The sequence below is a fragment of the Ceratotherium simum genome, chromosome 17, assembly GCF_057802395.1.
Source record: "Ceratotherium simum simum isolate JZ-2026a chromosome 17, ASM5780239v1, whole genome shotgun sequence".
Lineage (NCBI taxonomy): Eukaryota > Metazoa > Chordata > Mammalia > Perissodactyla > Rhinocerotidae > Ceratotherium > Ceratotherium simum.
This window is the reverse complement of record NC_141916.1, coordinates 32,063,358-32,135,446: the sequence shown is the minus strand read 5'-3', so window position 1 is coordinate 32,135,446 and position 72,089 is coordinate 32,063,358. Positions and strand designations below refer to the sequence as shown.

Here is a 72,089-nt window from a genome sequence, read left to right as displayed (position 1 = left end):
GTATAAAAGAAAAATCTATGATAAAGACTTAGCTATCAGCTACATAAAGCTCCATAAATCAATAACTAAAATGCATTGATTATGCATTATACTAGGTGCAGACACTTAACAGCCCTTAATCTCAACACAGGCATTATCCTTTTGCCCATCCAACTCTGGGTGGTTATTTGAGTTTATTTTATTTCTTTTCAAATTATGATAAATTGGTTGCCTCTATCCCTTAGAAATCCAGATTTATGTTCTCTTTAAATACTTCACCAGTACTTTTGAAGGTTAAATCTTTAAGGGCAAATCTTTAATGTCAATCTTCTCATAGAGACTGCTGCTTAAAGTGATTTCAAAATCGATATGCATTTTCTAGCTTATGTATAAATAATGATAGCCATGATTTACATACTACAAACAGTATCAATATTTGTAACATCAACATGCAAAAAACATGGCTTCTTATGTGAAAATAAAGTTTATTTATCTAAAAATTGGTAAACTATGTCTTTGTTTATTTCTTGCATTTCAACCTAATGATTTATTTATTTAACTAATGCTGCTTTATTCAGCAGAGACTCTAAAAATGTCAAAAGGGTATTTACTCTTGACTAATTGCTAGTCACAGAAAAATAAGTAATAAACACAAGCAGTTCTTTTCAATCAATTTCTAATGAGGATGGCGTTCTTCAGTTAAATAAATACACTCTTCTGTTAGGAATGTGTGTTGACTCAGGCATTCTATGAGCATTCTAAACACTGATGAACTTTACAGCATGACCCCAGCATATTTTTTATTTTCTATTTCTTTATACTCTGTTTTTGTTCCCTTTCAAATGTTAAAAGCTCATAAAAAGAGAGCTAACAACATATCATAAATATGTCAAATCAAGACATTTTCCCTAATGAACCCAACAGAGAATGAGGGAAGATTGTAGAAAGAATTTGGTTCTCGACAATAATTCTTCAATGTTGATTTGGCATAAAATAAACATGGGGAAATCCTAGCATTGCCACTCATTAGCTGTCTCTATGTATCGGATTGTTTTAAGCCTTTTCACGCATTATCTCATTTATTCCTCACAACAACCCTGTGGGTACTTGTATTTTTGCCATCATACACATGAGGAGCCTGAACCACAAAAAGTTTAAGAAATTTGCCCAAGATCATATACCTGACAAATAGTAGAGCAGAATAAGAACCCAGGCACTCTGGCATGAATCCATGCTCTTCACCACTCTGTATATTGCATATTTCACATGCTTTTGTAATAGTAAAATGTTAAAATATATGTAAAACAATTAGCATAGTTCCTGCCTTTTAGTAAGTACCCAGTTGGGGATAACTATGGTGGCCACTGTAATGGTTATTGGGTTGATAATCATCATCGTGAATCATTATGTTTATTACTGGATTATAAAACAATTTTTATATTCTAAGTTATTTTTATGTCTACAATCCCATTTCCTTCTGCTGAAAAAAAATTGGCCCTCTAAGTTCTTCATGATTTTTTTTTAATGTTTCAAACATGCATTTCTGGCATTCTGTAACAAGCATTTTACAAAACGTAGCATTACTCAGTGCTCAAAGCATGTGACATACGATTTTCAGAGAAAAAAAAACATTGGACTTTTTAACCAAGTAACTTGGGACCACAAGGATTGGCTGCTGATCTAAAATTATGTTCTCATGAAAGAACTAGCATTATATCTTCTGAATTTTTATAATATAAAGATAGACTGAGGTTGCTTTTATTATAATCACAACCTCTCAGCAGGCTACATTAAAAGGAAGGAGTGAAGAATGGAGGAAGACAGGGAAAGAGAGAGAGACAGAGAGAAGAGCTAATTTGTATTTTGCAAAAAAGAATGGACTGATGTTTGGTGATCTTGAAATCACAGCTCTTAACCAAAGATAGAGAATTCCATATGGTGACTGATAAATGGAAAAGCTTGAGACTAGGATACTCTGCCAAGAAGCCACTAGGACAGTGACAGAATTGCCTGTCAACCAGAAATGCCTATATTCTGATAGTATCTTTTTCAATATATGATCCTGGGCATTTATTAGAAAGTAGATGCCTAAATTTGATTAGTTTCAACTGAAAGAGGGAAGAATTTATCTATATTTCCATTGACTGAAATTCACAGTCAATCAAAAATTGCCAAGCACCAGTACCCAATTAACATTAAGCAAAATGAACCAAGGACAGCACTAGCTAGAACCTTTACCAAATGCTACCCATAAATTAAAGAAATTTTATCCCCTTAGCATATGATTTATTTGGAAGAAGCTTTTAGTGCTAATTTCTGAATGAAGCCAAGAATAATTTTATTGAAATGAACAATTTTAGTGTTGAGTTCAGTTCAAGTACCAACACAGTTTCCAATAATCTTTCAAATGAACACATCAATGTAATTCTTGTTTTACTACCTTTTATGGGGACTCAATTAGAAGATATATATATATATATATAATATATAATATATAATGCATTCTCTGCATTTCACTATAAAGGAATTTGAGAGTCCAGCTTGGGTAAATCAACCAATCTAAAGAACAATGAAGGCAGGACTCTTTACAACAAAACTCTCTTCCCTAATTAAAATCACCAAAGGAAGTTAGCTCATAATTTAGAAAATTAGCTATACCAGTCTAATAAAGTTTGTTTTATAAATTTCCCAATAGCTTCCATCATTTCTGATGATAAATGAGGTTATCTGGGCATGTTCCCAGTTAAATATTTCCTTCTTTACTTAAGGATATTTGCCTGGGCATCAATTTCACCCAACTACCTCTCCAATGCCTTAACATGCACTAACATCTCTACCTCAGTGTACCCAGCATTAACAAAAATCTATGGACAGTTCATTGTACCTTAAAAATAAAAGATATTTTGTAAACAATATAAAATCTTTAAGCAATTGAAAAAGCAATTGGAATTTAATAATTCAAATAATAAGATATGTAGTGAAGGTTTTTTTTAAATAATAAATTATTTTAAAGCAACCAGGTTACACTGAAATACAAAGAGTGACAAGCTCCTTGGAAAAGAAATGGGACACACAAATTGTTTCAACTTTGGCGTAGTATGGGAGGAAGAGATCACCATCATAAAAGTAAGTAGGAAAAAAATAAGTGAAATTTTAACAAATTCTTATATGGTGAATATGGACTAGCCTGTCAGTTTATATCTCTGGGAGACCCAGACTTAACGAGAGTCTGTGCTCATTCACTAGCTTTTATCCAGGGGCCTCTGCCAGGTGCTCACAAGATGGGACAGAGATGGAACCTGGAATAGCCCCTCTCAGTGGAACACATCTCATATACAGCGAAATCTGGAAGACACTAGGGATGGGGCAGGAAAACTTCCTGCCCCTGCTCTCAGACAAAGGTACACTGCAGAGGATGAAGGGCTAGCAGCAACAGCCATCTGCAGCTGAGGGAGGGTTGGGACAGCTGCTTGAGTCCAGGACCCTAAACTGATGCAAAGCAGAGGCTTACTTTCACTGTGAGAGGGCAGGACATGTGCCCCCACTCAAGACTTCCCTTCAAGACTCCCTCACTCTGTGGTGGGGAGATTGTAGTAAGGACAGAGGTCTGAAGCACTAAGAAAGCTCCACCCCCAAAATGTAGGTGAACAAAGCCTTCCCAAGACTGAGGCTAGATCAGGAGAACCAAGAAGCCTACCAGCCTTCACCATGAACTGCTACCAAATAACCAGCAATAGCAATCTGCTACTGGGGGAGAGCAAGAGCATGGGAAAATATCATTTGTAGCTCAGGTGTGCAGGTCCTGCTGATAGCTGAAAGCAGAATAGGAACCCTGAAAAAAGCCCTACAGTAATGCAGTCCTCATGCTAAGCACAAGGGTCAGCAGCCCACCATGGGAGGAATTTGAAGACTGGGGCACTGAAGGTGACTATAGCAATAACAACAACAAACTCAGTTCAACTACTGATAATTACTCAGGGTCCGTCAAAAGAAGCAGTGTGCCAATTTCAGCAGTGCATCAACACATAAAATATCCAGTATTTGATGAAAATAATGACACACAAAAAAGCAAAAAAAAAGACATATTATCAAGTAATAAAGCAGTCAACAGAACTAAATCCAGAAATGACTCAGATGTTAGAACTATCAGCTAGACAGGGACTTTACAATAATTTTAATTAATGTGTTAAAGGATTTAATGAAAAAGGTGGTCAACATGCATTCACCAATGGGAAATTTCAGCAGAGAGATGGAAACCATAAAAAAGGAATCAAATAGATATTCTAAATATATACATATGTACATAGATGCATATATATGTACATATGTATATAAATACATATATACATATACATGAAAAAAGGAGATCATCCAAGATATGTGGGACAACATCAAATAGTCTAACATACATGTACTTGGAGTAAAGGATAAAAGAGCGAGAACAGGATAGAAAGAGTATTTGAAGAGAGAATTTTCAGAATTAACAAAACAATAAATCACAGATCCAAGAAGTTCAGAGAGCCCAAGCAGTATAAATACCAAGGAAAATCCACTAAGGCATGTCATAGTCAAATCATCGGAACTCAAAGATAAAGGGAATATCTTGATGGTAGCCAGAGAAAAAGAAACATTTTCTAGCAGAGGCACAAAGGTAGGAAATTAAACAGATTTCTTGTCAGAAATTAGGCAAGCAGAAGATAATGGAGTCACATCTTTAAAGAACTGAAAGTGGGGCCAGCCCCATGGCTTAGCAGTTAAGTGCGGGCACTCCACTGCTGGCGGCCTGGGTTCAGATCCCGGGCACACACCGACGCACCACTTCTCCGGCCATGCTGAGGCCGCATCCCACATACAGCAACTAGAAGGATGTGCAGCTATGACATACAACTATCTACTGGGGCTTTGGGGGAAAAATAAATAAATAAATAAAATTATTAAAAAAAAAAAAGAAAAGAACTGAAAGAAAAAAGTTGATTGAGCCTAAATTCTGTATCTGGCGAAAATAACTTTCAAAAACAAGGGCAAAGTGAAGATTTTTCCAGACAAAGAAAAGCTGAGAGGATTAATCACCAGCAGACCTGCACAACAAGAAATGTTAGAGGATGTTCTTCAGGCAGAAAGAATATGATACAAGACAGAAATTTGTATCTACACAAAGAAATAAAGAGCATGGGAAAAGGAAAACTATGGGTAAATATGAAAGTTTTTTTAAATTTTACTCTCTTTAAAGACAATGGTCTGAAGTATAAATCCTTAAAAGGCACTGCACGTTTCAGAAAATATCTTGAAGTAAAATATATGAGAACAGTAGTGCGAGGGACAGGAGGGAGGAAACGGAAGTACACTATGGTAGGTCCTTACACAACACAGGAAGCACCATAATATCATTAGACAGTGAACTGGCGTTAAGTTAGAGATATGTATTTAAAAACCCTAGAACAACCAAAATAATTATAAAGACATATAACTAATAAGCTAATAGGAGAGATAAAATGGAATCATGAAAAATACTCACTCCAAAAGAGGATAATAAAAGAGACACAAAGGAATCAAGAACAAATGGGACAGATAGAAAAGAACTAGAACTAGATAGAAAAGACGGTAGACAAACACGTCAATAATTATATTAATGGTATAAACACTACAATTAAAGGCAAAGATTGTCCGACTGGATGAAGAAAAGCAAGACCTAATTATATACTTTTTAAAGGAAACTGACTGTAACTACAAAGATTAAAAGAATGGGAAAAATATACCATGCAAATACTAATCAAAAGAAAGTTGGTGTGGCTATATTAATACCAGAATAATTGGACTTCTGAACAAGGAATATTACTATTTATTTAAAAAGAGACATTCCAGGGGCCAGCCCAGTGACATAGCAGTTAAGTCCGCGCACTCCACTTCGGCGGCCCGGGGTTCACAGGTTCGGATCCCAGGTGCAGACTGAGGCACCACTTGTCAAACCATGCTGTGGTGGCATCCCGTATAAAGTAGAGGAAGATGGGCATGGATGTTAGCCCAGGGCCAATCTCCCTCAGCAAAAAGAGGAGCATTGGCAATGGATGTTAGTTCAGGGCTAATCTTCCTCACACACAAAAAAAGAGAGACATTCTGTAATGATAAAGGGATTAATTCAGTAACCAGACATAGCAATCCTAAATGTGAATGTACTTAATTACAGAGTTCAAATATACAAATAACAAATGATATTACAATACTTTTGTTAGTTGGTTTGGTTTATAACAGCCATAAATGCTGTAGCAAAGTTACTGCTCCCTTAGTGCCCACCACCACCCCCTCTCTGCTTTACCAAGTTAAGTGATAATGGTCTTGATGTAGTCATCATAAGGTTTATAACTAAAGACTGGGATATTTCTATCTTGCAAAAAAATAAAAATTTTCATAGCAACATACATTCTGAGTTATCTTTAAACAAAGAAATGTTGTAAGAAAATGAATGGAACGAAATGAGAAGAAACTAGTAGTGACACATAGAGAAGCTGGGAGGGAAAAAAGACTTTTCAAAAAAACAAAAATTAGATCCTCTTTCACGGCATTGCTTGTTCTCTGAATTAAGAACATTTATTATTAATTAGGCTTAAACTTTTATCAAGAGACTTTAAATGAAGAGATGAATCTATTAAGCAAACATGATTTCACAAACATCACTTTAACTGTGTATATCTTCTGTGTAGACTCACTATTTAACTTAACTTGTTCATTCCATTATTTTATTTTTGACAGGGAGCAGCTAAATAAAGTCAAGCACTACTCATCTGAATTCAGTCAACAGGAAAAGTGGTTAAAACAGGGGAAGGGGGAATAACGGGTGAACAACAATTTCTTTCTGAAGAAAATATTATTTATTAATAATACATGACTTAATTACAGAGTTTTTTTCTATCACTTACAAATCTCACTGCCCTAGGTCGCCATGTTTCTCTCAAACGAGTATGATGCTGTTAATAATAATCTGAAACACGTTTAACCTCTCATAGCATCATGAGTATGGAATAAAACCTTAACAGTCCACCTCAGGAAATTAAATAATAGGATAATTTATACAGTGTTTTATACTTTGGGGAAAAAACAAAGCACAAGAGTGATGAAAATAAAATATTAAAATGACACAAGAGTTTGGTTACTACAATGGAATGAATGTTTGTGTCCCCCCAAAATTCATATGTTGAAGCCTAAATCCCCAATGTGATGGTAGTAGGTGGTGGGGCCTTTGGGAGGTAATTAGGTCATGAGTGAGGAGCCCTCATGAATGGGATTCATGCCCTTACAAGGGGCTGAATAGACAAGACTTTCCCCCTTCCACCATCTGAGGACACAACGAGAAGATGCCATCTATGAACCAGGAGGGGGCCCGCACCAGACATTAAATCTGCCAACACCTTGATCTTGGACTTTCAGCCTCCAGAACTACGAGAAATAAATTTCCGTTGTTTATAAGCCACTCAGTCTGTGGTATTCTGTTATAGCAGCCTGAACAGACCAAGACAGTTACTCATTCCAACAGTAGCAGTTAAAATATTTATATGCTCCTTATATCCCTTAATTTTACATACCTTACAACTTCACTTTAGTGTCAAACATGAAACTAAGTCCAATCTTGTTGCAATAACTTGATTTACATGCTTTAGTGCAAAGTAATTAAAATAAAGAGTTTTAAGATTCACTGAGTAGAATAATGTTTCATCCACAAAAGGTAGAAAATGAGCCCATTTTGAGCAAATCTTTGACCAAAACATCATGGTCATCAACCAGCTAAGTTCCATGAGGACAGGATTTTGTTTCATTGACTGCCACATCCCCAAAACACCTGGAATAATGCCTGACACATAACAGACACTCAATAAAAATTGTTAAATTAATGAGGGAATATGAGAGACCCTGCAGCACAGCCTGCTGCAGAGAAGAAAATAAATACCCATGAATTCACTGAGCTAAGAATTGTCTCAATGCATAGTGAGACCATCATTAAAATGTGAAACACACACTCACACATGTATCAGAAATAAGGAAATAAAGATAAGACTTCATATGCAAATCTCTGAGCTTTCTAATGTTAAAGGAAAAAATTGTGTGTGTTAATTTGACGTAGTAGTAGGGTGAGGAAATAGTATTTAAATACAAAGCATTTCTCGTTTCACAAGTAGCAATTCAGGAAAAAGATAATAGTAAATGAAATTCTTCTGATCCAGAGCTGCGTATACCCACAGTCCAGGATTTCCAATACAATAAATTCTACTTTTAAGCCAATCACTACAAAAAAATAAAATTAGGCAACTAAATAAATGAAATGAGAAAGAAAGGATTTTCCCCATGCTTGGTGACATCTGTAACCCATATTTTATTTACCAGATAAAGTATTTAGCCAGATTTGTGTCAGCCTCAGAGTAATGAACTCAACACATTTTCACCCTAGGGGTTTTTGCTCAGAAACAGTTCTCACAAATGAACTAAACAACAATGGCAACAAAAAAAACCTCACAGAACATCATTACCTCATTCCTAAACTGTGTATCTCAGAATCTCAGATCCACCATTTCTCACAATGCATTCATGCTTTGCTATGGACTGAATTGTGTCCCCCCAAAATTTATATGTGGAAGCTCTAACTCCTAATATGGTGGTATTTGGTGGTGAGACCTCTGGGAGGTAATCAGATTTAGATGAGGTCATGAGCATGGAGCCTTCATGATGAGATTAGTGCCCCTAAAAGAAGAGACGCCAGAAAGCTTGCCTTCCCTCTCTCTCTGCCATGTGAGGACACAGTGAGAAGGTAGCTGTCTGCAAGCCAGGAATGGAGCCTTCACCAGGGGACTGAGTCTGCCAGCACCTTGATCTTGGACTTCCTAGCCTCCAGAACTGTGAGAAATAAATTCCTGTTGTTTAAGCCACCCAGTCTATGGTATTCTGTTATAGCAGCCCAAGGTGACTAAGACACGCTTACAGGAAAATAATAGGAACGATAATAAAACAAACATAATGCTACAGTCCCATTGTCGAATAGTTATCCCTGTATTAGGACTTTAGATATGCAGTCACATTTAGTCCTCACAACCTCTCCTAAGGAAGATATTATTGTCATCGTCATATTACATGTGAAGAAACTGAGGCTCAGAGAGATTAAACAAATAGCTCAGAAAGCACTGGAATTATGATTTAAACCAAGACCCCAAACCAATCTGACCCTGCAGGCAGAGCTCTTAAGTCCTAGACGTATCATCTCTTCAGACTTTTTATTAAGCTCAATTAATCCACCTCCTGATACAAAAGAACAAATAAAGATTGCAAAAATTATGTTAATACTTTGACAACATACACAAAACTATGACAGCTTTTTTTTCAAAAGAAGGAAGTTGCCTTCCTTGCTCACAAACATGACAACCTGTAAACCCCTCCCAGTTTCAACAGTGCCTTGCCTTGCAGTCCAGTGATCTCACTCTCTAAAATTGCTGGTGTTTGGGGTTAAACATGAAAATAACCTCAAAAGCCCACCACCTGACTCCTCACCTATGCTAATACCTTGCCAGGACTCCAAACTCCAACCTGCCTACAGCATGGCCTCATGGTCAAAGCACAGTTCTGGACACAAGGCCATGCCACCACTTACTCATTTGGGAATCTCAGTTAGTGATTTCACCTCTCAAACCCTCAGTCACTTCATATGTAAATTGAGAATTATAATGTCTATCCCAAATGGCTATCGTGATGGTTACATGGGAAATTAACAGAAGAGCCTAGCACACCACCTGGCACTGAGGAGACTGTACCACATGCTTGTTCTCCTGCTCCTCCTCCTCCTCCTTCTCCTCAGACCCTGCTCATCCTCCCCATCCCCTACTCTAGGACCTCCTTCTATCAGTTACCCTCCTGGTCCAGCCTCTTCTCCAGTCCTCCCTAGGGGTTTTCCTCCCGGTGACTATAGCCATCCTCAGAAATCCTTTGTCCCCTAAATTTAAAATAAATATAAAACCTGCCACTGCTCCAGCTAACATCTTTTCTCCCCATGTCTTCATTTCCAAGCTTACCAAAGTGTTCTACACTCTGTTCCAACACTGCCTTACCTCTTGCTCATTGGTTTATTCATTTCATAAATATCTGAGCACCTACCACATCCCAGGCCCTGTGCCGGGCACTGGGGATACAGCTGGCAGCACACTGACATGGTCCCTGCTCTCGGGGTTCACCATCCCCTTGAAGTCTGACTTCTGTCCCACCATTCTGCTGAAATCACCACACTGACAGTCACCAACACTCTCCTAATTCCTCATGTATCTCCTTCATCACCTTCTAAACAAATGAACGAACCTCTTTTCTCTCTCCCTCAGGGATCTCAGGCCTTGCTGTTATGTTTTTCCCTAAACCCCTATCCCCAGCAAATCCCTCCTCTAGTGTTTGTATCTCAGTAAAGAGCTTCTCCAACCACCCAGTCACTCAAGCCAGAAACCCAGGAATCCTTGATTCTCCCTCTCCTCCTTCATCCCATCCATTAGCAGGTCCTGTTGACTCTGTATCCAAAACATATCCCTCAACTACACACATCCATTCATTTCTCGCTTGACAGTGTAACAAACAGCTTCCTAACTGGGTTCTTTGCTTCACTCCAGCCCCCCATAGCTAATTTGTCACACAGCAATCAGAGCGATCTTTAAAGAAAATCCAATAATGTCATCTCCATACTTTCAAAAGATTTTAAAATACAAACTCCAGGGCCAGCCCGGTGGCGCAGCCATTAAGCGCGCGTGCTCTGCTTCGGAGGCCCAGGGTTCGCAGGTTCGGATCCCAGGCGCGCACCAACACACCGCTTGTCAAGCCATGCTGTGGTGGCGTCCCATATAAAGTAGAGGAAGATGGGCACAGATATTAGCCCAGGGCCAATCTTCTTTGGCAAAAAGAGGAGGATTGGCATCGGATGTTAGCTCAGGGCTGATCTTCCTCACAAAAAAAAAAAAAATTACAAACTCCAAATTCCCCCTTCTACTCAAATTAAAACCCAAACTTGCTTCCACAGCCAAAATGGTCCCACATTATCTGGGCCCTGCCCACCACCTGACCTCGCCCGTTTCCTCTCCCCACTTGCTCGTCACCCTCAAGCCTGGGACCCCCTGACAGGTCCTTGCAGGGCTGGTCCTCCTCTCATCCAGGTCTCAGCTCAGATCTCACCTGCTCAGGGAGGCCAACCCATCCCTCTCCATCACAGCCTGTTTCACTCTCTTCACAGCACTGACATCATTCCCTCGTTGTTGGTTGTTTAGTGTCTGTCTTCCTCTACCACAAGGGAAGCTACACAAGAGTAAGGACTTTGTCTTCCTTATTCACCAGGATATCTCTGGTGTCTGGAATGTTCCAGGCACATGGTAGATGCTTAATAAATATTGAGCACCTGCTAAATATTAAGGACCTGCTAATGGATGGGATGAGAGAAGAGAGGGAGAATAATTGAATGAATGCTGATGGGATGAAAGAATGAATGGATAGAAACAGACAAAGAAGGAGATAACTAGGGAAAAGGCCTTGAAAAGAGGAGGTTTCTGGGACTTCGCAGAAGACGTAACTGGAAGTGGTAAAGTACTAATGCTATAAATAGAACTTTCCTATTTATGAAAATTCTTACTTGTCCTTTAGAAGCAGCCTAATTTAGAGAGCACGCATGCTGGTAAATCTATGTCAATCTTCACAGCTGAATCAAAGAAGACAACAAAACTACAAAGGCTTTGGAAAATCTTGGGCTCTAAAAGCATTTTCCTGCCTCTTCACAAACTAATCTTAGAGGCAGAGTCCCCTAGGCGTCCTCCTGTACTCGTGCTGTAATAAATTCCTTCCTAACACAAAGAGCAGGGAGAGACAGCAGGGGGAGGGTAGAGAACTCTCCTCCCCCAGAAAACCGAGGGCGCCTGTTTTCCAGTGGCCCGGGCTCTTCTGCCAAGGAAGCAGCAAAACGTTTGCTCTTCGTAATTGAGGCTTCACAGACCCACACCTCACCTCCCCCTGTTCCTAAATGAGGGCAGACAGCTGGGCTTCTGCTTGCTTCTCTTTCTCTGCTTCCGCTACTCCTTGCCTTCTCTAATCTAATAGAGGAAGAGAAGGAAGGAAGGGAGGAAGAGAGGGAGGGAGAGAAAAAGGGAGGTGGAGGGAGGGAGGGAGAGAAGGAGGGAAGTCACATGAACTGACTCAGCACCTCACTTCTCTGGTCATCACAGGCTGCACTAGGTGACGCCGAACATTAAAACTCTCACAGATGAAGAGCCCAGCCCAGGACCTCGTCGTGAACCACACATGGGGAGTCCACCGCTCTTGGGTTCAGATGGCAAGGGAGAGTGGCAGCCATCTTAAGCTCCTCTGTGAGGGAATTGCTGCTACTTCCGGTTTTCTGGAGAGGGTGTGCTGGCTGTGAGGAGGGACTGGGGGCCCCATGATGCTGTGGACCACCCTGGTGGATGACCAGTGCCCAAGTGCCCTCCACTGCTCATGGAATTGAGGGGACACAAAGTCGAACAGAATGACAGCAGTCTCCTGGCCCACCCATCCCTGTCTCAAGTCCTGCTCCCTAGAAGCAAACATTTTCACATCTTTTCCTTCCTTTATTTTTTTTCCTAGTATATACTTCCATGATTTAAAATAACACAAGTATATTACTAGTACCTGATTTGCCTATTTTCAGCATTATCACATTGACTTCTTTCTATGAAAACTAGGATTTGGGCACCTTACATTATCATCACCATCAACTACCCACACACGTGTATACACGTGTACACACATACAAACACACACTTCCCTTCCCCTGCATCCTTCAAAGACTACTCTCTCACACGACTCAATTAAATCAGTTTTCGTATTTCATTACTATGGCCATGTAAATATTGTTTGTCCCTGATCCACAGTTTACTACAGTTACGTTTTCTTCTTTGACCCGCACTGGCATGTAATTTCACACCTATCAGATTGTCAAAAATTGAAAATCTGAGTATTGGTGAGAATGTAGCACAAAGGGAATTCTCACACATGTTGCTGTGAGTATGAACTGCTACCTTCAGACTCTATGACTCTGGGGAGGTTACTTTCTGTGCCTCTGTTTCCCCTTCTGTAAAACGAGGATAACAGGCTGATTGTGAGCCTTCAATGACTTCATACCTGTAACGGCCTGGCCCCGTGCCTGGTACATGGCCAGGACTCAAGAAATACTAACCGTTATTGCCCGGTCTCCCTGTTACATGCTCTCATCTGCACACTACCTTTACAGCAATTATCACAACTGTAATCAAGTGTTCATGTAATTACTTATGTGATGTCTGTCTCCCCACCAGATTATAAACTCTTCAAGGACAAGAACAACTCTTGTTTTGTTCTCAGCTGTACCCTTACTGCTAGTAGAATGCCATGCACAAAATAAATATATGTTGAATGCGTGGATGAAGGAAGAGTGAGTGAATGAGTGCCCCCACTAATGCAGAGATGCTGAGTGTGAGGACTAAGGTTTCTTTTAAACCTCAGAATTGGAAACTCAGAGCTACCAGGCTCCTAAGCTACATATCAGCAGTGTAATTCCTTCCACAGACTTGATAGTTTGTTATGATGAAGGTCAAGACTGGTTCGTGGAGCAGAAGGAAGAATTATCCCATTTGAAAAAGAAGCCTGTCTCTACAGAGATGGGATGAAAAAGAGTAAGAAGTGTAGGTGACAGCTGGCTGGAGAGTTGCAAGACCACAGGACACACTAATTCACAGAAAAAATTAAAACAGCTCTGGACTGGACCAGATGAAAGAGTGTTTGCAGCCAGTTGTCACATCCATTTGCTTCAGTTGTCACATCTGAAGTGAAGGGGAAGGAAGTTAGGAAGTAACTTTGGAGTGCATTTGAGAAGAAAGGAAAGCAAGGGAGATCAGTGTCTTGGTCTCTGATAAGTAAGGCTGGCCTGCCAATTTCTACATGATATTACCTTACAATTGTTCCACGGGTCAGGGGGAAAGAAAAGAAGGAAAATCTAATAGGACCCCAAGGGAGGGGCTCGGGCTCGTGGCATTTGGGTACTGGGGCATTTGACATAAAATCCTTGCTTGAGATGAGCTTGGATTAGAGCGATAACTGGGCTCCTTGCATCTTACAAACGGCTGGCAGTTACAGAGAGCCAACAGAGCCGCAGGATCTATTAAATGGTCTCCAATTATCAACTTCACAGGCAGGAAGGTGATTAAAATTTAATGACATAGCCAGCTTGTTGCCATTCAATAGAGCTGCTGTCATCTTCCTGTCAAGGAGAACAAAAAAGTGGGAAATGTTGAAAAGAAAAAAAAAAAAAGGAATATTTTTAAGGTAAAATTCTTCATCTGACAAGGTAAGAGAATAAATTAACCACATAAAGAAAAAGATCAAAAGTGATTTTGCCTTATAATTACTGACTTAGAGTCTGCATGTCAAATGGTTGTTATTTATGGATTTAATAGGGAAAGAAATTCTCAGTATGTGCTTCAACTTTGAATATGCTTAGTCAAAACATTCTTATCAGTACTCCACACATTAAAATGCATGCTTTACACTTTTTCCCTTTAGTTAGATGGACTACTAAATAAAGTTATGCTTTAGTTTGAATATGATGTACAACAATAAAGTAAGAACATGTCTACGTGGTTCAGATAGACCCTCTGCAGAAATGCAATAGGCAACTCTCAGAACTGTTTGGAGTAATTTTTTCCAGCAGCATCACTGGAGGAAGTAAACAGGCTCCAAGGTCAGCAGTACCCTTGTGGGACATCATCCACTTGGATGCATTAGTCACAGCCAGGGCCTCCACTGGGAAGGTATAGGGGGCTCTAAAAAAGCTGTAAAGACAATATGCATCTGACCTGGCGAAGGGCAGGGATATGGGAGCACGGCATAAAGAGGTAGAAACAAAGGATGTGTGTGTAGTAACTTTTTGTTGGTGATCTTAAGCTATAGATTCCATCAGTGTGATTTTGACATGTGATAAACACAGTAGCTTTCCTTGTGTGGTCAATTGCCTAAAAGCAATTTGCAGTGAAGTAAATAGTGCAGGCTACAAGACAGATCTTTGAAAGTCTTGATTATAACTAATCTTCATGCTAAGTTATGGCAGAGACAGATCTCAGGGCAGCATCTACTTACTGGGAGCCAGCACTAGCCAGGCTGGTAGTCCCCATGTGGTCCCAGACTGCTACTCCAGTCAACGAGAGTACCTGTTTTTCTCTTTCCCACCCTCAATCTCTCTTCCTTTCTACTTGTATCTTGTACCAGTCAGCTGTTAGCGACACCTACAGGCACAGCATAGGCTCACTCACCAAACTTAAGAGCTAGTAGTTTAGGAAGAGCAGTGGAGACCTCAGAAAGCTCAGAAAGATGACCACAGAGCTATTCAGTACATGCACTGGTAACGAGTCACTGTGGTGCTCACTCTGACACACACAAAGATCCCTCTTCAATAGAAGCCTTGTCGTCCCAGCTGCTGGGAGTGCTGATGGCATCTTTAGAGATTGCTTCAGTGGCAGGGCTGTCTCACCCAAGGTGATGTCCCTTCCCAGAGTGACCAACAACCAATGGCTGATCAATGAGGGAGTTTAAAGGTGTTGATCTCAGGGGCACTTTTCCAAAAACACTTTGCGTGTGAAATTTCGTGTCCGAATCTTCTCTCTGGGACCCAATCTACAACGCTTGGTACCATGAATGATCCATAAAAAAAAAAAAAGGTGCTAAGACAGGGTTCTCCGGTGAATTTTACCAAACATTCAAAGAAGATTTAATACCCATCCTTCTCAAACTATTCCAAAAAATAGAGGAAGATGGAACACTTCCTAAATCATTCTACAAGGCCAGCGTCACCCTGATACCAAAGCCAGACAAAGACAATACAAAGAAAGAAAATTACAGGCCAATATCGCTGATGAACATGGATGCAAAAATCCTCAACAAAATATTGGCAAACCGAATACAACAATACATTAAAAAGATCATACACCATGATCAAGTGGGATTTATACCAGGGATGCAGGGATGGTTCAACATCTGCAAATCAATCAATGTGATACATCACATCAACAAAACAAAGAATAAAAACGACATGATCATCTCAATAGACACAGAGAAGGCATTTGACAAGATACAACATCCATTTATGATAAAAACTCTCCACAAAATGGGAATAGAAGGAAAATACCTCAACATAATAAAGGCTATTTATGACAAACCCACAGCCAACATCATACTCAATGGGGAAAGACTGAAAGCCATTCCTCTGAGAATAGGAACGAGGCAGGGCTGCCCACTCTCACCATTCCTGTTCAACATAGTACTGGATGTTTTGGCCAGAGCAATTAGGCAAGAAAAAGGAATAAAAGGAATCCAAATAGGTAATGAAGAAGTGAAACTCTCACTATTTGCAGATGACATGATTGTATATATAGAAAACCCTAAAGAATCTGTTGGAAAACTATTAGAAACAATCAACAACTACAGCAAAGTAGCAGGGTACAAAATCAATCTATAAAAATCAGTTGCATTTCTGTATGCTAATAATGAACTAATAGAAAGAGAGCTCAAAAAGATAATACCATTTACAATTGCATCAAAAAGAATAAAATACCTAGGAATAAATCTTACCAAGGAGGTGAAGGACCTATACAATGAGAACTACAAGACATTATTGAAAGAAATCCATGATGACATAAAGAAATGGAAAGATATCCCATGCACATGGATTGGAAGAATAAACATAGTTAAAATGTCTATATTACCTAAAGCAATCTACAGATTCAATGCAATCCCAATCAGAATCCCAATGACATTCTTCACAGAAATAGAAAAAAGAATACTAAAATTTATATGGGGCAACAAAAGACCCTGAATAGCTAAAGAAATCCTAAGAAAAAAGAACAAAGCAGGAGACATCACAATCCCTGACTTCAAAACATACTACAAAGCAATAGTAATCAAAACAGCATGGTACTGGTACAAAACAGACACACAGATCAATGGAACAGAATTGAAAGCCCAGAAATAAAACCACACATATAAGGACAGCTAATTTTTGACAAAGGTGCTAAGAACATACAATGGAGAAAGGAAAGTCTCTTCAATAAATGGTGTTGGGAAAACTGGACAGCAACATGCAAAAGATTGAAAGTGGACCATCTGCTATCGCCATTCACAAAAATTAACTCAAAATGGATCAAAGACCTGAAGGTGAGACCTGAAACTATAAAACTCATAGAAGAAAATATAGGCAATACACTATTTGACATTGGTTTTAAAGGAATCTTTTCAGATGACATGCCTACCTAGACTAGGGAAACTAAAGAAAAAATAAACAAGTGGGACTTTATCAGATTAAAGAGCTTTTATAAGACAAATGAAACCAGAATCAAGATGAACAGACAACCCACCAGCTGGGAGAGAATATTTGCAAAACATACATCTGACAAGGGGTTGATCTCCATAATATATAAAGAACTCACACAACTGAACAACAAAAAATCTAACAACCCGATCAAAAAATGGGCAGAGGAAATGAACAGACACTTCTCCAAGGAAGATATACAGATGGCCAATAGGCACATGAAAAGATGTTCAACATCACTAATCATCAGGGAAATGCAAATCAAAACAACACTAAGATACTACCTCACGCCCGTTAGAATGGCTATAATCACCAAGACAAAAAACAACAATTGTTGGAGAGGATGTGGAGAAACAGGAACCCTCATACACAGCTGGTGGGAATGCAAACTGGTGCAGCCTCTATGGAAAACGGTATGGAGATTCCTCAAAGAATTAAAAATAGAGATGCCCTATGACCCAGCCATCCCACTACTGGGAATCTATCCAACGAACCTGAAATCAACAATCCAAAGATGCACCCCTATGTTCATTGCAGCATTATTCACCATAGCCAAGAAGTGGAAGCAACCTAAGTGTCCCTCGTCTGACGACTGGATTAAGAAAATGTGGTATATATATAAAATGGAATACTACTCAGCCATAAAAAAGACAAAATCGTCCCATTTGCAACAACATGGATGGGCCTGGAGCGTATTATGTTAAGTGAAATAAGCCAGAAAGAGAAAGACAAACACTGTATGATCTCACTCATATGTGGAATATAAACCAACACATGGACAGAGAAAACTGTATTGTGGTTACCAGGGGCAGTGGGGGTGGGGGGTGGGCACAAGGGGTGAAGGGAGTCATATGTATGGTGATGGACAAACAAAAATGCACAACCCAAAATTTCACAATGTTAAAAACCATTAAAACATCAATAAAAAAAATAATAAATAAAAATAAATAAATAAATAAATAAATAAATAAATAAATAAATAAAAGGTGCTAAGACAGGGTTTGGTAGCTGGATCGTAAATCACCCCCTGCCCAGCTAACAACCAGGACCCTCTCTCCCACGGTAGGTGAAGCACAGATAGCCCCTGGAATGGGGTAGCAGTTCAATTTCTAAAACTTTTGGCAGAGGTAAATTGGGATGGTATACTAGTAGAAGGGAATGCATTAGCTGGTATCTGAGATATACAGAGGAAGGAGCAGCTACAAGATAATGGAATTAGCTGTTATTGCTATGCTAGACATTACAGAGGAGGTGGCAGGGGCAGGGAGACAGATAATGAGTAGTTGAGAAATTAATCGCCAGTTAAAAGCTATGCATGAGAGCCTCCTTGGTAGCCTACAAAGAGGCTTCCCCCACCCCCATCCCCCCCCTGCAGAGAGGGCAGAGAAAGCTGAGGATCAGATCTAGGACTTAATTATCAGAGTAGCTGAGCTCTAAAGAAAGTTGAACTTCCATCTAAACCAAGTCTGTTATGCCAAGGTCAGGTCCCTGGTTGGGGAAGAATGGGACTCTGAATGGATAAAACATCTGGGTTGATGCCCATCATAAATTTTGAATCCCCAGGCCAGAGACCTCAGAACCCTCGTAAGGCTACAGAAGTGGCCTACCTCTCCCTATCAAGAGCTAACACTCCTTCTATCCTTGCTTGAAGATGATGCAGAGGCCTCTTCCCTCTGGAAGATAATATGTATCCCCCTTCAGGAAAGGAACTATACCCCAAAGCTGCTACAAGAGCTAGCCAGCTTGGACCAGCAAGAGTGCACAAGGAATTGTATTCTGAGGGTTCTCAGTCAAGAGGACCAAGACATAAGGTTAGATAAAAGAGAGATTATCAATTAGTGAGCATTATTCTAGGAAACAATATCTAAAACCTTAGCAAAGACTCCAGGAGATGGTGTGAACTTGCTACCAGCAAGGCTCCAAGAAGCATGGAAAAAACCATGACCTATGCTAAATGAGGTGGAAATCTCAGAATTGAATGACAGACAGTGGAAAATGGCATAAAAGGCTCAGAGAAGGGGCACACTGAAGTGGATATACTATGTAAAGCCCGAAAGGCCACCAGATAATATGTTCCTCAGGAAGGCCTGGAGGATATCCCATGTGTTAAGGCCACAAGGAACAAACTAGTGAGAGGGTCATCAATGCCTCTCCTCTGTGGGCCAGGACTGACATCAAGAGAGGCCATTACAGAGCAAGGCTCACTGATTGCAATGTGGAAGACAGGATCTCAAAGCAATAAAGGCTGCTTAACACAGCGTAACTGTCAAAATCCAAGTGAGAGCCATTATCATAATGAGCAGCAAGGTTGGAGCCAGAGGGACAGAGAGCCACAGAGAGGTCTTGAGATGATTAATAGAAGGCAGTGTTCTAGGGACCAGGTAGATGGGCAGCTAATGACGATACTACTCGGTTTGTACCATCAAAATAAATCAAGCGTGGATTATCAGGAGTCTGACGGGAGCATCTCCAATAAAAAGTAAGAATCTCTTGCAGAGTTTCCAGACATGAGCAACGTTTTATACACGGAACCCACTGACTGAGAAAGAGGGCAAGTCTCCAGAAGGAAGAAATTCTCCAATAACCTCTAACACCACAGCCAAGTAAACATAGAAATGATGGCCTTGGTCCTTCCCCAAAGGAACATATGGCCATTTACTTGGGTAATTGTGCACTGGGAAAAGGTCCAAACATTTTTGAGGACCATTGGATCCAGGTCTGAATTGACTCTGATACTTGAAGTCTTGAAGCATCATCATAGCCAGTCTCCTAAAGTGCGAGTATATGAGATTCAGGTAACAAATGGAGTCTTGGCCAAGATTCTACTCACAGTGGATCCACAAGGCCCACAGATCCACTTGGTGATCGTTTCCCAAATCCCTGAATATATAATTAGAATAAACATACTTAGTAGGTGGCACAACACTCACATTAGGGCCTTGGGCAATGATGTTAATGCTATCGTTATGGGGAACACCAAATGGAAAACAGTTTTAGAAGCTGGCCCCAACCCCATAGACAGCAGTTTTACTTCAGCCTCACTCAGGAGCACCCTTGAAAAATAATGGCAAGAGAAAATCCTCCCAATGGCAGAGCTTTGAGTCGTGCACCTGGTCTTCTATTTTGTGTTGAAGAGAAGTGGCCCCAGATTAGAATATATATAGAATTATGGATAGTGGAAAATGGCTTGGGTGGTCATGAGCCTAGAAGGAGAAAAATTGGAAAATCAGGGACAACAATGTCTTGTGTAGGGACATGAGAGTGGATATATGGAAGTGGGTTGAAGTGTGATATTCATTTGCATGCTAATACCCACCAGAGAGCACTGGACTACCAAGTACAGAATAATAAGTAACCCAACCAGTTGACATCAGTGAACCTCTGTAATCAGCTACCTCAGTGCTAACATGACGGACGTAGGAGAGTAGTAGCCTAAGCAACAGGAGTGGAGGCCATGTCTGGGTCAACAGCATAGGCCCGCTGGGCAACCAAGGCCAATCTAGTTACAGCCACTGGCAAATATTCAATGTACCAGCAACAGAGACCAATACAGTGGCAAACTGACATTGGATCCTCTCTACTCTAGAAGGTTAAGAAATTCATTCTGAACTTTCCTTCCCACAGTGCCTCAGCCAGCACCACTGTTTGAGGGCTTATAAAGTATCTGATTTACTGGCACAGGATCCTACATATTATTGTATCAGACCAAGGGACACACTTTACAGTAAAGGAGATGTGAAAGTGGACCCATGACCATGGAGTCCATTGGACGTACCACACACCACAGCAGCCAGAACCTGCCAGCTTCATAAAGCTGTGGAATAGCCTATTAAAAGCACAGCTGAAGCAATATGTGGGGATGTAATACTTTACAAGAAGGGGGCCTCATCCTCCAGGATGCGGTACGCATGTTGAATCAAAGACCTTTATATGGTGCTGTGTCTCCAAAAGGAAGAACACGTGAGTACAAGCACCAAGGACTGGAAGTCCACTTTCCATCATGCCCAGTGACCCACTTGAGAAATTTGTGTTTCTCTCCCACAACTGTGGGCTCTGCAGGTTTAGAGGTTCTCATTCCTAAATGGAGATCACTTCTGCCAAAGGATACACAAAGAATCTCATTGACTTATAAGCTATGACTGTTGCCTGGGCACTCCAGGCTTCTTATGCCAAAGGACCAGCAGGCAGAAGAAGAGTCACCATTCTAGGCAGGAGTAATTGCCCTTGGTCATCAAGAAGAGGCAGAGTTGCTGTTGCATAGTAGGAATAGAGAGGAATAAGTTTGGTGTCCAGGCAATCCACAAGGGTGCCTTTTGGAACTCCCTTGCTCAATTTTTATTGTAATGGAACAAGTGTAACAACCTGGACCTTAGAAAAGTGTGGTGATCAGGTCTCAGACTCCTGGGTGATAAAGCTCTGGTTCCTGCCACCAGGTAAGCCACTAAGACCATCAAAGGCACTAGCTGAACGTAAGAGGAATCTAGAATGGGTACCGGGGAAGGGACATGAGTAGCAGCTGTGGCCCTAGACCAGCTCCAGCAGTGAGGATATTGTTTCATCCCACTGATCTTCCTCTTCCAAGTTTCCCCCAGAAAGAAGTCCACTGGAATCCTGGAAGAGCTGGTCCCAGAATGAATAGGAAAAACTGGACTCAAGCAGCATGAAGAATGGATCGCCCAAATCTAGTAAAGAACCTGCCTGATGCTGAGAGAGCTGTCAGCAGACAGCCTTTGGCTGTCATACTGTTCAGGGATTGCCTTAGCAGCAGAGGGCTGCCTCGCCCAAGATCACATCCCATCCCAGAATGACCCACATCCAACAACTGATTGATGCAGCCTCTCAACTCAACTCAAGGCCATTCTAGCCAGAGAGCTCTCCATGGGGTCACCCAGGCTGTCATTGAGCCTGCATCACATGTCAATGTTTCCCTCTGCCCAATCTGCTCCCTCCCTCTCCCTTCCACAGGTGTTAATCCCAAGGACACTCCTTAATAAACATCCTGCCCACTAAATTCTATCTCTGAGTCTGTGTCCCAGAAACCAGCCAGGAGGAGTCATCTAACCTCAGTGTCCTCAACTCTAAAATAGGGGAAATACCTGCCCTGTTCACCTCACAGGGGGAACAGCCAAATAGCATACTCTATATGTCAGCATTTTTAAAACCATGAAGAGTTAGACAATGACAATGCTGCAATTACTATTGTTATTATCTAAATAATCATGCCCTCAATTCTTCCATTCCCTACATTTTTCTAATGTGATCCAGTTTTTAATAATGTTAAAACTTGAAAACTATTAGGGAGTTCTAGGTCTAGGGTGGATTTGCTACACTGAAAAGGCAAAAAGAGCTTTGACTATAAACATAAATCTTTTTTTGTTTGTTTGTTTTTTGAGGAAGATTGGCTCTGAGCTAACATCTGTCGCCAATCTTCCACTTTTTTTTTCTTTTTTCTCCCCAAAGCCCCAGTACATAGTTGTATATCCTAGTTGTAGGTCCTTCTAGTTCCTCTACGTGGGATGCCTCCTCAGCATGGCTTGATGAGCAGTGAATAAGTCCATGCCCAGGATCCGAACCGGTGAACCCCGGGCCACCAAAGTGGAACATGAGAACTTAACTGCTACGCCACCAGGCCAGCCCCTATAAACATAAATCTTATTTCTCCTTCACAAATTAAAAAGCTATCTAGTACCAGCACTTTTTTTTAGTTATGGGCTTCTATCACATTGCATATGCATTGCTATGGAAGCAGAAAGAAAAAATCCTTTATCTACCTTCACAGATTTTAAAAACAAACAAAACAAAATATGAACCAAAACAAAACCATTGGCCTTGATCCGACTGTTCTTTGCCATCAATGCAACTCAATGAAGCAGGAGCGGCCACCACCTGTTCTCTCCCTGGGGGTGAGCAAACAGGCCAGCTCTGCTCTGTTAATTAACTTATGGGCAGGAAATGGGTTTCAAATAGGCTAGCATCTCACCTCTGTGGTCTTGTAGTCTAAAAAGGTAGCCTACTGGTTTGCAAATGGGTCCAGCTGCCTAAATATATTGTGGTTGCTCTGGTTAGATGATGAGGCAAGAACTTTCTGGATGAGCTAGCTACTCTCAAAATATCCAGTGGCCGGATTGACCACCTATGAAGATGGCATCACCCTACCCTTCCCATTTGATTTAACTGTCATTTGCTTCATGCCTGAGGTCACAGACAGTTTCCCTAAATTTAAGCAGCTTATAATTAAGTGAGAATAGAGACTCAAAGACGATTTACCCGTCTGCTGGTCCACTTGGTATTCAAACTCCCCAGAAAAACATCCTTATCAATACTTTTCCATCCCCTTCATCACAGACAGGCCAAGTGCACCTGGGATGACAAACTCTAGTCATCACCGTCTCTCATCTGCACATTACAGGGTAGCAGCCTGCAGTGGAGAATGGCAGCCGGTGGGAAGATGTTACTTAGTTCACCAGTACCCAGCACAGAGCCTGAATCACAGTAAGATGCACATAATAACTTTCCACTGAAGGTGAACAGTCCAACCTCCATCCCCTGACCCCTAGACCCTCTCTAAAATCCTTGGCACTTAATAAAATGGAACCAGTAATTGCATTAAACACCGAGAGCAAGCTGAAATTCTTGGTAGGCACCTCATTAACTAGACTTGAAAAAATTAGAATCAGGTACAAATAATTTTTTGGTAACTAATGTTAACATTTTAGGCCAAAACTTTTTAAACAGTTTTCTGCAAAACCTTTAGATTCTGCAGATGTGCTCCAAACATTCCACAAATTTTTAAGAATATATTTTTCAATTTAAGAAATGGTAATAAGAAAACAATAAATGCACTCAAATGTGTCATATACTACAGAAGATCATCAACACTGATAAACTCGTGGGCTGCCGGGTCAGTAAAATTCCCCATGCCTTCTCTGGATAAATCTGAACTTTTATAAATGTGTCACTAATTGAGAAGCTATTCTTTGCCTATATCTTTTTGAAATTCTTACCTGCCCATATCAGCTTGTGAAAAATTGTACAAGCAGGTGCACAACTACACACAAGTGCTCAGCTCAAATAAACATGACACAGGGTTAGTGGCACTATCTACTGTTATAAGCAGTTGTCATTATTATAAGTTTTCAGTGCTTGTGAGCTACATGGCCATGGAGACAATTTTACTTAAACTCTCTGAACTCGCAGATCAGCAAGCTTTTACTGAATAATAAGCCACCCCAACATTTAGTGGCTTAAATTTCTTTATTTAACACAGGATTGTATTGGTCAGCAGTTTGGAAATAGTTCAGCTGGGTGATTCCTCTGTCTCTTCCGAGCTCACTCATGCATCTGCAGTCCACTGCTGCATTGGTGCTGCTGATTTTGGCTGGCCGTTCGCATGTGTCTGGAGTCTCAGCTAGGACAGGTCATCTTTGCTCCATGTGGTCGCTCCTCCTCACATCCCCCAGTGGGTGGCCTGGGCTTGTTCCCACGGTGGTGACAGAATTCAAAGAGAGAATGGGTGTGTGCAAAACCTCTTGTGGCCCAAGCTCGGAATCTCCCTCTTCATGGTAGGGGAATAATTTGTGGTCATTTTTGCAATCACCTACTTGGTTTTCTTCTCTGTAATTATAAGAAACTGCACATAGCTGTTGTAGTAAATGGGATAACATGAAGATCACAAAGTACATTGGAAGTGCTCAACAAACATCAGTGCCTTTCTCTTCTCCCTTTCTATTCAGACTAAAGAGGTGGGGCCACAAAGCAACGAGATGAGTTTTCTTGTGCAGCTCGTGGACATCATCTTATTAATTTAAGGTTTAAATGGATGCTGGTTTTGGTCAGCTTTACTAGACTATCAAATAAATCGATTAATTACAAATCTATATAAAATTAACTTAATTATATGTGCACATATGTATTGATACCAAGTCACACATACAGAGAAATTCTATGCCAACCTATACTAGTGAGAAATCTTATCTCCAAAGAGACCCCAATGAACCAATTCCTCTCAGTATTCAATCCTTGAACATGAGTTGGTCTGTGACTCACTTATGACCAACTGAATATGATGAAAGTAGTGCCAGTTTCCAGGCACAGACCTTAAGAGACTGGTACCTTCCACTTCCTATGTCTTGAAACACTAAATCTTAGAGCCCTGGTCCTCCACGTAAGAAGTACAGCTATGCTCCACCACCTCCGGTTGTTCCAGCCCTCAGCTATTCGGAGCATCACAGATGAGTCTCCAAGCAGCATGGAGCGGAGATGAATGGTCCCTCCTGTGCCCTGAATTCCCGACCCACAGAATCATAGATACAGTATTAATAATAAAATTTTTTTAAGCCACTAAGTTTTTAGGGTAGTTTGTAATGCAGCAATAGAGAATTGGAACAACCAAAAAACTCTGGACATAGTTGAGTATTTTCATTGGGAGCAGAGAGCTGAAATCTATTACCACAGTGCTGCTGCTAGAACACTCACAGTCCACTGATGCGCGAATCTGAGAGGACCTAGGAAATCAGGAAGCCCAGCACGACTTGAAGGAGGCGGCCAAGGGGAGTGTGGTGTCACCATGGTGTCAAGACCCAGCTCCAACTCACAGGCCGGAAGGCAGTGAATGAGCAGAGCAGCTGGGAGGCCCAGATCTGCTCCATCTACACACGGCTCCTTGAGCGCTTAGCTCAGCATCACCTGCAGAGCCTCCTGGAGGTTAAACAGAGAACCAGGCTCCTCAGTGACAAGGGCCTGGAGCAAAGCCAGCGTCTTGGGTCTGGATGAACACCCATCACTGCACATGTGCATAACACAAAGCACAGACAACAACATGAGCTGCAGGTGTTCCTGGGGGTGGCAGGTTGGAATGAGGCAGTCACAACTTGGGCGAGCGTGGCTCATGCTTTCATGATGCCCCGAAGCCTGCTTCTCACCCCGTAGTCCAGTTAGGTGCCACTGGGAAGCCTCAGCAGCAGCAGAATGTGCCAGCCCAATGCACCCTGCTATAAAGACCATAGAATCCCTTGGAGTAGAGACTCAGAGAGGAAAATAGTGTCAGAGCTGCTAACACTGACGCCAGGTCAAAAACCAATTATCACATGAGTGAACACACTGAGAAGGAGCTATTCATCTGGCCTCTTCAGCCACCTCTGTACACTTAGATACAAACACCAAGCATTTACTGAACACTTACCATGTGTCCCATGTTCTTCCGGGGTCTCTAGGAGGGTGGGATCAAATTTCTGAAAAACAAGGTGCTGGCAATCAACCACTATATGTCTACAGAAAGCATACACTGAGATCCAATTAGTGAACTCCAGCAGATTCAAAAATCGAGTGTTTTATTCCAGCAAGTATTTTTTAAGTCCATCCTATTTGTCAGATACTGTGCAAGGAGTTTAAGATCTGATGGGGAGTCAAGACACTTGGAAATTGCACACATCCTAAAGGGAACTAAGCGTCATGGGAAGACCCAGAAGGAAGGGAATAATTTTGACTGGAGGATCTGAGAAGGCTTCGTGGAAGAGATGGCCTGTGAACAGAGACTTAAGGAAAGATGAGGAGGATTTCAAGACACAAAAGCCAAGGAAACATGCATTCAAGGCCAGAAAGGAAAAGATGCATTCCAGGTAGAGTAAGCAACAGGAACAAGAGAGCAGGGGTCTAAAACAACATGGGGAGTTTCTGGAAAGGGAAGCATAAAGTGACAAGAGAATGAAGTGAATGAAAGGCGTAAGGGAGGGAAGTTGGAGGCATAGCTGGAAGGGAAGTTGGGGCCACACTATGATAAATGCCTTGAATGTCACACTAAGGCAGGTGGAATTAACTGTATTATAAAGAAATGCTAAATGGTGTGGTGCTAGGAAGCATAAAAAGACCAACTCAAAATAATCAAAAAATTCATGCAAATGGGCAAAAAGTATTTCTGCCTCAAACTGCAAGCTGCTACCACCAGGGAGAACTTCACATGTCCTTCACGTCATCAGCACCACCGGGAGGGAGAGGACTGGGTCCGTCACAGTCACTGCTGCATCTCAGCTCCTTTCAGTGCTGCCGTGCACTGTGGACATGAACATTTGTGAAGAGAAGGAGTAAATGAATTTTTCCCTGTCTACCCAAGTTGAAAATGGTTTCTCTTGTTTGTGTCAAAACATATTGCTTGTTCTTATAGCCATTTATATGCTTTTTGTTTTACTTTGAGATTTTAAGCAATTTATGGGCAGAGACCAAGCTATGTCTATTCACTTACCCCCCAACACCTAGCAGAGTGCCTTGCAAACAGCAGTTACTCATTATTTGTTGATTATATAAATAATATAGAAGAAAAAATAATCTAATTACATCACATCATCACGTTAATCTAGACCAAAAAGAAAACTACCTAAATTTGCCATTCCACTTCTGGGAATATATTTGAAAGAAATAAAATCACTATGTCAAAGAGATATTTGCACCCCCATGTTCATTGCAGCATTATTTACAATAGCTAAGACATGGAAACAACCTAAGTGTCCATCAGCGAGTGAATGGATAAAGAAAAAAATACACACACACACACACACACACACACAATGGAATGTTATTCAGCCATGAGAAGGAAGGAAATCCTGCCATTTGTGACAACATGGATGCACCATGAGGGCATTATGCTAAGTGAGATAACTCAGACAAACAAAGACAAATACTGTATGTTCTCACCTATATGTGGAATCTGAAAAAAATAACCAAACTCGTGGATACGGAGAAAGATTGATGGCTACCAAAGGCAGGGGTGGAGGATAGGGAAAATAGATGAAGGCAGTCAAGAAGTACAAACCTCCAGTTATAAAATAAATGTCATGAGGATGTAATGTACAGCGTGGTGACTATAGTTAACAATACTGTATTGTATATTTGAAAGTTGCTAAGAGAGTAAATCTTAAAGGTTCTCATCACAAGAAAAAAAATTGCAAGGTAACAGATGTTAACTATATGAGGTGAGGGATGTTAACTAAACTTACTGTGGTAATCCTTTTGCAAGATATACATATATCAAATCATGATGTTGTACACCTAAAACTAGTACAATGTGATATATTAATTACATCTCAATAAAACTGGAAGTAAATAAATAAATTTGTAGTCAATTGTGGCCTTTGTTTTTCATTCAACACTAAACAATGAAGAGATTTTTCCCATTACTCCCTTTCTCCCTATAATCTTTGTGTGTGTGTGTGTGTGTGTGTGTGTGTATGTATGTTTTTCTACTCCTTTGTCAGCTACAAAATGCTTTTTTTTTTTTTCCTATTTCATGTTCTTAGAAAGTTGAACTGGGGTCTACTTAAATGAGTCTTCTGTTCCCTGGTGTAACTTGATTCCTAGGACAAATTCTCTCCCCTCCTTCCTATAGCTCTCCCATCTTCTTGCGAAGGCAAACAGCCTTCTCTAACACCTTTTTTCTAAATCAATGTCCAACCCTCCAATTACTTTGCTCCTCTACCTTGTTTCCATGGATTCTTTTCAATTAGTGCCAAAGTAGGTTGAAGCCTTTTTAAAAGGTCATTTTACTAACAGGAGATTCGCCTTTTCTTAGTCTCTAATCTAAATTCTATCAGCTTGTGATCATATCGCCCAAGCTTCCCTACGGTTTAACGCACTCCTTCCCTCTCTGCAAGCTTTGAACTGGGAGACTTCCCTGCCTGACTCATTTGTTCTTTCTCCCAATAATTGTCCCAACACTACTATTAGCACAGATTTTTAACTGGATTAAAAGCAAATTAAAAAGCTTGCAAGAGGTATAATACTACTGTCCATGGGCTATACTCTAAAAAAAGGAAGACACTGCCTACAGAGGATGTCAAGGGACATTCTGTAGAATTTAGACTCATGGTCTTTGGCCTTTTTCCCTCATGCATTTCCTAAAATATTTTCTTTAAACCATGTATTAAATTTCACCTTTTTAAAATGATACTTAGATTTTTTTTTTCATCATAATTTTAATCAGTTGAAAGGATGTTATTTCCAGGGCAACATAAGTGCTGGCATTATAAAATAAAAGTGATACCACTGCTCTATATGTACTCCATGGTATCTAAATGCAATAACAATTAAAGCCCATGATCTTCTATTTACAGAAATGTGAACAAGCTCACTTTACATCCTTCTTTTTTCGTCTGAAATTCATATTTCCACCTCAGCATTTTGTCTTACTGTAACATATTTTTATGCTTGAAATTCTTTTGTTGACTGTCCTATTTCTCTGCATCAAAATACACACGTAATTTAAATTTTTCCTTTTGACTAAGGCTTTATAAGTGTTAAAAATTGTTTGGATTAAGTTGTCCTTACAGTTATTATGACACACAATCAACGTAACTATATTATAATCTTTTATAAATAAGTATTAAAAATAAAATATGCACTCAATAAAATGCTTGTGGCTATTTTGAGTATTTTGGGTTTTGTTTGTTAATTCTTGTGTCTGAGATGACTATTACTTGTTGCTAGAAGGAGAGAGCGTGCAGCATCAACTCTACTTCTCTTTTTTGTCTTTGTAGATTGTTCATATGAACTAGTGAAAGAGGAAGGAGGAGTTGCGTTGTAGCAATGACTCAGTTCTTTACAGAAATAAGAACATCGCAGGGGAACACAAAGCTGTATGTTGATTTGTTCGCACCTTAATGAAAGGAGGGTTTGTTGACACCAATATCTCAAACCGTGTGTTTGTTTGGGGCCTCAGCAGTTCTGTGGCACAATCCCACTCTGAGTGAGAGGTATGCCTTATATTTGTAAATTGAAACAAAGGTAATTGTGGAAGGAAGGAGGGGAAAGACAACTAGTTTGATGTTATGATCATAGGTACAGGTTCAGGCAATTTTAGGAAAATGGATGTTGAGGTACTAGAAATCCATTCTGTCATGCTGTGCCCCATTGTCCCTGTAAAGTCTTTGTGTACCCTCAGCAATACACACGCCCCAGCTGGCTTGGTGTGAATTAGCTGTGGGTACTGTGGGAGAAAAAAAGTGGTCTCACAACGCCATCTTGGTGCTTGATCAAAGGAAGGTCATAGAGCCAGAGTATCTATACCTTCTAGACAAATAACTTTGTGTCATTGCCCACAACATAACTGTATTTAAATTTCAATAACTTCAAATACAATGTATAGGTCATATAATTCTGTCTTTCTAATTTGAAGAATGTCATGCTAACTTTCTTTGGTGATTAGAGAGCAGTCACAGTTCTGCATTAAAAATACTGTAAATATAAAGGAAGAGTGAGGAAAAAAATGCATAAATTTAGAACAGGAATAATAACTCAGCATGATAGGCAGCTCAAGGGATGCTTCCTGCTTAAAACTCCTAGGATCTTGACATTTCTGCAATAAAAACTGTGGCCCCTATTCTTACTTATAATGATAATGGTGGTTAATTAGAAAAGCAGTTGGTCCTGGAGGTACAAGAAAGGCAATTCTGAACACCAATAAAAGGAAGCTGTCAAGTAGATCCAGCCAATGATATATAAAGATAAAGAAGCTACTTCAGTGGAGGGTTTTTTCCCCCACTTCTCATCACATATTATTTCAAGTGGAACATTTGACTTTGAGAGGGAAAAAGAAAAGATCAACTTAGCTTTTACTTTATTTTTGGCCTCTTATTTCATATTTCAATTATACTGACCACTTCAGTATGAATAGATTACACAATCATAAGCAACACCATAACGAGGCAAGTCCATAATTTTTGCAACCAGTTTTGTCACAGGTATACACCAACACAAGAGTCACTGGGCAGTAAAATGATACTTACAGCACAAAAATACATTAGCTAAAAACAGAATATGTATTCTTACATTCAAAGAATACCAAAAAAATAAATACCATGAGGAAAGCAGAGGGAATTTGTTATTTATAAAGATAAAGGTATTCAACTAATCAGTTAAAAATTACTCCCAACATCTGTTATTCTGTATATTTGAGTAAATATCACTTTTTGTCCTAAACCAAATTGTGGGGAATAACTGCAAATGCAGTACAATACTATTTCAAGAAACTTTGGTTTTGCATAAACAGCAAGTGGCAGATGCTGCCCCAGTTCCTCCCCTCAACCCCCACACAAGGCAGTCCAAGCCCTCCCACTCCTGTGCTGCACGGTCAGGCTTTTCTAAGCTGCTGAATATTCACAGACAAGTCTTGCAGTGTTTGAGACAGAGCCACAGTGACCAGAGATGAAGCAGAAATCACCGAGCCTGTCCTTCTGTGATCATACCTGCAGCTGGGACGAACCAGGCATGAATGTGTCCTCTAAACCGGGTGCCACTAGGAACGACCTTTCCAGATTATGCATCTGTAAACATCATCTAATTACCAACCCACAAGGGAATCTTCAGGGCATCAAAATACTTATCAGTAGCTGCAGCTGAGATTTAAAAGGGTGGGCAAAACCACAATTATTTGGAATTTTTATTAAAAGGCTGATAATATAAATCCCTGCTGAACTGAGTAGCTGAATTTTAAGATTATAAATAAACTAAAGAAAAAGAGAAAAAGGAGAAACCCATTGTTCACTCTCCTAAAAAAAAATTCCCTGAGATAAAAATGTAGAACAGAGACTTCTAAAGGTTGTCTTAGACTTTTTTTTTTAACAGGATATAGTATCCCCAACTGAGAAATGTACACGCAGAAGGTGGGGGTAGGGAGTAGGAGGCCAGGAGGAGAGCATATACATTCTCATTAAAGTTGCCTATACTGTCTACACTCCAAACCATTTTACCAAAACAGTAGTCTCATGTCTTTATTCTCATGCCTTTGACTTGCTTCTCTTCTGCAAACACTTCCTCTTTGCCAAATGATTTCAGAATGTGGAAGTCTAGAGTTTACATATGGCATATGCTTATGCTAAAAACCTGATACTTGCATAATTTATAGCCTACAGAATTTTGAGCATCCCAGATTATAGTTTGACAGATCAATCTAATGGAAATATAAGAGATCTTGTCCACTCCATTTCCATTCCCGCCCACCAGAATAAATTGAAGTAATTGTGTGCCCACCAAAGGCCAGAAAAATTAAATGTTGGATGGGGTCTAACGCCAGTGGTCCACAGCAAGACTTGACCCAATCATGTGTTGGCACACCCTCTGTGAAACTCAGTTTTCTTAAGACCCTGATGTGAAATAGCTCACTTCACAGGTCCCACCCACAGGAAATGAGGAAAGAGTAATGAACAACTAGAAAGTCCAATTAAGACATGAGGAGAGAATCACACTCTGTAGAGTGGAACAGTGGGAGTGTGACTGGAAATTCGAAAGCACTAAGAAAATAAAGTTGTGAGAGAAGAGCAAGATGGAGAAGGTCCTAGTCATCAGAGACCCGTCTCAGCTCCCTCAGAGCCCATCTCCCTGTGGCTACTTTTACACGATTTCCCTCTTTGTCAGGCTGAACTTTCCAGAACAGAGCCGTTTGTTTAAAATTCATTCACTCTTATCACAACGAGAGGAAACAGGCAATTTCATATCATTGGTGGACATCTAGGTTGGAGGAGGATAGCTTCAAAAGCTTTGAAAAGTACATAATGTTTGAACAATTTCACCTCCAGAATTCTGATACGAGGAAATATCAAGGGAAGTGCACAAAGTTTTATATGTACAGGAATGCTCCTCGTCACATTAATATAGAGCAAAAAGTTGAAAAATAAAAAACTAAATGTCCAACCATAGGGAAATGATCAAATTAATTTTGGTAGCATCATACCATGAACTATTATGGGCACTTAAAAATGATAATGTGAAACTATCTTAACATGGAGATATATTTTCATTATATAAGTATCTTTAAAAAGAGATTATAAAACAGTGCAGTGGGTTCCTAATTTGTTTTTAAAAGATGAATGCAGGGAAAAAGTCTCAAAGGTCTTACCTGTATAACAAAATAAGTTATAAACAGAATTGTAGAAGAAAATGTTGATTAACCATTGTTCAGTTTAAAAAACAAATTGTAGAACAATATTACATTATGACTCCCAGTTAAATAAAATAATCATATATATGCATATATATGGTGTGTTCATTAAATATATATGTGTGGGTTCATTAAATATATATAATATATATATATAAAGAATGGGAGAATATACACCAAAATATTAACAGTGGTAGGATTACACATGGTTTTATTTTCACTTTTGTACATACCTGAATTTTCCTAATTTTCTACAAATACTTATTTTTCATGATCAGAATGGAAAATTCCTGTTCATTCCCTTGCAGATGAAAGCCATGAAGAGCCACTACTAGCTTCCCACGTCATGACATCTAAACACTGGTCATTTCACATTTTCTTTTCGGTATTGAAAGCCCAGGTGTGAAGGAGGGGAGCAAGGTAAGACACTCATTAAGTCAGATCCTTGATGCGCATGACTGATTCCACAGACACAATAATTAAGACCGAACATTTAGATTACACACATAGCGCTTTTATTTAAAAGGGACAAAGAAATTATCATATTTCTGAAAAAGAAAAAACATCTTGAGATGATATTATTATTCTATTACTACACTTCTATGAGTTACATGAAATGATACAAAATGGAAGGTATGTGTCGTGTTTGGTGGTCCACATGCATCCTATCTAAAAATGTGCACATGTGATTTACATGAATTTTTTTTTCTGAAATAGATTAGGAGAGAGTGCCTGGTGTTTGAAGTGTGTTCAATTAGATTCCAGAATATCAAAAGGAATTGCCAAATATGGGGTGACTGCAGTAATGAGATAACTAGGTGATATATCTTCACATAGAGCTTGAGATACTGCCGAACTTAATATACAAGAAATCACCGAGAAATAAAGAGGAGTCAGAAACCTGGAGTTCAAAAAATTTCCTAATTTTCTAAAACGTGGCAAGTAGACTCTAAAACTATAGATGAGTGAACTTAACACCAAATGATAAAACATTATGGAGCAGATTACTAAACAAATGTTTGTGAGCACTTAGAAAAGGATCACTGATTAGACTGGAAGCCAATACGTGCTCAGAATTAACTAATTAACCTCATTTTTTTTTTTTTTTTTGGTCAGGAAGATCAGCCCTGAGCTAACATCTGCCAATCCTCCTCTTTTTTTGCTGAGGAAGACTGGCCTTGGGCTAACATCCGTGCCCATCTTCCTCCACTTTATATGGGATGCCGCCACAGCTTGGCTTGACAAGCGGTGCGTCGGTGCGTGCCTGGGATCCAAACCAGCGAACCCCGGGCCACCACAGTGGAGCACCCACACTTAACCGCTTGCGCCACTGGGCTGGCCCCAGATTAACCTCATTTTTTAAATGGGATAATTGATCTGAGGGTGCTATAAAAATATTTGCATATTTACTTCTGAAAAGGCATTTATCAAAATCTCTCATAAAATCTCTGCATACAAGATGGTGAAACGTGAAGTGGATGAAAGCCCAGTAAGGTGGAGCATTAGGATTCACGAGGAGTAGTGATTGAGGAGCCCATGTCATCCCGAATGGAAGCCTCCAGCCTGTGGGTATGCGCTTATATGTGTGTGAGTATGTCAATGCAAAACAATCAATAACATTCTATAGATAAGAGTCTTAAGGTGAGTTTTACTTGAGCCAAGCTGAAGATTATAATCCCGGAAGGCAGTTTCCACAAAGGAAGAAAGCGTTCCAGATTTTCAGTATGGTTTTACACCTTTTTAGAACAAAGAACATACAGTAAACACACTCAGGATATATATTCATCAGTTTCAAAGAGGTATTCAGTGGCAAATTAACAGGTCAACAGGACCCTGATGTCTGGGAAAGGGAACTATCTTCAGGAGTACTAATACAGGCCTTACCGATACCAGTGGGGTAGGAGGGGAAATATGCATTATTATCTTAAAAGAGTACATTCTTTTACTTCAAGATAATGTTTAAGGCATTCTTTAATGGTTAAAGCAGATGTACAATGTATGTTTGATAGGCCATAAGTCAGGCTTCTTTAGTTCAAGCCGAAACAGTTTTGAACCAGAATAACCAGCTAACCCATACTTCAATATGTGAAGATCTCTTGTCAAGTGTATGGATGTGAGGGTATGTGATTATGTGTACGTATACATAAACGGTGAGTGGGCTTTGATAAATAAACGAAAAGCAATAGGATATTTTGGAGCATATGAGGAAGCCATTTGGTTTAAAGCTAATTCAGCCTGACCTTGTTTTTCCAAAAGGGCCTGATGTGGCCTGTTGAGCATGCATTGTACATCTGCTTTAAACATTTACCATGTCCCAAAGACAAGAATGATGCCCCTAAAGGTATGGATGTAACCTCCCCCATATTGGCATTTCCTTTAGGATAGGCATCTCTCCCTAAACTAAGGATTAATTACTGACCTGCTGTGCTGTGTGATCTCTCCCTAAACTAAGGATTAATTACTGACCACTCACCTTGTGACCATTGACCTGCTGACCACTGATCTGCCGTGTCAGCTAAGCATCTTCTGAGAATTATAAAAGGGACATTCCTATCACATGTGATGTATGCTCTTTGTTCCAAGATAGTATATAACCGCTCTGCACACCCCACTTCTTTGGTGCCCTGCCTTCCTTGGGGAAGGAAGGCCCCTGGTTAGTCCTCAGATCTGGCTCATAATAAACTCACCCCCATTTTGATTTATAGATTGATTATGGATTATTTCGGTCAACAGCTCAATGAAGAGCTACTAGACACACACACACACACACACACACATTACATTTCATTGCAAATTTTCCTAAATTCCTCTCTTTTCCTTACCCCACACATTAATGCTTCATTGGATTCTTTTAACATCTCCAAAGTATGTACCCAATATGTCTGCTTCTTACCATTTCTATTACTATCATTTGGTTGAAGCCACCACCACCCCCTCACCTGGACCACAGCAAACACCTCCTAGCCAGTTGTCCATTTTGATTCTCACTCCCTACAATTCATTTTCTACACAAAGCCAAAGTGAGCTTTTAAAACTTAAATTAGATCACTCCATTCTTCTGCTTAAAATCCTCCAACTCACTAGAATCAAATGAAAACTCCCTCCCCTGGCAGACAAAGCTCCCTGGCTGGCTGCTGTCCCCCTCCCCGCTCAACAACCGGGTAATTGTAACACTGTCTCTCTCCCCTCCCCTTGCACTCCAGCTGCTCCCACCTTAGTGCCTTTGAACTAGCTACCTCCTTTGCCTGGAATGTTGTCTCCCTGGCCCAACTCCTTTTTGTCTTTGAGATTTTAGTTTAAACATCACCTCTGTAGAGAGGCCTTCTCTGACCACTCAATGTTAAGTAGTCATCCCTCACATCACCCTCTTTTAATTGTGAATCTCCCAGTTAGGAGACAGAAGCCACATCAGGTATTTTAAGATAGAATTTAATATTACGTTAACCAGGTATCAAGTTGTTAACTAGGTAATTGAAAAGACAAAAAGAGAACACTACGGTATCACAGAGGTAGCAACTACTGAAAGCAGGCTCCAACCCTAAGGCTGGAGAAGCAAATGAAAGAAGTTGGAATTACGCCAAAGAAGAAGATGAAAGTGAGACCTCAGAGCTTGGCCATCAAATGATAAAACATTCTGGAATAGATTACTAAACAAATGGTTTGTGAGCAATTAGAAAAGAATATCTGATTAGACTAGAAACCAAAATGGGTCACTTTCATATGGTTCAACCTAACAGATTATTAAGTTCCTGTGGGCAGGAACTTCTTCTGTCTTGCTCAATAGTTTATGTCCAACACTAAGATCAGTGTTCGTTAAATGTTTGTGAATTAATAAATTATTGAATTCTTGATAAAGTTTTTAAACATTAAAATGTAAAAAACATAATTTCACATTTCTTTGATCTGAAAGATACTTCAAAACTTTGCCTCATTAATTATTGCTATACTACACTACAGTGTAACAGTTAAAAGATGTACAGAATTGATGAACCGAAAGCCAAATAACATAAAGTTGATGGTATAAGATTCACAATTTAAAGGATACTAACCTGGAAAGACACATTTAAAATGCTTCCTGGAGGTCCAGTCTGTTAAGCCTGGAGTTGAAGGCTTTTTGCAGGCAGCCAATCTCAACCTAATTTGGGGGAAATCAATAAAAACTCTCATGAAAGCTTCCCCTTGTTTCAATTGCAGAAGCCACTTATCAAAATTAAAGCTCTCTCAGCCTTTTACTGTCAAAATAAATGACAAATACAGGGTTTTCTATGCATGCAAAGTTGGTTTCACTACCTGTTCACACACATTTCAGACACAGAGAGCCTTGAATCACTGGCTTGTCTCTGCTTAAAAACAAAAAGAAAAGATCAACAAGAGATTTTCACATATTGAGGTAGAGGGGTAACCATTTGGGTTCAAAACTGATTGGGCTTGAACTAAAAAGGCTCACTTGCGGCCTATCAAACATACATTGTACATCTGCTTTAACCATTAAAGTAAGGAATGCACTCTCTTAAGATAGGAATGCATACTTCCCCTCCACCTCCCTATTGGTAATGCCCCTGTTAGTCCCTTTCCCCATCAGGGTCATATTGACCTGCTAATTTGCAACTGAATACCTCTTTGAAACTTTGATGAATATGTATCCTGGACGTGTTTAGTGTATGCTCTTTGTTCTAAAAAGATATAAGACTGTACTGAAAACCATGCTTCTTGGGAATGCTTTCTTCCTTTGTGGAAACTGCCTTCAGGGGTTATAACCCTCAGCCAGGCTCAAGTAAAACTCACCTTATCTCTCTTATCTATAGAATGGTTATTGCTTATTTTGCTCGACAAGATGAATTCACATTTGATACAAGGGGAGTGTAAACCATTTCCCCTGGCTGTTCCTCCCCAGGGAGATGACAGGATATCAAAGTTAACTGTCCTCAAAGAGGCCACCTGGTGTGGTGGTTAAGACCATGCAGTTAGGAGCCAGACTGCCAGCGGGGCAGTCTTGGCTCTGACACTTCTTAGTTGTGTCATTTGGGCACGTCACTTAAACTCTCTGTGCCTCAGTTTCCTCATATGTTTACTTAAGTAATAATAGGACATAATTCATAGGATAGTTGTGAAGATCAAACTGAGTCAATACAAGTAAAATACTTAAAACTATAAATACTACGTACACTCCATGGTTCCTAAGTTTCTAAGTATCAAAGAATCTCCTGGAGAGCATCCAACAACTGCTGATTCCCAAACCTCAGCTCCACAAATTATAATTCATTACGTCTGGAGGGGAGCCAGAGATCTGCCTATTTACTAAGCATCTCAGGTAAATAAAGGCAGGCAATTCCAAGACAATAAGAAACACAAGTCTACAAACTTCAGGGCAAGGAACAGTGAGCTAACTGCCACACTTTCCAGCCAAAACCAGCTCTCTCTGGTAATTCATTGGCACATTCACTACCATTTAAGCTAAAATCCAGGAAAGAAGAAACTATAATATGCTCCTTTATCATCTGTGTCCGGTGTCTGAAATGATGGGTTCTATAACACTTTCCTGTGAGTTTGCACAGCCCAACACTAAACGCACAGCGCATTCTCCTGTCTTCCTCTAAAGCCCTGGTCTTTGTTCTTCCCCATATGTTGCCATCATCACAGCTCAAATGCTTGTAAGTGGTTTCCATAGTCTTCTTAGATCATTCAACCAATAAGAAATGTTGATGAAAAATAACCAACAACCATTCTACAGGTAAGAGAGATAAGGTGAGTTTTACTTGAGCCTGGCTGAGGGTTATAACCCTTGAAGGCAGTTTCCACAAAGGAAGAAAGCATTCTCAAGAAGCATGGTTTTCAGTACAGTCTTATATCTTTTTAGAACAAAGAACATACATTAAACACGTCCAGGATACATATTCATCAAAGTTTCAAAGAGGTATTCAGTTGCAAATTAGCAGGTCAACATGACCCTGATTGGGAAAGGGACTAATCTGGGCATTACCAATAGGGCGTAGGAGGGGAAGTATGCATTCTTATCTTGAGAGAGTGCATTCCTTACTTTAATGGTTAAAGCAGATGTACAATGTATGTTTGATAGGCCGTAAGTGAGGCTTTTTTTTTAGTTTAAGCCCAATCAGTTTTGAACCCAAATAGTTACCCCTGTACCTCAATATTTGAAAATCTCTTGTCAGGTGGCAAGTCTCAAAAGAAAATCCTTAGAAAAGGAAGTCAGCAAAAACACAAATGAGACCAGAAAAACATTATCTTCTTTTAAAATGGTTGCTGGGGGGCCGGCCCCATAGCTTAACAATTAAGTGCACGTGCTCCGCTACTGGCGGCCCAGGTTCGGATCTTGGGCGCGCACCGACACACTGCTTCTCTGGCCATGCTGAGGCCTCGTCCCACATACAGCAACTCAAGGATGTACAACTATGACATGCAACTATCTGCTGGGGCTTTGGGGAGAAAAAAATAAAATAAAATAAAATAAAATGGTTGCTGGGTTAATGGTTTTTAGCAAAGGTTTCCTTTCTTTTAAAGGTCTGTGATTGGTGGAGTGCTGAAGGGAGCAGAGCATCAGGTTGATTACTTTGAGGAGAAGATATTTTTAGGTCCTTGTACTTGATTTAATCCAAGAGGGAAAAAAATTCCCTGGCTTCCTGCTTGTTGACTGAAAGAGAAAAAAAAAAATGACCCTCCTCAGGAAAGCAGGTTACCAACACGGCAGGAATTTAGTTCTGACTTAGTGGGTAGGAGGAGAACTCCCAGCAGTCCTGGGTTTCCCCTCAGGGTATTTACAGACTTGAACTTCACAGCAAGATCCACCAATAATCAGGATTCAACATGTTGTCCAAGAGGAAGTGCTGAAGATCCCCATGGTCCACAGAGGGTCACAGCCTCAGCAGGTTCCGGCTGAGAGCCACAAGAGTACCCCTGGGAGTCAGAGTGGCTCCCTAACTCCCAGCAACCAGGACCTGTGGTGTGTCCTAACATCCTAGTTAGGAAATAAGGCCAAAGAAACTTTATACCTGCATTAAAAAAAAGAAAAAAGGAGGAGCAACCTTATGAATTATCTGGAAAAAGTTCCTAAACATTCACAAAACGATCATTCATTCACTAACGTTTATTGACTGTTAACTTTGCATGCAGGAACTGTTCTAGGAACTAGGGATATACTTTCCGGAGCTCACACTGTACTGGGGACAAACCTAGAGAATATCTGGGCTAAGAGAATTCCAAGAAAGAAAAGAAGCAAGTGCAGAAGCCCTGAAGGGCAATGTGCTCGAGCGTGCTTGGAAAGCGCAAAGAACAAGGGCTCCAGATGGCAACAGGAGTGTGGAGTGAGCGAGATGAAGATGCATCGAAGATTACATCCCAGAAGTAACCAAGGGTCAGATCAAACAGAGCCATGTGAACAGAAAGCGTCTATTATCATGTGTGTGTATGGGGGATGGGGAGGATGCCATTACTTTGGCATAATCAGGTGTTTCTTTTTTTTTTTTTTTTAAGTAGGAAACAGAGTACTCAAAGTTAGGAAAAGTGTGAATATTGCTCCAAAAGAAGTCAGAAAATAAATTAGATGATAAAAAATCGACTGTTTCACAAGATGCCTTCATCCAGGGACTCACCAAATGACATATAGGAAAACCCCCATTATCCAGGAGTATCGCCCTCCCCTTTTTCTCTCACACTACAAGCCTGGGATCTAAGGCATACTATTTCAGTCTCCATTGATTACCTCATCTTCTCTAGACACCTCAGCTAATATTAATTTGGCAGATAGTTTCTTTTTCTCTGTAAAACTTTCATTGCCTTCAATCATGTTTTATCTGAGGTGGATCCCTGGAGATCCTTACCCACAGTGGCTCGAAGAGTCACTGCACCTAAAGGTTATGTTATAAATATTTGTTGAATGATTGAATGAATAGTTTGTGTGGCCATCCGTACCATGGAGATGTTGTTCCCAGGGGGAATATAAGATTTCTCTAAGAGTTGAAGACAGTCTATAGGTATTTAAGGCAAACCACCTAAAGATCACATAGTGCTCTGTAATTCTTTTTTGCAGAGGAAGTCTTCCACTTACTCATTGGTACATATGGCACTGCTAACAATCCAGCAAGAGCTTCTCACCAAGGCGATGGAGGAAAAGCTAAACACATTTTAAACAATAGGCCCTTCAGAAGGGGAGTGTTGTACTAAAATGGAGTCACTTATGCCAGAAACAAAATGGAGACAGTCAACGCAGGGGCATAAGGGAAACTTAACCTAACCTTACAGGAATTTACAGTTCTTCTCACAAGTCAGCAGAAGACACCAGCCAATCCCCAAATGCCAAGTCTGTTCACACCATCTTTAGAAAGAAGACCACTAGGCAACCAATCAGCTGAAAAAGACAAATAACTTCCAGGTTTACCCAATAAGAGTCCCTTAGTCTGTGAGCAACTCCGAACTCATTGCTCTGGTCGTCTTCAGTTTCCCAGCATGCAGGTGGAAAGCCTGGCAATAAACCCATCCTTCTGCTGTGCTTTATTCGGTATGCAGAATTTGGTTTTTGACAGAGAAAATGGGCATCATGATTCCTCTACACACTTGTAAATAATTCACACCAGAAATGCTGAATCAGGACAACAGAAATGCTGAAACAAGATAAAAACTATTTCAGTTGGGAGGTCAGGAATAGAAAGATCGCAGGCCTCTGTGTTCCTTTGTATCTTTTCAAGTCTTGATGGCAAACGTTTTTTGACAGATTGGTGAGGCTCCGTGAGCACCGATGGGTCGGGATCCTTTCTTTTCTCCCAAGATCCTCCTCCTCATCTGCAAAGTTGCCCACGAACCTGTTCAAGATTCCCAACTTGGAAGCAGCGCTCCCAATCCACATCCGAGGCCCCTAAGTCCACGCAGTTCCTCCTTCGCCGTGGCCGGCCAGGTCTAGCGAGTGGGGTGGGAATGTGTCCCAGCCCCGCAACAACGGAAAAGGCGTCGGAGAGCGAAGACACTAGAGGAAGCTCCATTCCGACGCCCCAGCCCGCGCCTGCAGGACGGTTCCAGGTAGGGCTCCTAGATTTAGCAAATAAAAACACAGCACGCCCTGGGTTTTACCTGGCAAACCTAGCCCCAGAAGCCCAGAGAGGCAGGCCCGAGGAGCACAGGAGAGCAGCGTGGGCAGCGGAGCCTGGAGGAGAGCGTGGAGAGAGGGTGGGGGGAAAATAGCCAGTCCCACAACTTCTCTGAACACAGGGGGACGGCTGCGACCGCGCGGTGAGGGACTCATTCGAAGGTGAGGACGCGGAGCGGCCGGTAGGACTTGTGACTGGTGTTCTCGGCCATGCCCTTGCCCCAGAAGTCGTTGGTGAAGATGCCCCAGCGCAGCGGGGCGCCGGGCCGCACGTCGGGGTTGTTCACGATCGCCCACACGTCGTCGTGCACGAACTCGCTCTGCAGGGAGCGGCCGTAGCACAGGCAGCTCGCCCCGGCCAGCAGCGCCGCAGCCCCGGCCGGCGACACCTCGTCCGCCCCACTGCGCGCACGCGGATCGCGCTCCCCCACCGCTACCCCCGCCCCCGCCCCAACACACACACCCGCCAAAAAACTGGCGAACCTACGTAGATCCCCCCGGGCTCGCCGTCACCCTCAGCCCGCGGGTGCCTGAGTTCCCCGGCGGCCAGAGTTCGCGCGCAGGTGGAGCGGAGGGCGCCGCGCGGGGCTGCCCCGAGGGGAGAAGAAGGGGTGCCCGGGGTCCGGTCTGGTGTGCCTGGCGATGCTCACCACCTCCCCCATCATCCTTCTCCGGCTTGAACCGGGTTGGGGAGGGCCTCATCTAACAGGCACCTCCGGGCGCGGCGCCAGGACGGGCTGAGCAGGTGCGCCCCCTGAAACCCCCCACCCCACGCTCCGAGAGAGGAAAGTGGCCGCTGCTCCCCGGGAAGTTCCCGGCTTTTCAGCACCCGGGACAACAGCAGCGGCGGCGCCCGGGGACTCGCTCTCCGGCCGGCACCCGCGCGCGCGTCCCCTCGCCCTCCCCGCAGTCTCCTTCCCCGGCCTTTCTGTCCCCCACCCGCCCTGCGTCCCGCAGTCGCGGCCGCCGGGTGGAGGAACCGCGGGAAAGGGAGCTTCCAAAGCGGCTCTCCCAAAGCCGAGAGGAAGGGTCTCCCTGGCCGAGGGCTTCATGGCCCCCCTGCCCAGTGTGATCAGAGGCGCCCCGGCTCTTTTCCTTCACCGCCCATCGCTCTGCTCGCGCTTATGACAAGTCCCGGGTTCGGTCTTGGGGTCTGGGGGCTAAGTTGATTTCTGAAACATTCCTCACCGTTTTATTTTTTATTTAAACTCTGGAGGCAATCTGCGAGATGTCAAGCAAATTACTCTTCCTTCTCATCCAAGTGGATCATTTGGGTCTGATTATTATTTTCTAGGCTTTGCACATGTTTGAACTGTTCCTGCTAACGATGTGAAAAGAACTGCCAAGGTCTCTGGCTTTGGCTCCTAAACTTCCCAATCTTCTTCAAGGTCCTTTTTCTTTTTAAAATAGTAGTTAGAAACCATCAATAATTAGATATTCCAGAATGCTGCTCACTAGACATGTCTCTATGTTTGAAAGTCTGTTAACTCTTTCAGGCCTCTTGTAAATAGAATATAGTTTCATGTTAATGAAACAGAGAACCAAGAGGTTAAAATCTTCCCTAGAGCAAAAACTTTGAGATGTTTTGCTAACTACAGCTGTGCATACTCAGCATAATCAACTGTTCTTCAAAACTAACCAGGTCTTTCTGTCCCTCCTTAGTATATGAGTGAACTGTCTTTCCCAGGAAGTCAAGGTCCCGATGTCAAGATTCAGCCTCAGAAGGCAAAATGCAGGCTGAAGATGAAAACTAACCAGAAAAGCCCAGATAGTCAAGGTAAAAGAAATTCAGTCTTCAAGGCCAAAGGCAGGCTGGTGGGAAGGCACCAACCAGCAAGGCCACATGCTCCCCCTCCCCTACCTGAAACCCTAGATAAAAACCCTTACCTTTTTCCCTGCAAGGTGGTGGATCTGAGTTTTAACTCCCATCTCCTGGTCTGGCTGCCTTTTGATAATAAACCTCTTTCCTTGCCACAAGCCTGGCATGCCAGTTATTGGCCCTCCTGTGCAGCAGAAATGAACCTGTGTTTGGTGACGTTAATAGTAGTGGACCTCTGATGAGCCTTCCAGATCCTCCTTCAGGACTAAAGGACTTATTCCCTCAGTTCCTGGCAGTGCTGCAGGTAAGGAACACTCAGGTGTCTGTTCTCTCAGAATTGCCTTGGCTGAAAAGGGTCATCTCTACCAAGATTACCTCCAGTTTCCAGGAATAGCATGTATCCAATGACTGATGGATGTTAGGTTATGAAGGCCAGCCTGACCCTTTTTCCCTAACTAGGAACAACTTTGATGGACCACTCCAGCTTCAGGTTTTCCCAAGGGGCCTTTGTTGAGGCCACATCATGGCCCAGCTTCTCCCTTTGCCCAATCCTGATTTCTAACCCAAGATAATTTGGGCATCCCCTCAGGACCTGCTCACATCCTTCAGGCCACTAAGGCTGGAGACCTGGGTAAGACACATGCCCTCCTGAGGGTGGGAGAAAAATGCTACAAGTGTTCAGAGACCTGTCACATCAGTAAAGTATTTAGGCATCAAGTAGCCAGGACAGTCCCTCCAAAGTAGAAGACAAATTGCTGCATCTTGCACCTCCCATCCCCCAAAAAGGAAGCACAATGCCCAGTAGGCCTCTACTGGTTCTGGAGGCAGTGTATTCCACACCTAGGAATACTATTCCAGGCAAATACTGGGACACAGAAGGCTGCCAGTGTAGAGAGGCCCAAAGCAGGACAACATTGTGCAGCAGGTCCAGGCAGCAGTGCAAGCTGCCCTCGTCCTTAGGCCATGCATCCGACAGACCCTATGTTAGAGGTTAGTGGTTGGAAAAGACGCTGTTAAAGTGTTTGGCAAGGCCCTGAGGGAGAATCACAATGTGGAACCATAGAGTTCTGAGACAAGGTGAATTATACACGCTCAAAAACAGCTCCTGGTGTCTTACTGGGCCCTGGTAGAGATCGAGGGCTGGACTCATGGACACCAAGTGAACATGGCCAAAATGGCCCGTGGTGATCTGGAATCTGCCAGACCCACCAAGTCATAGGCTGGACAGACATAAAAGCATTCTGACATATGATGGAAGTGGTGCATCTGGGATAGATGTACAGATAGTACAAATAGGGATAGAGGTAGCACAGCTGGCAGGTACTGGCTCATAGAGCCAGTTGTTAAATTTCCAGGAATTTTGCAAGCACAACCATTATTAAGAATTAAATTACATACACTTAGAATTGAATAAATTATATTTAAAACAAAGGCAAGAAATACTCAAAGTTTATTACTTCCTAATTATTTTACTCCATTTTACTATTACCTATGCTCTTGGGATTATTTGTCTTTTATATCAATATGGTCGAAATCCTCTCTAAAAGTGTGCTACAGGACATCTTTTCACAACTCCACATTCAGAAATGTCATGTTGGTAGTTTGAAATTGGCCATTTTGGAAGTATTTCTACCATGTAAATTGGCAAGAGCTGGAAAAGAGAGCTTGATTTATTGTTTTATTGATTGTCTACACAGACTGTAATAGGGAAAATCTTGATAGTGTAGATTAAATATAAAAGTGTGTCATTTCTATAACCATTACATTGTGAATAGCACAAAAAAATTTAAGGAAATATTCTTCCAGTATTAGAAAACTACTATCCCATTCAGCCAATAAGTCAGTCACATCATTAGCAAAGGAGTCAAGTTCTAACATAATCTTTGTTGTTTCACTTTTGTCTTACTCATTCAAGTAAACAAAAATAGCAATTAACATTCATGTTGAAACTAAATTAATTTGCTACTTGCACCGATAGGTTGGCTATGGATGCAAGAAATTTGACAAAAAAAAAACATTGTGTAAGAATCATTTGGCTATATGGAATTTAAAATAAAAAGCATTGTTTATTTTATTATTATTTGTAAATTGGGTGCTACACATCCTTCATATTAGTAGAATTTATAATAAATCTATTTGTGTGTATTTCTATAAACGGGATGTTTGTATCCCCAAAATTTATGTGTTGAAATTTAATTCCCAATGTGATGATATTTGGAGGTGGGGCCTTTGGGAGGTGATTAGATCATGAGAATGGAGTCCTCATGAATGAGATTAGTGTCCTTATAACAGAGACCCCAGAGAGCTCCCTTGCCCCAACCACCCCAACCACAGCAAGAGGATAGCGGCCCCACCGCTATCTTCCTGGCCCCACCAGGAAGTGGGGCCTCACCAGACCCTGAGTCTGCGGGCACCTTGATCTTGGACTTCCCAGCCTCCAAAGCTGTGAAAAATAAATCTCTGTTGTTTATAGGCTACCCAATATTCTGTTATAGCAGCCCAAATTGACTAAGACATATATGTGTGTGTGTGTGTGTGTGTGTGTGTGTGTACATTTTGAGAGCCAGAAGTGGCTAGAGAAAGCAGAGACCTCAGTGTCGTCCAGCAATTTTGCATCAGTGCTCCACCTATAGCCATCTCACACCTATAGCCACATGGGGATTTCTTTTGACCATCTGACAGAAGAGAAAAAACCCAGAGCTTGCTTCATTCTGAATCTACTTAGCAGACAGGTGTAAGCATTACAGTGCCACTCAGGAATGGCTACAAATGGGCCCAACAGCTTGGGCTCCAACTAATGAAGGCTAATCTAGCTACTGCCACCTCTGAGTACACAATCTGACAGCAACAAAGACCCAATATGGCACTATTCCTCTAAGACACCAACTGGGCACTTGGTGGCAAGTTTACTACAGTGGGTCCCTTCTATCCTGGAAGGGCCAGTGGTTTCTTCTCACAGGAATAGACAACTCTTCCTATGATTTTTGTCTTCCTGTGTGTGTTTGCCTTTGCTGCCCACAGAACCTCAGCCAGCATCACTATCCCGGAGCTTACAGAATGCTTGATTCCATACAACATAGTATCCAGTCAGGGATCCCACTTCAGTGAAAAAGGTGTGGGAGTGAACCCATGGCATGGGGTGCACTGGTTGTGTCACATGCCACATCATCCAGAAGCAGCCAGTCTGATAGGGCATTGGATTATCCTGCTGAAAGTGCAGCTAAAGTACCAGCTCAGAGTCAAGTCCCTTCAGGTATGAAGTGCTATCCTCCAGAGACTTCTCTATGGTGCTGTGACCTAACAGGAAGAACACATGGATTCAGGAAACAAAGATGGGAAGCAGGAATAGCCCCACTTACCATGACTCCCCATGCCCCTGGGGAATATTGTGCTTCCTGTCCCCTGAACCTGGGCTTGGAATGCTTAGAGATTTTCGTCTTCAAGGGGGCTACTCTTCAAAGGACAAAGCAAGGGACCCATTGACCTATGACTGCTGCCTATCTCTTTGGACTCCTTGTGTCCAGGGACTGTCAGGTGAGAAATGACCTAGCATCTTGGCTGGGGTAATTGACCCTGATCAGCAGGATGAGGTAAGGCTGCTCTTACATAATGAGGCAGAGTGGACTAGGTGTGAAAGTCAGGCGATCCACTTGGGTATCTCTTGGTATTTCCTTGCCCAAATGTAACTGTAAATGGACACGCCCAGGAACGCTGGCCTGAGAATGGGATGGTTACTGAGGGCTCAGATGCCTCAGAAATGAGGGCTTGAGTCACATTACCAGGTTGTAAAATAAAAACTCCTCTTTTTCCACATTCTACTCTCTGCTATTATCACACTCACACTTCTAGCCACCAAATGTGTGTGGGGTTTTCCCATACCAAGCAATTCTCTCACGTAGCTGGATGTCCTATAACAAAACTCAATTCTAACACTATCTACCTGGAGACAGTGTCAAATCCCACAGGTTAAGGGCTCAGTCCCACAAGACTTCCCCCACTTCAGATGCCAATCGCAAGTCTGGGTTGTCATCTATCCTTCCGAGCTACGGGCTATAAATCAGACATTCCCACGACTTCCTCTGGTTCAATAATTTGCTAGAATGGCTCAAAGAATTCAGGAAAACAGTTTACTTACTAGATTACTCGTTTATTATAAAAGGATATAACTCAGAAACATCTAGATGTAAGAGATGCACAGGGCAAGGTATGGGGGAGGGGGTGTGGAACTTCCATGCCCTCTCTAGGCGCATCACCCACCCAGCACCTCCACGTGTTCACCAACCTGGAAGCTCTCCGAATTCCTTCAGTCAGGGTTTTTTATGGAGGCTTCGTTACATAGGCATGATTGTTTAACTCCGTGGCCATTGAGGATTAACTCAACCTCCAACTCCTCGATTCTCCCTGGAGGTCAAGAGGATGGAGGCGAAAGTTCCAACTCTCTAATCGCGTGGTCAGTTCCCTGGTAACCAGCCCCTCATCTTTGCAGGCTTTGCAAAAGTCTTCTTATTAACATAAACTCAGGTGTGGTTGAAAGAGGGTTGTTATGAATAACAAAAGCTGCTCCTTTCACCTTTATCCCTCTTATCACTTAGGAAATTCCAGGGGTTTTAGGAGTTTGATGCCAGGAACAGGGATGAAGACCAAATATATATTTCCTACTATAAATCACAATATCAGACAGGTGAACCATCAAGACCTGCAGAAGTGAAAGCTGAGGGTGACAAGCATTTAGAATGGAAAATGGAAGAGTAAAGACAATGAGTACCGATTGCAGTGCTGAGAGCAACAAAAATGAGAGCTCTTGTTCATCCTACCACCCTCCCTCTTCTGAGTATCCTTTCGGGAAGAGAGGCCAGTGGGAACCACGGAGTCTGCATACGCATGAGAAGTGAGTCTGTATGGTGCAGGTGGTGGACTCTGGAAGCCATGCAGGTGTATTGCCCAGATCCTCCTTCAAGCAGGAAACTGCTCCAGGAGTGCACCAGCTACAGTGCCTTCGTGATCTGCTGCAGCCTTTGAATGGAGGACACACTCTCCCTGGGAAGCTTCAGCAATGACTGAACACAGTGGGAGTTCTAGGGTGTGGCCCTTTCTGTCCAATGCAGGACAGTGCTAACAGTAATCTTTGCTCTGAAGCTCTGCATTGAACTGGTCAAGACGTTCTCATAACCGCACTGCTGTCTGAGGCTCTCGTTATGCATTCCTCCCTCTTTTCCTCTCTCCTTTCATAGGTGTCAGATTTTCACCGAAATGGAGACTTTTCTTGCCTATCCCTATACCTTCTCCCATTTATCTTTTTTATCTTTACCTTTTACCTCCAAAAAATTTCTTATACTTCTAATTCCATCTTGACATCTGCTTCCCAGACAGCCAAAACTGACTTATATGGTCATTTATTTATGACAAAGATACAATTGCAGTATAGTAGGAAAATGACCACTTGTTAAATAAATGGCATTGGGCAAATGAAATATGGGGAAAACTTGACTGCTACTCCACTCCATGCACAGAATCAATTCTAGATGAATTTTAGACCCAAATGTCAAGAATAATAAATGAGTTTTTTTCCAAACAGGATCTAAAAACACCAACCATAAATGAAAAATTGGATAAATGATATATTGGATTTCATTAAAATTAAGAACTTCTGATCATGAAAAGACACCATTCAGAGAGTAAAAAGCCAAGGCCCTAAGTGAAGGGAGATATTTGTGATTTGTATATCTTATAGAGATCTCATGTCTAGAATCTACAACAAACTTCTTTAACCCAATAAGAAAAGGATAACCCAATTTTTAGAGAGGGAATATATTCGTTTCCTACGGCTGCTGTATCAAATTATCACAAACTTAATGACTTAAAACAACAGAAATTTATTCTCTCACATTTCTGGAGGCCAGAACTCTGAAATCATGATCACTGGGCTGAAATCAAGGTGTTGGAAGGGCTATGCTTCCTCCAGAGGCTATAGAGCAGAATCCATTCCTTGCCTCTTCCAGCTTCTGGTGACTGCTGGCTTTCATGGGTTTGTGGCCACATCACTCTAGTCTCTGCCTCTGTGGTCATATTGCCTTCTTCTCTTCTCTCTACCTTCTCTTCTGTCTGCAACAAATCTTCCTCTGCCTCTCTTATAAGAATACACATGCTTGGGGCCGGCTCCGTGGCTTAGCGGTTAAGTGCGCATGCTCCGCTACTGGGGGCCCGGGTTCGGATCCCGGGCGCGCACCGACGCACCACTTCTCGGGCCGTGCTGAGGCTGTGTCCCACATACAGCAACTAGAAGGATGTGCAACTACGACATACAGCTATCTACTGGGGCTTTGGGGGAAAAAAAATAAATAAAATTATAAAAAAAAAAGAATACATATGCTTGCATTTAGAACACACCCAGATAATCCAGAATTATCTCCACATCACAAGATCCTTAACCTAATGACATATGCAAAACATCTTTTTCCAAATAAGGTAACATTTACAGCTTCCAGGGATATCTTTGGGGGCCATAATTCAAGCTACTTTAGGGGACAAAGGGTTTGAGCAGATACTAGACAATAGGGATATCCAGATGGCTGACAAACTCTCTCATATCACTTCTAATTCTAAAATTCTATCAGGGTCGGCCCCGTGGTATAGCAGTTAAGTGCACGCGCTCCACTGCTGGTGGCCCAGGATTCCAATGCTGGGCGCGCACCGAGGCACCGCTTGTCAGGCCATGCTGTGGTGGCGTTCCATATAAAGTAGAGGAAGATGGGCATGGATGTTAGCACAGGGCCAATCTTCCCCAGCAAAAAGAGGAGGATTGGCATGGATGTTAGCTCAGGGCTGATCTTCCTCACAAAAAAAAATAATAAAATAAAATTCTATCAATCTATGAAAATCAGTATTCTTAAAGTTGGATATTATGAAAACAATATGACAGTCTTTTGCTGTTATAGTTGTTATCATTGTTTGAGGGATAATTTAGACAGTTGTAACAACAAAGTTTATTGTTAAAAACTAAAGTGAGGAAAAGAAATAAAAGAAGAATGAATTTAAAACATAGACACTGAGAATGAGAAAGATAATATGGAATCGGGAGTAAGAAAAAGGAGACACAGGTAATGTAAACTGTTTACACCAAGAGCTGAGGACTGACTACAAGTCTCCTAAAATGGCAACTGTGAATAAATTTATTTCCCTGTGGAAAGTCTCCAAATGATCCTCTCAGTGTGACTGAATCCTGAGTAGCTGCAGCAGCAAATTTAATTTCCCTGTGTCATGCAGTGAGAGAGAAGACACTCTACTGATCCCAACTGGGCCACTTAAAAGGAATGCTCAGTTTTCTATCGCCACAAAAACAAGGAATATATTATGTAAGATTTTTTAATACGAGAATCCAGAGGAATAAATCTCCCCCCAACCTCTTTCTTTCTCTCTCTCTCTCCATGTTTCTTTCTTTTGTAAAAAATTATTTTATTGTGGTCATCTTGGTTTACAACATTGTGTAATTTCAGGTGTACATTATTATATATCAGTTTCTGTATAGACTGCATCGTGTTCACCACCATTCGTCTAGTTTTTATCCGTCACCATGCACATATGTCCCTTTACCCCTTTTGCCATCCCCCCACCCCCTTCCCCTCTGGAAACCACTAATCTGTTCTCCTTATCCATGTGTTTGTTTATCTTCCACATATGAATGAAATCCTATGGTGATTGTCTTTCTCTGTCTGGCTTAATTTGCTTAACATAATACCCTCAAGGTCCATCCATGTTGTTGCAAATGGCACGATTTTGTCCTTTTTTTATGGCTGAGTAGTATTCCATGTATACCACGTGGTATATACATATATACCACATCTACTTCATCCATTCCTCAGTTGGTGGGCACTTGGGTTGCTTCCACATCTTGGCTGTTGTGAATAATGCTGCGATGGAGGTAGGGATCCATAAATCCCCTTGTATTGTCTATCTCTCCATCTTTCATTGTTGTTACGCCACTAACTTGGTGAAGGAAGCGGAATAGTTAATCCCTATGCAAGAAGTTGCATAGGCATCTCTCCACCTGTGCAATGGAAAACTGCCTCTATGTTTTCTAATTGCTGGCCATGGTCTCACAGGGGGCTGTGAGAACTAAGGGGACAATGAACAGGATTCTCCCTTGGGGCCTAGTAAACTGGAAAAGCGAATTGGCAGGGGCTTACCTGAGCAGATTCAGAGGCATCCTAACCGTCTTGTCACAACCCCAGAAGTGCCTCACTTACTCCAGGAGAGCAGTTCAAGTATTTGATCATTAGGGGGTATTAGACTTAATAATTTGGAAAATATGCCTGGTAAGACGGTTAATTAAATAAAGTATTACTCATTTAAGTTGCTTTAGTTTCTTCCATTATGTGGCAAGTAGGAACTGAAAATGGTTTAGCCTATCAACCCATTTAAAATAATTTGTAACATAAAGCATCAGATTTCATTTCCAGATTTCAGCAGGCTTTTTGGTGCAAGGCTTCTAGCTGACCCCTGGGCCAGTCACCCGACGAGGGGCCACACCCACAAGTTGCTTAAATTTTACTTGCGATAAAACACACACTGATGTACAGAAAAAGTTCTGTGGTGCAAGGCAAAAAAACGTTGACCTTGGAGATAGGGGACCCAGGGTTAGTTCTGGTTCTAGAACTAACCCTGATGAATGTCACCTCTCCCACCTTGTGCCTACATTTCTAAATCCATAAATGAAAGAATATGATAGGACAGTTTCTAAGATCTCTTCCGGGTCTAAGATTAAATGGCTCTGTTCTATGAATATAAATCAAATGCTATAGATAAATCAGGAAAGATGTAGTAGCAATACTAGTCGGTAACTTTTATTGAGGTCTTACTATGTGCCAGGCAACGAGCTAAAATCTTTACAAGCTTTTGAACCATTAAAGCCTTAAAACAACTCTTAAGGGCAGGTATTATTATTATATTCCTTTTAGAAGAAAACAACGAAAACAAAAAAAAACCTTTCCAAGATCACACAGCTACAGTGGTGGGTCACACAGCTAGAAGAAGTGGCTATTCAAGTGAGACTTGAAGGTAAAAGGAATGGTAGAATATTTAGGGACAATGTGGTTTTGATAAGCATGGGGGATACACACCTCCTAAATCGGTGGCGAAACCATTTATTTCACTCCATCTCCACTGCCGAGATCACTGCTTCAAGCCATCATCATCTCCCATCAGGACTCTGGCACAGACCCCCAACAAACCACCCCATGGCTTCTCTTGGCACACCCAGCCCCATATCCAGGGTGATCTTTCCAAAACACTAATCTGATGTTGCCTTTTCCTCAGTAAGTATTTGCTGAATGAATCCATGAAACTTACAGATTATTGGTGTTAAAAGATAAGAAGGACTTATTGCTGGTGAAAAGAAGAAGCCAGTGGTGGTCCCAAAGGCAGGTTTAGATTTGTGTAGAAAAACAAAGGGAGCCTCTGTAGATTCTCGACCTGGGAAATGGCATGATAAACACCATTTGAGGAAGTTAGTTCTACCACTGGGTATAGAACACACTAACAAAAGGGGAAAAAACCAGTCAGGGTGCTGTGGAACTGTAGTCGTGACAATGTAAACTTGATTTTTTTCAAGCTCTTCTCCATTTATGATGTTTGTAACAACCCAAATTTCTAACTAGAAATCCTTTCTAGCAACAAAAAGAAACTTTAAAGAAAAAGTTTCTATCAAACTGATAGCTCACTGATGATGAACATCCTTAAATAGTCTATTTCTCTAATGTTTTACTAGCCAGTCCTGGTGGTCTAGTGATTAAGATTCCACAGCCTCAGTTTGTTTCCCGGTCAGGGACCCACACCAGACATCTGTCGGTCATCACACTGTGGCGGCTGTGTGTCGATGTGATGCTGAAAGCTATATCACCAGTATTTTAAATACCAGCAGGGTCACCCATGGTGGACAGATTTCAGCAGAGCTTCCAGACTAAGACAGACTGGGAAGGAGGACCTGTCCACCCACTTCTGAAAAAATTGGCATGAAAACCCTGTGAATAGCAGCAGAGCATCATCTAATATAGCACCAGAGGGTGAGAGGATGGTGCAAAAAGACTGGGTAGAGTTCTGCTCTGCTGTGCACAGCATCACTAGAAGTCAGAATTGACTTGACACTAACAACAAAAAAATGTTTTATTACTTCAAGAATGTCAGGTCACACCTGACATTTGATTTTTATATAACACATATTCTTGGAGTAAACATTTTGTTGGAATTAAGTCAAAGACCCAATTCTCAAGTCTCCACCTATATTTTAACCTCCATAATATTATAGTAATACCAATGTGAATGGTAATCTTATCTTAATTTTTAAAATAACTCCAACATGTAAAACATATTCCCTTAATCCCTAGCATGTTCATTCCGAGAAGAAAGTTATTATGTTTTCTTCATGATTGCTCTCTATTCTAGGTCAGGACAGAGCTCAGAAACACAAACATTACTTGAATCTCGTATTGGACCAGGCAACCTGTACACTTTCTAATATATGTTATTTTGGTTCAGTGAGTTTCATTTCAATGCTTTTTCTGCTGTGTCTAGTTTCACAACATGATTAATAACCCAACTTGTATTGGTCTCGCCACAATTGCCTTGAGAATTTGCAATACTAGATTTATTCACTTACTATAAATGCAAAACAGATATGCAATTTTCAATGTAAATGTTGCCCTTAAAATACACAGATATTTATCATTGACTGTTTTATAATCAATTTCTTGGTTTTTGCACACAAAAGTGTTCTATGTAGTAACCATTAACTTTAAAAGTAAAATATTGCCTGTGAAAAGTATCAGATTAACAATATTGCAAATTAAACTTTTTAGCTAAATGTAGCATAAAGGTAGAAACCATTCTTCATACTACATATACCCTCTGAATTCTACCTCAGAAGGACCACCTGGAAGACCAAGAATTATTTTCCCAAGAGAGAAAAATATTAAATATAATTTTAATAATAAAGGAATTTATAAGGTGTTTATGTTGTAAATAAATTGATATCATGTTATTCCAATGATCAACCCCAGAAACCACTGGGCTTTTTTCCCCTCTGAATTCTCTTACCAACCCACTGGAATTCAGTTCTCTGAATCTTCATGCATAGGTGCCTATGGAACATCACTGCCATTGCCGAGTGAGCAATATTCCACAGGCCTCCACAGTGGTTCTAATCACAGCCCAGGCACAGCTTGGCTCAGCTGGCCCCTCTCTGCTTCCACCTCTGGATTCCAAAAACTTTGATCAATTCCTTCTACCTGCCAGGGCCTTTCTCGTCTCCAAGCCTGCATAATGTCATTCATGTTGGAACATTCTTAGTCCCTTTTCTGGCTTGGCTAGCTCTATTTGTCCTTCAAGTCCCTGTGAGAAGATCACCTCTTCAGCAAGGTCTTAGTTTAGATTAGATTAGATTAATCTAATCTAAACCCTTAGATTAGATTAGGTCCCCCAATACACGTTCTCATTGCTCCCAGTCTTAGCATAACAAGAATCATACTCTCATTAATGTCTGCTTTCTCCTTTAGACTAAAAGCTCCATGAGAGCTGACAGTCATTAGGTGCTCCATAAGACTTGATCTGCAGAACTATTTCAAGGATTAAATGAGATAAGGTATAGCGTGCTTAGCCACACAGAGTAAGGGTTTAATATACAGAACCTATTTTCATTATAGCAGTTTACATGCTTGGTGCCAAAATGTTAATATGATAGTAATTCTATAAAGCCATTGGAGCCAAACAAAGGTCACCTTGAAGTACCTAGCTTAGGAAGACTGGAGTGGTCATATCCCTAGAAAATCATCAAAGCCAAACTCAACTCCCACGGCATCCCATTGACCCAAATTTTGAAGGTCAGTTTGCCCTTTAAGAACACTTTACAAAGCCTAACTTACTGTACATTTCCACCTTTCAGTTAGAAAATAGTAAAAAATACGATCAAAAGAAGGTTAATGAACTACAAGATAACTCAGAAATAATTTGTGAGTTTCATAGGATAAAACAACTGAGTCAATGTATCAATGTAGATGGGAAAGAGGATTTTCACCATGGGAAGACAGATTGTTTACAGCAATGAAGTAGAACCAACCCCTAACAAATGTAGTGGTGTAGATGAATCTCAAAAACATTATGCAGAGTGAAAGAAAATAGACACAGAGTACACGATACATCATTCCATTGGTATGAATTTCTAGATGAGACAAAATTGATCTATGGTGACAGAAAGATGACTAGTGGGTATTGGGACAAGGAGAGTAGGATAGAATGTAAACAAGCACCGGGCACCATCTTGGCGTGATACAAATGTTCTATATCTTCACTGGAATGGAGTTTACATGGGGGTATATATTTGTCAAAACTTATTGAACTGTACACTTACAGAGGTACATTTTATCATATGTAAATTAAAGAACAAAAAGTTGAAAGTTATTTTTACGAAAGAGACTATGGTGCCGAAAGAATTAGAAAGACATTATCACTTGTTTTTTTTAAAAACACAGAGGTAGTACTAACTTGTATCTTTTAAATGTTTAAATTAATCACTGTGGAAAGTTTCACATGTGTGTGTGTTTGTGCATATATGTGCATGTGTGTGTATGTATTTCAGTTTGCTGTTATTCCTGAACTGCAAAACCCCTGCATCTTATTAGTAATTAAAAATGAATTATCTCAACTAGGGTGATGTGACTCTGGGGCCACACTCTTAGCCACTATTTTGTACTACCTCAGCTTTGGTTGCCTGAATGCCTGAAAACTTCACATTATATGAAGATTAGCAGCTCAGTAATATAATGAGTTAGTTGGTAAGCGCTCTCCTGATTGAGCTCAGGTCCTAACTTGTATATGTAGATCACAGAAATGTACAGGAACTAGAATCTTGTAGGCATGGCCAACTTTCCATGTTGTCTTTCCCATATGCCACATTTTGGCAGAGTAAAAATAGATCCATTATATGAGAAAATATAGTAATAACTTCTGAAAAGCTAGGAAATATTTCAAAGCTTGTCAAACCAAAGCCTGCAGCAAATCCTTCTTTGACATCACACAACTACAGATGTCTCAACGTGTCTGCCTCCAAGGTGCTCAGCAAGAGTGATGTGGATCATGGTACACCATACGCTGGGGAAGCATGCTGGATGAATCTTCCTTGTCACTTACTCCTCAAGTGCAGATGCGACAGTCGTATAGAAAATAGTAAGAGTGTCCTAGTTCTGTTGAGAGAATCATTACAAGAGGGAAACTGTCCTTAGCTCAATATGATAAATACCAGATTGATGTTTTTCTATTTACATAAGTAGAGTTTCTGCTGAAATCCATGACTGAGAGAGATTAGAATAGGTAACAGTTACACAGAAATTTGGCTTTGCTGGAACTGAGATCGGCCAAGAGGGATGCTACCCATCCAGTGCCTCATTCCATGCCTGTTCCAGAGGTTCTTGGTGCAAACTGGAAGCCCAAAAAATAATAATAATAATAAACATTATTAATTATTATTAAAGCAGATGGGGTACTTTGCTGATTTATTTCCAGTCACTGGAAGAGTCATAAACCTTCAGAGTGCTCTTAAGTATGTTTGGTTTGCTTAGGAAATCTAAAGCTATTTGAATCTCACTAGCCTGTTCCCTTTTTTTCAACACTAGGAAACTTGATCTGCAGAGAAAGAAGAGTGCACTTGAAGCTTAGCTGAAATGTAGCTGCAGGAAAATTGTTCAACATGAGAGAAACAGCCTCTAAAATACTCTAAGCTTTCTTAGTGTTTCTTAGTGCTAAATTGTAAGATGTATTTCATTGTTTTCAGGGGAGCTAAAGTCACCATAACTTGAGTCAAAACAGGTATTTTTCAAGGTTTTGAGTTCTTAAAACTTCCAAAACAATTTGTTAAATAATCTGATCAAGACAACTCCAGGGGGAATTCTGCATCTGCTGGTATATGGCTCAATAAACTTGTGCCAGTCACTCAGCCTCTCCAGATTTAAGTGTTTCTATGATTAAGAAATTAGACCTGACACATTCAGGGGCATGTGACATGGCTTAAAAACAGCAAACAAAAATATCTATGAGTTTACACACATTATCTCTCTCAATTCTTAAAACAACTATGAGGTAGTGTTTATTAAATCCATTTTTACAAATGAGGAAACTGAGGCAGAGAAAGGTTAAGTGATTCTCCTGCGGCCACAGTGCTGCTAAGAGGAGGGGCAGAGTTCTTAGGAAACACTGGCCTGTCTGTTTCCAAAACCCATACTCCTCACTCTCTCTCCCTGCTTTTCTCCTCTTCTTTTCAATAAGGACAATAGCCCAACAAACCGCATTTTCATTTTTCAAAGTAGTCTCCCATTCATGGTCTCGTTTGATAACCACAACTCCTCTGCATGACAGGAAAGGGCAATAATGTGTTCTTTATAATATAGGTGTGGAAACAGCAATTTAGAGACTTTCCCAAGGTCACAACCCTAGGAAATGTCAAATTCGGCATTGAATTCAGTCTTCTAATCTCATTTCAATGTGCTTTTCATTACATCTCATTTTTAAAAATCAAGTTGACCCTAAATTTATAACACTTGCATTTCTCTTTTACTTCTGGAGTCTGCGCTTTCTTGAGCCCCGTGCGTTCCTTTAGAGATGGTTTTCTTCTCAGTGGGGACACAGAGATTCTTATATTAAAGATGCAAATGCCTTTGTCAAGAAATTCCAAATCTGAAATGAATCAGAGCCAGCCAGGGGCACGGTCGTTATTAGTAACGTCTAAAAGAAATTTGTGTCCAGTTTATTTATACACTTTAACGTCTTGAACATTTGATTCCCTCAGTATCTTCCACTGGGCTTTCATTTTGACCCTCCACATCTCCTGCTTTCTCTATTCTGAAGAGAAAACCTTTTGGATCTTTTCCTTCTGGATGTTTTGGAAGAGAAAACTACCAAATAAAATGTTATAAACTGTTTATGGTGTTAGCATTGCTTTTCCCAAGATACAGAGGACTGCAGCTGTTTATCATTTATGGCTCATTCTAAAAACCCTTCTCTCCTGCTTTCATGAGTAGTGCCAAGATTTAATAGTTCCATATCCTTCCAGGGTCATCTCCTACCTTTATAAAATATAGTAAGTGATTGGAAAGTTCACTTAGGATGCTAGTTTTAAGAAGTAAATATGCAACTACCCAACCACTCCTAAGTCATGTCCTAGCCAATCCTTATTAGATGCTTTTAGCAAAGTACTTTTCTTAAAGCCGGCACTTTAACCCTCATCCCACTGTCAGTGAGATACATAAAATGAGTGTTTATTCAGGGCTTATGAACTGTCAGTGCTTACTCCTTATGTACATTACCTTCGTGGTCCTCACAACAACTTAATCCTCACAATGCGTGGTAAGTTTTTTTAACCCTCACTTTTCAAATGATGAAACTGAGTAATAACGCCCAAGATCATACATCTAGTATGTGGTAGGACCACAATTTGAAACTAGGCCTGTCATTTCAAAGTCATTGTTCTAACTACTATGCTATATAGATGCTATGCAGCTCTGTTCTATACTGTACTATACTATACTACTCCAGATTATTCCACTTTATACTTTTCCACTCTATACCACGTCACTCTATACGATACGGTATTATCCTATGCTAGACTATACTATGGTATACTATCTTATATCATATCACATTATGTTATACTATAGTAAAATATACCACACTAAAATATAACATACAATATAATATACTGTAACCAGAATACATTATCCATATAAACTGTGCTATACCATACTACATTACACTATGCTATACTATTCAACATGAGTTAATTTAACAATTTAATTTAAATAAGCATCATTGTAACTGGAACACGAATACAAGGTCATCATGGGAGAACGGTTTACTGGTCACACAGTATAGCCCATGTGACACTCAGAATGAAGTGGTAAAGCTGGAGCATTGAGACTCTTTGCCCGGGAAACGTTTAATAGTTTTGCTCAGGAAATGCCACAGCAGTTGGCTAATGGGAGATCCCTTTTCACTTTGGGCTCAAAACTAAAAGATCTAGGGGGGGATTCTTTCCCCAAAGAGATTTTAAACACCCTTGATTTTCATAGTTTTGGAAGAACATATCCTAATCTGGAATGTATGAGTATACTGCATAAATAACTCTACGGAAATTATTCTAAAATAACGAATAATTTACCCAGAATTATGCAACCTCGGAAATCAAGCTTTTCTTTCTCTTTTTTCCTTCAGCTTGTGTCCAAATGCATACTTTTACATGTTAAAATGATAGCACAGAATACAATAATTTTGTATTCAGCTTTCATTATACTCACTTTTTTTTAGAGTATTTTAGTAGAAGAAAGAAAGGTGCTTCCAGTGGTCACACCAAAGACGAAAAAGTTGATGATGAGGCTCTCCTGGAACTTCAATACATTCTGTACCTAGCAACCTAGAAATACAAAGAAAAGAAAATCAACCTCATCTAATGAATTATCTCCTTTGATTTAAGCCACAAATTTAGAACCATATTTATACTGAGAGTGAATGAAAACAGGCAAGTAATTCCTGCTCTTCTGGTCATGAAACCTTTCGCTTGTCCAAAGTTGAACGTTATCCACTCGTGTTAGATTCACAGCCATCCAATAACCTAACATTCAGGAAATATCCTGAGAGCTAGCCAAGATGGTACTGAAATCAGAAGCTTCTGTGAAGTAGAAAAGGCACATCAATAGACAAGTGTGAGTGCTGGAACGGCATAAACAGCAGAGAGGATTGTAGCCCAAGGGTGTAATCCTTTTTCCGTTCTTTAGACAAAAGTGAATGAATAAACGATCCTGCACTATGCACTTAGTGGAGGCTAGAATTTCATGGTTATGTATGTTGTGCTGTGTAGAGTATGACCATCTGTGCCTTCATCCCCAAAATATGAGCTTCTTGGGTAAAGATTAATATTTATGTCCCAAAAAGTGTTTAAAAGTGAGTTAACAAAAAGTGTGTTAAAACTGGCTTGGAATTATGAAGGCACATGTATGAGAGTGAGGAATGCCTCCCCAGGGAGCTCTCAGGGAAGCCAGCATTGAGCCATGAGAATTGGTATTAGGTCTGGTCAGAATCTGACATCTTCACTAATGATCTGGAAAAGGGAGTGAATGGCTCATTAATAAAATGCACAGTTGAACTGCAATGATTGATTGGATGCAAGAAAGCAGAGAAATTAGTGATGTTAGTAAAATGAGATGCAACTTAGGGAAATGCTCTCTCATCTATTTAGACAGAAAATCACCATCTGAAACCCATTTAATGGGAGCAATCAGTCCGGAAATCACCATTGCCAGCAGAGGCCTGGAGGTGATGCCTGGAAGAAGGTTAGACAGGAGATGGGAGGCCGAGTCAGCACAATCAGAGCGTCTCTCTGGAAAGACCTCACAATGGCTGGCCAGTGTTCACGTGCTTCCCACAGCTCCTGACACCAAGCCAGAGCCTCTGAAGTCCACTGTGGGAGATCAAGATTTGGCCACCCTGAAATATATCTCTTTACCTTGATTGTTTTCTCTGACGGACATTTGACCTCCCCCACTAACTGCCTAAAGAATTTGACATGGTGGCTCCTTCCTGGAACAGATCTTCTATCTGATGGCTGTAATATAATGTAAAATAGATGTTACAATAGAAAAGGCACCAACAAGCCCATCTTATCGGACGTTCTGTCTCTCTGGCCACATTCTCTGGATGGCCCTGCAAGGAGTTGCCAGACAAATATTTACATTTATAAGGGAAATCTCCATTTGTAAAGGTATCTCCCTCTCTGTATTGGGAAGAAGGGGGATGACCTCATTTCTAGAAACTTATCAATGTGGAAAGTAAGGCCTTAAATCTGCATAATAACCTTACTTCTGTTTACTGTGCTTTAGTGGTAATCTTCTGTAACTGACTCCCCCCACCCCCAACATCCTCCTTTGTCCTTAGCTGAAGATGGTATTTAAGATGAGAATTTCTGCTATTGTGTTGAGGAACACAGTGTCCCTGGTTTCTCCCATGTATACATGTTATTAAACTTGGTATTATTTTCTCCTGCTAACATGTCTTGTTAATTATTTGGCCAGCCATAAGAACCTTAAGGGAAAGGGCAGAGGGGGATTCTCCCTCTTCCCCCACACCACTCTGCTTCTGCCTGGTGGCCAGCCTGTCCTCTGACTTCTAGTTCCGGCTGGGAAAGAAGGCTCCAGATGGGCTTCCCATCATTGTTCTCCCCAAGGAGAAGTTGATGAGGTCTGACACTTTGCTGCTTTGAGGCCAGTGTCTAGGCCAAAGTCAGAGGTGTGGGTCCAGACCCAGGATTGAAGGCGAGGAGTATGTCTGGGTAGACTTGGAAATTATGTCTTAATCTCTGGCTTAGAGCTGATGACAAGTTTTCTGAGGTAAAGTTGAAACCAACCAAGACTCAAATCACTTTTCATTACAGCATTTGCAGGAAGTGGATCATGGACCACCCGTTGTTTGCTACTGTGTATCACATCCATCAGCTTAAAGGCAAACCCTAATTATTCTGAATAAAATTTGCATTTGGACTTACACTTGTCTTATAGCTCTACGCTGACCGTGCTCCCATTAGATCTCTTATTAATGCTCACTGCTGCTGAGCTCCTGCAGTGATTGCTGCTCATTCGTTAAGAAATAGCCATTCTAGCTATGGGGCGAGAAAGTGGAGAACAAAACCGCTAGCATCTCATTAGTGTGTACAAATTCTCTCTCCAATACATGGGTGAAAGAATCATGGCATTTCTTAATGTTTCCAAATTGAGTTAAATCTGCATGCGTTGGGAGGACATTTAATATCTCAATTGACAACAAATCTGAGCGACATAGTCAATACAGAAGTTTGAAGCAGAGCCTCGGGCCTTGAGTCCATCATGATTGCCTCCCAGAGGATCACTTGATGTACAAGCTCATGTCCTCCCTCAAAGGCAGGTGTCATTGCTATTCACAGTCCTGCTCTGCATGGCACTCACTGCTTCTGTGACCATGTGGCTTGGCCATTGGTCCTACTGAGACTTTCAAGGCTGCAGACTGTGGGTTCACACCCCGGGCATCCATGGACCATGCTGTTAAAGCCCTGCACCTCTTGGGATTGGGCAGATAGGTCTCCACCAGTCAAAACCTAGGATTAGAAAAAAAGGGAAAATAACTGGTTTGCCCTCTCTTCCACCTTCTTGAGCCCAGGCATTAAAAAGGCTTCTAACTCTCCTGCCCCAAGGTAAGGAGATATTGTGCCTCTAGACCAACAGCCTGCTCACACTCTTGAGTGGGGAAAGGGAAATTTCCTCCTCTCTCATTGTTTAGTCATCATGTTATCCTGCCATAGGGAATTTCTTAGGTTATCCTGCCACATGGCCATATATGTTGACCCTGAGTTTAAGGCTTATGATTTTTAAACCCTAAAAAAAAATAGGTTGTTTTGGGGTAAGATCTGTTCCATTATTTAACCAAAATTCAATCGAAGGAAATTATTTTATCATTATTTTTCTGAAGTCATTCAGATAGTTTATTTTAAGTTTATGGTTATTTAATATTTGGAAGAGTAAGGATTACTATGTGAACATGAATATAAAATACTACATGTGAGAGCTTAGTTTGCCAAAGAAGAAATGGCAATGGCAGGCAGAACTGACACAGTTCTATGCATTTTAAATCAGAAAGTATCCGACAGGCTGTGGACTTGGATGGGGCACTTCAGGTGAAGGTTAAGATTAATTGATTACTGTTACAAAACCGACTTGGGGAACCAAGACCTCACGGGTAGCCCCTCGCATCACTTTAGTCCGAACCTCCTTACCCTGAATCTCTCTTTAGGGAACTGAGTCCAGGAGGCACAGCCCTTTTTGTCTTGTAATATAAAATGACCCGGTTTCAAGGAACAGCCCCCTAAGATGAATTGTAGAGTCTGGCCCCGCTCTGATGGACCTAACTGGGGAGGAGCCTTCTCTAGGTTCGTAGCTGCTACTGGAGCCAGAACCATTGCTTGCCAGATCATGACTGGATGACCTCGTCCATCTTTCAGGAGAAAAGATCTGACATTTCCTAACTCCTGCAGCCTTTGTTTCTCGTGTTCATGAAGTGAAGTCTCCACTCTGGCCAGACCAGAGCCCAGCTCTTCTGATTCCTGCTCCAGTGGTCTTTCCCTTGGAGCCATTACAGCAGCTGCTGCCGAGATTACATTGAATGTCACCCTCAATTAACCTGACAGGATACAGTCCTCCCAAACCCCTCCCGGGACTGAGAGAAAAGAAGAGGCTTAGGGTGGGAGACTGAAAAAGGCTTTTATGTTCCTGGCTTTTCCTGCAGGTAAATCTCTCAGAAAATTGCTGTTTTATTGTTTCCAGGCACTTGGCTCATATTATACCAACACAAGCCTGGAAGGCTCTGTCAGCCCATCCATCAACTTTCACAGGATGAGGACCTCTGGGAAACGTGAAAAACACTCAACAAATTGGAAATGTTAATGACATGGTCCAAGTAAACACCAAATCTTGGACGTTTTCTTCCTGTACCTCGCCCCAGCTAAAAATGACATGGAACACGACTGTGAAGGAGACATTTTAAAATGTCAGTATGTGTGTGCGTGTGCACGCGTTTGTGTGCTCCAAAGGGAGAACCAAACCAAAGGCGTGGGGAATTTCCAAAGGAAATGAACCTTCCTCAGAGAAGCATTCTTTTCTCTCTGGAAATTGGACTATATACAACCCAGAATTATTATAATCTTCCCTGCAATAATGGGTTGTCAGATATTTCCCCCTTTATAAACCAGTCTTACTATTTAATCACTTACTAGTTTTCTCCTCACATCTAAATAACGTGAGTTGTCCAGAAAACAACACTGATAATTTAGCTTCAGAAAAATAAAGCCCTTTCTAACTTTAGAATATGTTGAGCATTTTTACAAATATTTAATGGATAATGGACTATTATTTTCCTGAATAATATAAACCATCACAAGGTAGCGAGACCAACTTCACATGAACTGCTTCTGCTGTGTGTCGCACATCAGCAGCTGTAAAATGCCCTGGCTTGGTATTTAGAAATTAAACTTCTCCTTGACAAGTAATCTAATGCCTTGGGTTCCATTGAAGAAGATGGCAGGAAAAGATTGGAAAAGACTGAATGGTGACTCTGTTGTCATTGTTCTTCCAAGTTGTTATAGTCACTTTTGCTGCTTTTATTCCAGTAAACACAAACGTTATCCTAATTCTGTAATGATGTGCCTAAATACGTTTTGTTCTTGTAAGACTTCCTGTCCACAGCAGGCACAATAAACCTCTTAATGCTCCAATGCAGCCACAGTGAGCACATGGCAGGAAAATATCAGACACAAGAATTTCATGCCGGCACTTAGAATTGACTCTAGCTGTTGTAATTGTGACTAAACAGTAGTTGTTTTTTCAAATAAGTTATCTAAATTAAGTGATGTTACTATTTCATACATTGTTAGGAAGGGTAACTTGAGTTTGATTTTGAAGTGTATATTCACATTGTTCTTGGGAAGTTTTCAACAGATTGTCTGTAGACCTAAAAAAATTTGTGTGTTTAATTTCTACTCAGAAGGAAAGAAAAAACATATTTTTTATTTGTAAAATTATTATTAAAATCGGGTTCTACAAAGTTTCTGAGGATATTTTACTCAGAATATGTGGGACATATGTGGTAGGAATAAAGAACTACCAGGTGATAAAGATCTAAAAGCTACTCTAGAAATGGTATTCAAAGATGATATTTTTTCTAGTTCCAATGACCTATCATAATTTTTAAGGGGGACAGGGTACTATAGGGGAATGAATATATCTGTAGTTTGAAAATGTCCTTCCCATTAAGATCCAAACTTTACTGAAGATGTTGGTAAACAACCTCTTTCAAAAATGAATTGAAGTAATTACAGATAACATCTTCATTTGTTTATTATTAGGTTAAAACTTATGAAACTGACATTTTCAAAGGTGAAAATTAGTCAAATATGGGAAATTTTTCATATGTTCAACCTAATATTTTCTTCTTTTCATTTATCATTATGTATATCCTTGCTCCATGTCAGTATTTGATGTGGGTTTATAATAAAAGACAGATATAATAAATCCATTTGCACAAAGGACAAAGGAACGGGGCTATGTAGCAACATGGGAGGGATAATTGTTTTGGAAATTCAGTCTAAGGATAACTACCACAATTGAACAGAAGCTAATTCAGAATTTCCTGGAAGCCAAAACAAAACTGGAACAGAAGTTACATAGCTCTCACCTGAGAAAGAAATACATAGATATTCACAGATGAAAGTCAAATTGTTCCTAGATATTAAGAGAAATATATCAAGTGAGCTTTCATATTAGAGGTATTCCTGAAGTTAATATCTAATATCTATATAATTTTATGTAGTTCGTAAATCTTTCTCTCGGGAGTGATTTGATTGAAATTAATGTATCAGTTGAAAAGAGGAACTTCGAGAGAAACTGGAAGTAGCACATCCCTGCGATTGGATGACGACAGGAGTACTTTTGCTAAGGAGAGCTTTTTCTCTGGACGTCCTCTGATTTCACATACTCACCAAGCTGATTTGGTTTCCAAAGTATGGTTCCATATTGGAAAGTTATTTTATATTGTGAACTATTAAATTGATTTTCAGATAAAAATTAAACTAATGTGTGTTAGGCCAGTCAAGCTGGGGTTTTTTCCCTAAGACTCTGGACAAACTGATATCAAATTTCCAGATTTGTTGAGTTGGGAGACCAAACTTGGCGATGCAGGAAGGTAAAGGCAAACTTGGGAATTTTTTTGGATAGATTTACTTTTCCAGACATCCTCCCACCCCATTACAATTTCAATATGTGTTAAAGAGAATGATTTCTTTGTTTTTGCTTTATTGAGATATAATTGACATATAACATTGTGTAAGTTTAAGGTGTATAACACGTTGATTTGATACACTTATGTATTACAAAATGATTACCACCATAGCATTAGCTAACACCTGCATCACGTTACATAATTACCCATTTCTTTTTTGTGATGAAAACATTTAAGATTTACTCTCTGGGCAGCTTTCAAGTATATAATACAGTATTATTAACTATAATCACTATGCTGTACATTAGATCCCCAGAACTTAATCCTCTTCTAACTGGAAGTTTGTACTCTTTGACCTATATCTCTCTTTTTACCCATTCCCCAACCCCTGGCAATCACCATTTTAGTCTCAGTTTCTGTGAGTTTAGCTTTTTAGATTCTACATGTAAGTGATATCATGCAGTATTTATTTTTTTCTGTCTCACTTTTTTTCACTTAGCATAATGCCCTCAAAGTCCATCCATGTCTCAAATGGCAGAATTTTCTTCCTTCTCATGGCTGAATAATATTCCATTGTATATTTATGCACACCAATTCTTCTTTATCCATTCTTCTGTTGATGGACATTTAAGTTGTTTCCATATGTTGACTATAGTGAATAATGTTGCAATGAACATGGGAGTGTAGATATCTCTTCGATGTCCCCTTTTCATTTCCTTTGGATATATACCAAGAAGTGAGATTGTTGAATCATATGATAATTCTATTTTACATTTTTTGAGGAAACTCCATACTGTTTTCCACATGGCTGCACCAATTTACATTCCCACCAAGAGCAAAAAAGTTTTCCCTTTTCTCCACATCCTCATCAACACGTTATTTCTTGTCTTCTTGATGATAGCCATTCTAACAGGTGTGAGGTGATATTTCATTGTGGTTTTGATGTGCATTTCCCTGATGATTATTGATGTTGAGGAACTTTTCATGTACCTGTGGCCATCTGTATGTCTACTTTGGAAAAATGTCTATTCAGTTCCTCTGCCCATTTTTAATCAGATTGATTTTTACTGCTGAGTTGTATGAGTTCTTTATATATTTTGGATATTAACCCCTCATCAGATATATGATTTGCAAATATTTTCCCCAACACCATAGGTTGCCTTTTCATTTTGTTGATGGTTTCCTTGCTGTGCAAAAGTTTTTTAATTTGATGTAGTCCCATTTGTTTGTTTTTGCTTTTGTTGCCTTTGCTTTCGGCATCAAATCCAAAAAATCATCAGCAAGACTGATGTCAAAGAGCTTCTTGATTTCTTGTAGGAGTTTTATAGTTTCAGGTCTCACATTCAAGTCTTTAACCCATTTTGAGTTGATTTTTGCATATAGTGCAAGATGCGGTCCAATTTCATTCCTTTGCATGAGGTTATCCAGTTTTCCCAATAACTTTTATTAAAAAGACTATCTTTCTCCACTGTATATTCTCGTTTCATTGTTGTACATTAATTGACCATATATGCATGGGTTTATTTCTGGGCTGTCTATTCTGTTCTATTGATCTATGTGTGTGTTTTTATGTCAATAACATACCATTTTGATTCCTATAGCTTTGTAATATTGTTTGAAATCAGGAAGCACGATGCCTCTAGCTTTGTTCTTCTTTCTCAAGATTGCTTTGGTTATTCAGGGTCTTTTGTGGTTCCATGAAAATTTTAGGATTGTTTGTTCTATTTCTGTGAAAATGTCATCATAATCTTGATAAGTACTGCATTGAATCTGTAGATTGCTTTGGGTAGTATGGACATTTTAACAATATTAATTCTTCCAATCCATGAGCACAGAATATCTTTCTATTCATTTGTGTCTTCTTCAATTTCTTTCATCAATATCTTATAGTTTTCAGTGTACAGATCTTTCACCACCTTGGTTAAATTTATTCCTAAGTATTTTATTCTTTTTGATGCAATTGTGAATGGGATTGTTTTCTTAATTTCTCTTTCTGATAGTTCATTGGTATATGGAAACACAACTGGTTTTTGTATATTGATTTTTGTATCCTGCAACTTTACTGAATTCATTTATTAGTTTTAACAGTTTTGGTGGAGTCTTTAAGGTTTTCTATATATAATATCATGTCACCTGCAATTAGTGACAATTTTATATCTTTCTTTATGATTTGGGTAACTTTTATTTCTTTTTCTTGCCTAATTTTCTGGCTAGGACTTCTAGTGGTATGTTGAATAAAAGTGGTGAGAGTGGACATTCTTGTCTGTTCCTGATCTTAGAGAAAAAGCTTTCAGTTTTTCACCATTGAGTATGATGTTAGCTGTGGGCTTGCCATATTTGGCCTTTATTATATTGAAGTACATTCCCTCCATACCCACTTTGTTGACAGCTTTTATCATGAAAAGATGTTGAATTTTGTTGAATGCTTTTTCTGCATCTATTAAGATGATTATATTAATTTTATCTTTTATTTTGTTAACGTGGTGTATTACACTGATTAAGGATGATTGAGGATGTTAAACCATTCTTGCATTCCTGGAATAAATTCCACTTGATCATGGTGCATGATTCTTTTAATGTACTGTTCAATTTTGTCGAGGATTTTTGCATCTATGTTCATCAGGAATATTGGCCTGTAACTTCGTTTTCTTGTAGTGTCTTTATCTGGTTTTGGTACCAGGATAATGCTGGCCTTGTAAAATGAGTTTGGAAGTGTTTCCCTCCTATTTTAATTTTTGGAAGTGTTTGAGAATGATTGGTATTAATTCTTCTTTAAATGTTTAGTAGAATTCACCAGTGAAGCCAACTTATATTGGATTTTTATTTGTTGGGAGGCTTTTGATTTTGATTCTATCTCCTCATTAGTAATTGGTCTATTCAGATTTTTAATATCTTCATGATTCAGTCTTGGTAGGTTGTATGTTTCTAGAAATTTATCCATTTCTTCTACGTTGTCCAATTTGTTGATGCATAATTGTTCATAGTAGTCTTTTATCATCCTTTGTATTTGTCCAATATCAGTTGCAATGTCTCCTCTTTCATTTATAATTTTATTTATTTGAGTCCTTTCTCTTTTTTCTTGGTTAGTCTAGCTAAAGGTTTTTCTATTTGGTTTATCTTTTCAAAAAACTATCTTTTAGTTTCATTGACCATTTGTATTGTCCTCTTAGTCTCTATTTCATTTATTTCCACTCTGATTTTTGTTCTTTCCTTCTTTGTGATAATTTTGGGCTTAGTTTTTTCATTTTTTCTAGTTCCTTGAGGTCTACAGTTAGGTCGTTTGAGATTTTTCTTTTTTATTAATGTAGGCATTTACACTATAAACTTCCTTCTTAGAGCTGCTTTTACTGCATCTCATAAGTTTTGGTGCGCTGTGTTTCATTTGTCTCAAGATAGTTTTTCCTTTTCTTTTGATTTCTTCTTTGATCCATTGGTTGTTCAGGAACATGTTGTCTAATCTCCACATATTTGTGAATTTTCCAGTTTCTACAGAATCAGATTAGAATCTTCTATACAATCAGATTACCCCAGCCAAGACACACAGACAATGCCCAGCACTCCACTGAAAGGACACTCAGTAATTCTTTCCCCATTTCCAAATCTTTCACATTTTTCCTGAGAATTTTAATTCCAGAAAATTTTAATTCCACTTCCATGTGATATTTCTCAACAAAAACTAGTGGCAACAAAAATATTCCCACCTCCACACTGCCTATTTCTCTTCCCATCACCATTATGAAATTTAAGTTTGCAGAGTTTTGTTTATTTAAATTTTAGATTTGGAGTAATAATTTAAGAGTTAGGATCATCAGTTTCAAAAAGGATCATATTTGGATTCAGCATCAGCAGAAAGCGGTTTATAATTATTCTATTGATAGCCTAAAATCTTGAACAAATTGTACCTCCTTCCAATAGTTTTCAAAAGACAGAAAAGAAATATTACAAAGACAAGTGTAAAAGTAAAATTAGTCTTTTTCTACTAATTCTTCTATTATAGGCCTCACTCCTTCCTCTTCTTCTGGTATCAAAGTGTATTTTGCAAGATTGGGTATGGCTCAGCTCCAATTTTTCTCCCATAAAGAATCTGAAGCTTCACAAAATTCTTCAAATTGTGTCTAATTTAAGCATAAGACATGGGTAAGTCTGTGTCCAAATTAGCGAAATCGGATTATGAATAGAGGAGTCCTCAGAGATTTCAAAGTCCACTTAATTTGATGATTCCATTATAATGCAAATCCCTCCTGATTAATTTGGCTGCTGTGTTATTACAGAAGAGGAAAACATGTCTCTGAGTCAAAGGACCAAGGGTACCAATTGTTGGCTGGGTGACAAGAAGCATCTGAGGGCTGTTGGAGACACCTACCAAGTGGGTTGCTTGTTGACTTTGAGAGAGAGGGATGGATATAGTGGTAGAGTTTACTGTCAAAATTGTAGCATCTATATCTATAAGAAAAGTGTAATTTTGGCTCTTAAAAGTAAAGGACATGGGGCCGGCCTGGTGGCGCAACTGGTTAAGAGCATGTGTTTTGCTGTGGCAGCCCAGGGTTCGCTGATTCGGATCCCGGGCACACACCAGATCCCAGGCACGCACTGACGCACTGCTTGGCAAGCCATGCTGTGACGACGTCCCATATAAAGTGGAGGAAGATGGGTACGGATGTTAGCACAGAGCTAGTCTTCCTCAGCAGGAAAAAAAAAAGAAGAAGAGGATTGGCGGATGTTAGCACAGGGTTGATCTCCTCACAAAAAAAATTTTTTTTTAAATAAATAAATAAAGACTAAATGACAATTCTCCTTGTGAGTTTATGGAAAGAAATTGTATTAATCAGGGTTCTCCAGAGAAACAGAACCAATAGGATATATATATACTATATACACAGAGAAAGAGAGAGATTAACTATTAGGAATGGGCCCACACAATTCTGGAAGCTGAGCAGTCCCATAATCTCTTATCTGCAAGCTGGAGACCAAGGAGAGCCAATGGTGTAGTTCTAGTCTGAATCTGAAGGCCTGAGGACCAGGAGAGCTGATGGTAGATGGTGTAAGTCCCAGTCTGAGGGCAAGAGAAGACCAATGTCTGAGC

At 40.4% G+C, this 72,089-nt stretch overlaps 1 long non-coding RNA gene across 1 annotated transcript; it reads right to left on the bottom strand.

The window, feature by feature from the left end:
• Window positions 1-24,591: 24,591 nt before the first annotated feature.
• Window positions 24,592-37,640, bottom strand: LOC147914769 (uncharacterized). The gene is made up of 4 exons (XR_015554889.1): window positions 37,557-37,640; window positions 37,316-37,401; window positions 26,526-26,574; window positions 24,592-24,958 (listed from the first exon to the last, which is right to left on the bottom strand). It is a non-coding gene; the product is annotated as an uncharacterized LOC147914769 (long non-coding RNA).
• Window positions 37,641-72,089: the final 34,449 nt, after the last annotated feature.